Source organism: Pseudochaenichthys georgianus, chromosome 4 (genome assembly GCF_902827115.2).
Source record: "Pseudochaenichthys georgianus chromosome 4, fPseGeo1.2, whole genome shotgun sequence".
Taxonomy (NCBI): Eukaryota; Metazoa; Chordata; class Actinopteri; order Perciformes; family Channichthyidae; genus Pseudochaenichthys; species Pseudochaenichthys georgianus.
Genome location: NC_047506.1, coordinates 11,405,113 through 11,477,201, shown reverse-complemented (window position 1 = coordinate 11,477,201; position 72,089 = coordinate 11,405,113). Strand labels below are relative to the sequence as shown.

General features: G+C 41.8%; 2 protein-coding genes and 1 long non-coding RNA gene across 4 annotated transcripts; 2 read left to right on the top strand and 1 right to left on the bottom strand.

Annotated features, from left to right (window-relative positions):
• The first annotated feature begins 25,397 nt into the window (after positions 1–25,397).
• gsx2 (GS homeobox 2) lies at positions 25,398–26,361 on the top strand. The gene is made up of 2 exons (XM_034081853.1): positions 25,398–25,804; positions 26,021–26,361. The coding sequence occupies exons 1-2, from the start codon at positions 25,429–25,431 to the stop codon at positions 26,359–26,361; spliced, it is 717 nt and encodes a 238-aa protein (XP_033937744.1). The 5' UTR covers positions 25,398–25,428.
• Positions 26,362–32,438: 6,077 nt separating this feature from the next.
• pdgfra (platelet-derived growth factor receptor, alpha polypeptide) lies at positions 32,439–50,195 on the top strand. 2 transcript variants are annotated; one of them, XM_034081843.1, is made up of 29 exons: positions 32,439–32,625; positions 34,863–34,944; positions 35,035–35,325; positions 35,512–35,772; positions 36,181–36,320; positions 37,240–37,402; positions 37,810–37,999; positions 38,419–38,534; positions 38,654–38,950; positions 39,041–39,307; positions 39,409–39,539; positions 39,647–39,815; positions 39,920–40,109; positions 40,240–40,355; positions 40,488–40,614; positions 40,739–40,935; positions 42,084–42,178; positions 42,544–42,676; positions 42,983–43,087; positions 43,641–43,751; positions 44,128–44,281; positions 44,956–45,107; positions 45,398–45,513; positions 46,067–46,189; positions 46,283–46,394; positions 46,488–46,587; positions 46,763–46,868; positions 47,545–47,780; positions 48,284–50,195. In XM_034081843.1, the coding sequence occupies exons 2-29, from the start codon at positions 34,881–34,883 to the stop codon at positions 48,429–48,431; spliced, it is 4,410 nt and encodes a 1,469-aa protein (XP_033937734.1). In that variant the 5' UTR covers positions 32,439–32,625; positions 34,863–34,880; the 3' UTR covers positions 48,432–50,195. The 2 variants fall into 2 exon arrangements, with proteins under 2 accessions (XP_033937734.1, XP_033937733.1); XM_034081842.1 differs by having other exon boundaries at positions 37,807–37,999.
• Positions 50,196–54,693: 4,498 nt separating this feature from the next.
• On the bottom strand, positions 54,694–55,612 carry LOC139433748 (uncharacterized). The gene is made up of 3 exons (XR_011643135.1): positions 55,304–55,612; positions 54,854–54,914; positions 54,694–54,754 (listed from the first exon to the last, which is right to left on the bottom strand). It is a non-coding gene; the product is annotated as an uncharacterized lncRNA (long non-coding RNA).
• Positions 55,613–72,089: the final 16,477 nt, after the last annotated feature.

The following is a 72,089-nucleotide window of genomic DNA, read 5'->3' as shown; positions in this document are numbered from 1 at the left end:
ACCGACGTGAATAACAATCCTACTGTATTTACGTTTATCTTTAGCCAGCAGTTTAAGATGCGCCTCAACGTCGCCCGCTCTGGCCCCCGGAATGCATGTGACTGTGGAGGCTTCGGTCTCTAAATTCACGTGTCTCATAATAGAGCTACCAATAACCAGAGTTGGCTTCTCAGCGGGTGTCTCGCTGAGTGGGGAATATCTGTTAGATACGTGAACGGGTTGGTGGGGACCTGCGGGTTTCGCGTTATGCCCCTTCTGAACAGTCACCCAGCCTCCCTGCTGCTCGGGAGTTGCCGGGGGACAGCTAAGAGGAGCTACATTTTGCCGGTCCGCACATGCTAACATGGGCTTTACTTTAACTGAGTTACTTTCTAAGATGCGGAGCCGGGCTTCTATGGCTATGATTCCCGCCTCCAACCTAACAACTATACTACATTTAACACATGTATCCTTACCAGTAAGGGAGGCCGGGAAGTAACCAAACATGAGACAGGAAGAGCAGGAAATAGCACCAGAAGGTGGGGAAAGAGCCATGGCTAGCTATCAAGCTAAAGTAGCTACCGTTAGCAAACCCGAAAAGAGTGTAGGCAACTGTGGAGTTACAGTCGCTAAGAGAAGGAGAGTTGTGAGTGCTTAAGCTGTAGTAACGTGTATCAAGAGTTTTAAAACGATCGATTAAGTTTAAGTTAATAAGCTATCAGCAACAGAACAGGCACACGGGATACCCGGAGATGAAAACAACAACAACCGGAAGTTACAACGTGCAACGTGCTCACCGCAATAGGTTCCTCCTTTCTAGTTCAATGTGGAGACAGCGTTTGGTACTCTTTGGTAATCATTTGATTATTATTATTATTTGATTATTTCTTTTGGAACCAGCATGTCATCCAAACTTCCCAATGTCTGTGTACATAAAGAAAGGTGGAAAGAAGTCATTATCAACTGGCGATGAGTTTTTCTGCGGGAGTGATGGTTCTAATCTCACTGCAGGGCAAACGTCAGGTCAGGCCGAGCGGAGAAGTGACAGAGATTATTGTGAGCGCCTTGGAGGTCATTGTCATAGCTGGTCCCTCTCCATAGTAATGGGTCACCTCTCCAGGTGCAGGCAGAGACACACAGCCAAAAGCTATCACCATGGAAACCAGACGGCCACAGGGGGGATAAGACATGATGAGCTGTCACGTATAAAATGAATACAATAGATATATGAAAGTGGACTGTCACTGGTAGGGACATGGTCGTCAGGGGGCCAGGTGAAGACAGTCTGATTAGGAGTGAGTGTGTGTCTTACTGTGCTCTTACAGTGGGATGTGTGTCCCTAAGGTTGCACAGAGCAAACTTTGTAATTACTGTATTTAAACTCTGTATCTAATATAAATGAAACTGTCACTTAACTATTCTGCTATACAGTAGGACGCAGCCATCCTCAGATTGTATTGAACCATTTTTTAGTCTTTCATTCCTAACCCAAATGTAAGACAGCTCTTAAACTGAAATCCAAAACTAATATCAGGCTTCAAATGAAATCATACAAAGTAAAAAGTAAAAAGATATGTATTCTTTGTGTTCCCCAGACACTCTTTGCCTGCTGAGCTGCAGTGAAAGGTCAGTCAGAAAAGTTGTGATTTCTGAACTAAAAAGGCTGTAGCTTTGAAAGATAATGACTTGACTCGACTAACTTGGACCGCTAAAGATTTGTAACGGCTTCACATAAAATGTCAAACATATTTGTGCACAGAGGACTATATGGACAAGTGAAACTGCATGTGGAAGGGATATGTAATAAAAACAAATGTATTTCAATGTTCATATTAAGCACCAAAAACTAAATTATATTCAATCTGTAACGTTTTCTAAAGTACAAACTTGACTAAATGTAATTTGACTCTATTCTGCTTAAACATCAGAGTTTCTTTTAAACATGCTTACATGGACATATAAAAACCTGCGCTGCTGTAATTGTCTTTCTCCTAACTTTTCAAACCCTAGGTGGACTTTTAGGCAATTCTCCTTTACATTCCCTTGCAAACTGTGCCTTGTATGTTCTTGTAATTATATATCTGTTAAAAACAAAACAAACAAACAAGTAGCTTTGAATAGTTAAGTGTAATTAATACTATCCATGTGTATAATACTGCTTTTAAAAAGTTGCTACAAAAAGCAGCATAAACATTTATTTTGAAGGAGCTTCTTTTTTGTTTTTGTTTTTAAAGTTATGGTAACATATCTACATCCTACATGATATCCTGGATCTAATACCCTTCCTCCCTTTTGCCCTGCGGACATTTCAAAAGTGTTGTTTCGAGAAGAACTTACTGAAGATGTTTGTTTTGCTTACAAAAACCTCACTATGGAGCGTGTGAGAAAGCAATACTGGGCTGACATGCAGATCGGGCTGACAGCGTCACAATGGCTGTTTTCTTTAGAGCGACTCGCTGAATGAAAGCCCCCGAGGTACCCCCCCCCCCCCCCCCCCCCCCCCATCCACCAGGTTAAAAAAGACATCACATTGTCACTGAACTGGTAAATTAAATAATTGTGGCTCCCTATGAGAAACAATTTATCGATTCACCGACCACACTGCAGCTTATGACTCTCAGCCATAAATAATCGAGGGAAAAGCGATGCAAAACTCTATTACATCAGAAATATAATATCCAAGGCCAAACACATAATCGCAGGCCATGGGTGACAGTCAGGGTATGCATCATATTATTTCTAGATACTGCAACTGATGGTAAATAATATTCCTGTGTTCCCATCTGACAAAGATAGAGGGCAGTGTTTGTCTTTTCAAGCCGAGTTGGTCTCACAGGAACAGGACAGAGATGAGCTTCTTATAGATAAAGAAGGCTCAGGGAGTTCGAGGATCATCGTTCAATAGTTTTTACAAAATCAACTGAAAATAATAAAAAAAGGTCCACACAAGTGCATTTGCCAAAAAATGCAATTTAAAAGTATATCGACTCCTACAGAAACATAAATGAAATCTCTTCAAAGCTATTCCTTATCCTCTTCCATCTACCACACAGTGCAGGGTGGAGTAATGCACCGTTATATTATTGTGGTTTGCATTCCTACAACACTTTGTTGATCTTGAGAATGATTATTTACCGTAATTGGGGCTCTTATACTTTAGTCTCCCTCTGAAGACGCATTGAGGGCGTCTTAAGAATAGTCTCGAGTGCATCTGTCTGTCTTGAGGAGTTAAGAGTGGTGTGGTTTGTGTAAGCGGCCTCATTTACCCTGAGAGTGTGTGTCTCCAGCGAGCTCTTCACAGTGATCCAACCCATCGAGAACAATGCTCCACTCTGGACTTTGATCCGGAACTCCAGAAGTTTGACGGAGAAAAAGAGATTGTTCTATTTCAGATCTTAGTCAGACTGTCACTGTTGACATTTTCCGAGCTGAAGCCAATCAGACGTCGCTTTCATTTCTTAAAACTGCTTTTGTTTTTCATTTATATCATTTTGGACCATTCCGTTCAACATTGACACTGATGAATGACGTAATGATTTTGTCATTTATTTGTGAGCACAAAGAAGCCATAACAGCTGTTTTTAAATTTCATCCAACCAATCAAAATACTTTATTAATCCCGGAAGGGAATTAGGTAATAGAAAATAGTTCAAAACTAGCAGGAGCAACAGCCTGCCTGAACGGTTGGTGCCCCTACTAATAAAGCTTCCAAGTTCAATATATTCAAAGTGAGTCCATTACATTCTAAGTAAGTCAGATCAGTGTTGGGTCAGGCAACACAGGATTGGTTTCACCTACAAATGACCTTATTTGATGACCAAATCCCCTTCTGCATCCTTGCGAACAGATTAGCCATCATATCCCCCCTCTGTGTCCCACCTTGCCTCTCTCTCAGACAAGACAAATGTGTGACTACAACAGCCAGTGGGACATGATAGGGTCCCTGAGCTCAAGCGTATGAAGTGTGTGTGTGTGTGTGTGTGTGTGTGTGTGTGTGTGTGTGTGTGTGTGTGTGTGTGTGTGTGTGTGTGTGTGTGTGTGTGTGTGTGTGTGTGTGTGTGTGTGTGTGTGTGTGTGTGTGTGTGTGTGTGTGTGTGTGTGTGTGTGTGTGTGTGTGTGTGTGTGTGTGTGTGTGTGTGGGGTTGGATGTAGGTTGGAGGCTTACAGTTCATGTCTTGATTGGATAGAATTGCTAGTCTTTTGATGTGTCAGGCGGACATTGAGAAGAACTCCACTGTGTGATTTATGAAGGTGCTGGAAGGAACACACACACACACACACACACACACACACACACACACACACACACACACACACACACACACACACACACACACACACACACACACACCACCTCCCTGCAGAGAGGCACTGTAGCAGACAGGACGCTGGCCAGGCCTGTGTTGTCGGATGGCGCAGACTAAACAGTAAACAGACACTTCACCGGGCAGAGTCAAAGTTTACACAATCTCTCATCTGAGTTGCCTAAGAGTGGAAAATAACAAACAAATCTTCATTTTTCCCCACAATTCAACATGATCATAAGTCACTCATATTAAAAGAAAAGTGGGAAATACCCTTCGAAATGTATTCCCATTGTTATTTATAAACACGCGTGTTTGGACTGTGTCTGTAATTACGGAGAGAAATGTGTCATACATGTACAAGGGTAATGTCGTCGAAACTATAAGCTCTCACTGTCTGCCATGTGCAACTGTGTTCAGTGCAATGCTCGTGTTTGTGATATCTGTCAGCAGAGTTTCTGTGGTGTGGGCTGTATAATGGGAGGATCTAGATTTATAATGGGACCCCCTCTATAGGCCCTGGCCCACTGCCAGCAACCCCAAATGCCTCTTCTGCCTGTTGGTTTAGCCGTTGATCCCTGGAAGTGGCGGTGGAGGATCGCGGCCATATTGGTGCTCATATAAATCACAGGATATGGGTGGTTTTACTGTGGTTGATTATTTTTTCCATCTCTACAATGGGTTCGGGCTCTCGAACAAAGCTGAGATACTTTTTTACCCATGCTTCAAATAGCCAACAGTCTTCAGATAGGCCTGTAAGCCAGCAAGCCACAACACAGATTGACATTTTTAACGTTTCTGTCGCCTCTTTAATGTTTGGTATTCTCAGACAAGCATATAACAGTCGCCCTAAAACAATGTCCCCTCTAGTATCCCTTGTATCCTTTCATGCACTAACCTCCTACACAGTCACAGACAGACAGGCGGGCACAGACACAGAGGAGCTGAGATTATAGCTGTCGGGGCTCATGCTCTCTAATCACAAACACAAGTGAAGATGTTAGTTTCAGCCGAGGAAGGCGTATGAGACACTGGCCTGTACACAGAACATCGCAAACATGTTGTCCTTGTAGACTGCTTCCATTTATGTTGGATAATGTGTGATGTGTTCATTCTATCTGGGATTGGATTGCTTGTAGCTGCAGCTGGACTGGCAAATCGGAGGGCCGGTACAGATATTTTTCAAGAAGTGCTCGTGGATATTCAAAAACGATTTCATCATAGCATGAACTGAGAGTTGAGGAGGACCTGCCGCTTTCTGGGAGTTTGTTCCAAGGTGGACCTGCAGCAGAAGATAAGAAATAACAAAATTCCTTCAGTGTTTTAAAAACTAATGGTAGTATTTTTAAATTCATTATTTGACAGTATAAACAACTCAGAACTTGATGTGAAATCCATTTTTTCTTGGTCTGTGATTTGTCATCAAAAACCAAAAAAGAGGATTAATTAATACCCTGATGAAAAGTGATAGAACCTGTTATCAAATGTCATGGCAAATCCCCAAAGAGTTTTTATATTTTAGTCAGGTTCAAATGTCAGGACATTGTCATTCCTTCAACCTATTATATGCTTTGAGGCAAACAAGTTTTTAATGCAATTAAAAAGGGCCATCATCTCGCTTTATCAGTCCTGTTTAAAAAGTATACAAGTGATGTGCAGTGCTAGAACCCCATCAACCAAACTGGACAGGCTTACATGTATCAGATGTCTTGCTTCCAATATGTCTTTATCAAAACTGACTTATGTCCCTCGTTATAAATATAAGAAGTATGTATTTGTCCATTAATTTCATGGAAAACTTGAATTTAAAATCCATTGTGTGCAGATAACGGACCTCAAATCCCACGGTTGGGAGAAAGAAAGAACAGAAACTAAAATGCAAAGCGTCAAAATGAAAGCTGGTAGCATAGGTTGACAGATAAAACGTTAGAGTTCCTCCCATCTCCTCTCATCAGGCCCACAGGCTTATCCCTCTTGTAGAGCTGTGTCGCTGTGTGAGGGCGCCAAGCACACAACCCTCAGCCCCATCCTCGCTGTAATGAAAAGTGTTATGAATGTATGTGTCTTAATTCTCTTCTACCAAAGTCTGTGGGTGGCAGAATTAGGGTGGGCTATGCTGGGGCCACTTAAATAGAAAACCGTGTCCAGTTAAACTGAGCTGCTCTAAGCCGATTTTTTAAGGTCACATTGGCACCAATGGGGGATTAGTTTGGTTCAGATCAATGTCTGATTGGGATCTTTCTCTCTGCCATTGCCTCCCTCTGTCCTGAAAGAATGCAGCCAAAGTCTTGCGATTTGTACTTGGGGAGAAGAAAGGCTCTCCCCTCCCATGGAGGACAAAGACACACATTAGCTCAGTTTTGCTGTTTTTTCTCTTGCAGGAGTAAAGCTCCCAGCAAAAAGGATCAAACGTATGAAGACATGACCAGTGATGGCACCCCACTGCAGCTGCTGTAGCTACTGTTGCGCAGGATGTGTGTGTGTGTCCAATATGTGTGTGTATTTTCTTGTCTGTGTGTGTTATGTCAAGGGAAAAAAAACAGGTGGCTTCAGCAGCCAGAGCATGCACATGTTGTCAATGTATAGCTGTAAACATTTCTTGGCTTGTGAATTTGTCTCTGAACAAGTGGTGTCCACATTAGTGGAATGTTTGTCATTTTTCCCACAGGACTTGAAGATAACTTACAGCATTGAAATTAAACTCCACTACAATCTGCACCATCCCCCCATTAAAGACCTGCATTTGTGTTAAACTTATCCACTAAGAATAGTTCAGAGTCCAGAATCATTCTGGAAATATGAGAAACACATATACGACAGGTTGTACAGTTGGCTCAGTCAGGGGTCATTTATAAGATACATTTAGAAAAAGAGGCAAATCTAGGATTGAATTGTCAAGTGGAATTGAACATGAGTTTTTGAAATGTAATATCTTATCAAATGTGATTTTATCATAGAAGTATAACACATTTTTCCGTCTTGTGAAAGTGATTTCAATTTTTATAAATATTCCAATCCATTCTATTTATTATCAGTGAGTAAGCAAACATTTTTTTAAATGTAATATTATTATTACTTTTTTGATTTATATGCTAAAATAAAACTCAAACTGAAGTGGAGCCACAGCCGGTTCATTAAAAACCTCTGTTTGAGAAGGACACATTCGAACATGCACTGACTAAATACAATGCAGATAAAGAGATAAAAAGTCAAATGTAAGGAAAAGGAAAGAGACAAAGTGTTTTTGTCATACAATATGTTATTTAGTTAAATTAAGTTAAATTGTTTTGAATGTTATTTCAGTACATATATCACAGTTTTCTTTTTTTCCAAAGCTGCTTCCATAAAGGCCTAATATTTCTGAACTATAGGATACGCTTTTAGTGGCATTGTATGATCAAACAATAGTTTCTGCAGGCAAATATGTGATGTGAACAGATACTAGCCGATGGTGGAGAGATGACATCACACTGAACATGTTGAAACGCATAACATCACATGTGATGAGAGCCTGTGATCGGAGCTGAGGGGTTTTCTGAAATGTTGGTAAACCCATATTCGTTACAGTTCATCAGCAGACATAAAGCATGGAGGGATAATTACAGGTGTAAATGAAACGTTTCTTTGTTCAGCTGTATGTCTCATTAAAGCTCAGTGTATCATTATACAATCAAAGACCAACTAAACAAATAGGACAGACCATAATTGAAGATGAAGCTAAATAGTCATCTGTAATTCTATCAGTTTTCCCACCAAAACCAGGTCCATTATTGAGAAACCGAAGTGTGTCAGGTGTCTTGTCTTTCTTTCCTCTGTTCACACAGTATATAATGTATGCTGGCACAACAGAGCATGCATAAATTAACTCATTTACACAGAGGTTCCCAGCAAACACTGAAAATAAACACAGAGGGAAGCGCAAACACCAGGACTGAATATGTGATTGTTTTTTGGAACCTGATGGAAGTGGGCATCGACACTTGATTTGAATAAAACATTTTCAACAAACAAACAAAGTTTAACAAAGTACCATTCTCAAGTTTTTTGAATCGTCGAATTGTGAGAGTGCCTTGTCCGTGCACTTTCAAATGATTGTTTATCTGCTGACACAACAGTCTCAAGTGACTTCCTACAAGTGTACTACAAGAATCCTGAGCCTACTTGGTCTGCCGCTGCAGAATGGACTCTCCTCCCCTTTAGTTAAAGCCCATTGAGAGCCTCAGCAGCTGGGAGTGTTTGTCTCCTTGTAGTACACTGGTGAGGGTTAGTTACATTAGGGTCACAGGTCAGAGGTCAACCCTGGCTGTGGTGTTAGAATAGGTTTAATTGACATAGAGCCAACCAACTCGGCAGTCACCTGTGACATTAGTCTTGCGGAGTCCAACCAACAAATGGTAAAAGTACACGTCTGGAAACAAGTGATTTACATTTTATATTTAATTAAGTTTAGCATTCAAAATCTAAATCTATCAGAAACACAGAAGAGTGCCTCGAACAACAAACAAAATTGGTGGAAAAGTTGTGTTATATCCTAAAGGAAACCTCCGGATTAGATGAAGGAGAATTAGCAATTAGCTTTTGTAATCTTATTTACAAATCTTATTTGCCATGTCTGCATTTCCCTGGCAAATGGAAATCCAACTTTCACACTCCTTTTTGTTCTTTTTTGTGTCCGCAGAATATATTGTAAGTGGCTGAATGCTGCACAATGTTTACTAGCAAGTGGCCAACATTGTCTGCCTGTTGTTGGGCAGGTAACGCCCAGTGAGGCCCAATTTATTACCATTCTTACTAAAAACAGCTGCATGCTTATTCTAAAAGAGAAATCATACGAGTGGTGAGAGGAAACCAGAACAATAAAGTTGCAGGCGAGCAAACCAAAACAATGAGTTAAAAGCTGCAATAAATCTCTGATGTATAGTAGGGGTGAACTGAAGTCGTGCACTCTCTATGGGTTCGTGACTATGAGCGCAATCTTTCACTCACATAAAGTAGTTGTGTGAGCTATTAATATGACATGGCTCATAGCTTTAAATTACCCTCCCTTCTTAACACACTATCTTCACAAGGCATAAAACTCGGGTACAATGGTGGTTTACGACTTCAATTTTGAAGAAGTGAATAAACTGTGTCACAAGAAATTAGAAAGTTAAATAATGAAAAGAATTGATCATGTGGCTATCATGTGTCACTTGCTTTTTGAAATGGATAAAGACAATAGACATATCGAACTCATAGTAACTGTCAAAGGTTTCTCGGAAACTGAGAAAGCATAAGATCGGGTTGAGTGTTTCCTTTGGTAACTCAGTGTTTGCTCCTCTGATGTTGCACTAAATTCAATTTAAGGCAATCCAGATAATATACGCAGCTGCTTTCCGAACAGCAGCCGCTGCTGGAGGCGAATCTCTGATCGCCTAATTATGTAAAGGGTCGTTGTAGATGAAATGGTCTAAGAGGTCATTATGTGAGGATAGTCCTCACACAGCTGCAGGGCAGGGACAGATGTGCTTGTGCTTCTGTGGGTGAAAGTGAGACAAAGTTACAGAGAGGAAGACTTGAGGTGGAGTAAACCAATTATGTTGTGGCTACAGTATAATAGACTGGAACAAAAGAGAGGTTTAAATACAAAAAGGGGTATGCTGTAAAAAATGCAAGGTGGTAAAAGGTGTATCCATCCTTTCTTGGTCTAATGATGTATTAATCCTTGAATTACAAATTACAAAGGTAATTCATGAAAGTGTAAAGTATATATAAGTATCAGTTTATAATTTCACATAATCAACTTCAGGGCCATCCGATCAGCGACCCAAAAAAAAATGTATCTTCTGTGTAATTGTTATACCTAAAGTATTCAATGACACAGTACCTTAATGTAATGTGGATGTGACAAACATTATTTAAAAAGGATAATTATATGTATATTCAGTTTGGTACAAGTTATTTCTGTACAAACCACCCTATGAACCAAATGATTACAGTCCCATACAGTTTCCATCTTAGTTCAAGCTCCTCTTGGAGAGCAGTGTCAGTTTTTGATTGTTGCAAAACAATGCAAGCCAGTTTGGCCTAACCTGTATATTTTAGGTATTGCGAATACAAACACTCAACCCAAGATGGTAGAAGTTGGAGAGAGCGTTTTGCTAAACTAAAAAACTGCTAAAGAAAAACTGCTGAAATGCAAGAACTTCACTTAAAGTATTTCTCTGCACCGTGTTTTAACAGCCTTTTGCTGCACTTTCAGACCAAGACCAGCAGCAATCAATGGCACCCAAGTTTTTATTGCTACAGACATGACCACACTCTGTCATAGAGAACTCGGGAAATAACATCCTACACAAGTTCTTCATATGAGACAAATTGTGCAAAATTGTCTTCCAATTTATTTGATCTGCAACATCTAGTGACAGGTTACTAATAAGGTAAAAATGTGCATGTGAACTCCAGTTTTCTTAAAAAGTTTCAGAAATGCCCATTACCACCCTGACTTTCATTTGGACTAAATACAACTTTACTAACTGCTTTGACAAAGATTGTTGGAACTGGGAGAAATCATAAGATGCATAATCATCCAATATATATTTCAAAGGAATACAAAGCTGCTGTAATATACTCCATACAAACCAGCATTTACACCAAATATAAATGAATAAATAAATGTTACTCTTGGTTGTAATGATGTATCAAATATAGGCTCCAGAACCAACACCACAAAACCACAATTAAAAAAAAAAAAATGCATATGAGTAAATGCCTAATTGGACACAATTTCCCCAGATTTCCAAAGGATGAATAAAATGTTTGCTTTACTCATGGGTTTCTATTTGGGTCTGAAAAGAAAAGATTGACAGTGCACCTGTGGGCTGCCAATGAAGGGGTGACCCTGAAAAGGAGCGGGGAAGAGGAGGGGAGTGGTTCCTCAGCGCTGCAAACCACTTCAGTTCTCACTTGAGTGCCTCTCTTTGGGCCTTTACCCACGGAGACCCCCACCTAACCGCTTCAGATTGAAATTCCTCCACTCGGCAAGACCCTGTGCTCCCCTCCTCCCCCAGCGCTCGGCACACACCAAGGGGCATTCAAAACGCATTAACACCAAATCAATGGGAAACAGTGAAAAAAGCAAAAAAAAGAAAGAGGGAAATCTCCTTAGCAACATAATCTACACGGCCTGACGAGAGGAGAAGTGAAAAGAAAAGAAAAAGAGAGGGGCGGTGGTGCCGTTTAGGGAGGGAAGAAGAATTGGACACAAAGGCCGGGCACACGGAAAGCTACAAAATCGAAAATGAACACAGAAGAAACTGTTCCTTTTATTATGGGGGCACAATCAGCTACATTAAATCTGAGCCAGGCCCCTCCTCCTCGCCTGGCCTTCCCTCGTCTGGGGACAGGAGCTCTGACTCTGTTTCAGGGAACTGAGGAAGGTAGTAACCCAGGACAAACATTGGCAACTGCATGGTTACCAGAAAACATGTATTTTGTTTCATTACTGAGTTTGGGTTTCATTTCTTCTTTAAAATCCCATTGAATTCATGATTTCAGTCTTCAGGCAACACATACCTTCTTAATTGGTTTTTGCATTAATCCTACACTTGGCAAAAACATTTAAAAAACATTAAGATGGGAATCTTCATGTGAATCCTATACAATGCCTTGTGTTTGAAGACCTTATCTGCACACCGACAACCACTCAGGGATTAGAGTTGTCCCGTCTAGCCTTTACACAAACACTAAGTCTGGCTTAATGAACTCAGGCTCTGCGTCTGTGGCAGAACAATGCAAACATCCCTCAGAGACTCTCAGTCTCTGTTTGCACTCAGAGGGTAGAAGGTGATTGTAATCGGACTGAACTTAAACAACAACAAAACAATAAAGGTATGGTAACAATATAAAACATGCTCTGCCAATGTTACGAGGACGCACATACATTATATCGTAACCATTAACCTGTCGAAATGACTACTTTGTGTTAATTTGTGTATATTAGAGAGCAATTAGCGTGGAGCAAGAACTCTGGCCACCAGCAGCCCTGTAAATGACCTCTGACCTCCCCTGCATGATCAGCCCTTTGAGAGGAGGGCCTGCTTTAATTAGGAGGTCATTAAGAGCCAACCTCAACCCACCATGGGACCACATAAAGCCAGCGCCCACTCCCACCTGCAATCACATAATCTGCACCATGGCGTTCATTCAAACACAGCTGAGTACTCCACAAACTGCATGTATGTTCGTGTCAGCATGCCTTGTTGTGTTCATGGACATTTAAGTGCACTGTATGCAACTGCCTGAAATTGCAGTTTGTGATCTTTTTTAAAAAAAAAAATGTTTGGATTGGTATTTTTTCTCAGTATTTGAATATTTATAGTTATGTTTGATCAGTATAGGTAAAATAAGGAGACCAACTCTTTACAGTTTTCCTTTTTCTACATATCAAGACTAGTGGGAGCCACATGTGTGATTGGCTAAAGGTGAAAAGGGAGGTTACACTCTGGTCATGCTTCAAAAGATGAAAAATAGAGGAAATGAAAATTAAAAAAGTATGAAAGGCGAGTGAGCACCAGAGAGCAGAAAGAGTCTAAAGAGGTGAAACAACAAAGTCAGATAGAGTATAAAGGTGGAGAAAATAGATGACAAGGGAAAAGAGCGCTTTTATTCAAGCCTCTGATTTCACACTCACACAAAGAGCTTTGGGGACGTTTCATCCTTTTCACATTTCTTCTGCATTTAGTCAGTGTTATTCTGCAGTGCAGTGTCTCCTATATGGGAGAGGGAGCGCTGCCCGGAGAGGAGTCAGCTCCATTCACAGCTTTATAAATCACCTCAGCATGCGCAGACCGTTGCCAATCGGCCAATTACGCCCCCCTGACACACCAGGGCTGATAAAGAAGGCCAAGGACAATAGGATCACAGGCCAGATAAACGACCCTTTAATGAAGTCGCCCACAAAACAGGCCAAAACCGCGCGCCCCACTTACGTATTCCATCACGCCGTTGCCCTCACATTTCCTCTTGCTCAGCCGCCACGGCAGGCACAGCTGGGGAGAGGGAGACACTGAGAAAGAGAGGCAGAGTAAGAGAAAAAGGAGAGAAAAATGACTCTGTGCTCTGACACTGCTAAGCCCCCCACCCAAGGCCCCTTTCAGACTTTGGGCCGAACAAAAGCATCTGTTGCCATACTGTGCCGCTCAGACCCCCCTTAACACACACACACACACACACACTCAAGTTGGGTAAGGAGCCTCGCAGGAGCTAAAAAAGGCAGCACTGGGCCGTATGCAGCTGAGGCTGCTCACCTTGTGGCGCAACCTATTGTGCGCCCCATTCCAGGAGCTTCTCCATCCATCTTTGTGTCTCAGGGACAAATAGAGAAAGAGAGAGAGAGAGAGAGAGAGAGAGAGAGAGAGAGAGAGAGAGAGAGAGAGAGAGAGAGAGAGAGAGAGAGAGAGAGAAACTGTGGATGTCAGAGTGAGAGAGAGGGGCACAGGACTGCAGCTGCAGGATGAATAGGAGAGGGAACGAAGGGATGAGGTGGGAGTGAGAGAGAGAGAAGGGGGCAGCTGCAGGGTGGTCCCACCCCTCCGTCCCTCCACCTCTAGAGTGTTGTTTGGCTCCTCTTAGGATTCAGAATGCAAACAACTTCATGCTGCATGCTGCAAGAGCAGACGGTCCCTGTAACAGCACTGAGGTATACAGGGGGAAAGAATGAGCACAGAGAAGGGTAAAGGTGTACTTAGAAGTTTCACATGTAAACCAGCAAGGTGGGGGGGGGGAGATTCAGAGTTACTACCATCTTTTAATATCCAGATCCCCTTTCAATAAGCTTTAAGATGTACATAGCGAGGCTGTAAAAATGAACATATTACCCAGACTTTTGTTTTTGTTTCAATCTCTGCCGATTTGGGTCCCGGCACCTGCCTTCATTATGTTGGAGAAGCATATATCTACATGTATATGGCAGAATAAGAGACCGAGGGTAAGATATAAAACACTTCCTCTTGGGAAGGACCAGGGCGGGCTCAGCCTTCCCAACATAAAGCACTACTTTTGGGCGGCGCAATTAACAGCGGAGGTAGCCTGGATTCACAATGACACAGAGACAGGATGGGTTAGTATAGAGCAGAGCTCATTACCAGGGATTCCTTTGTCCACTCTGGTTTTTATGAGCCAACAGTCTCAAAAGAAAGTCGGAGTCCAAAACATGTGAAACACACCTTAAAAGTGTGGTCTGCGGTACAAAAGAGATTTAGGGGGACAGTTGCCCTCTCTCTCTCGAGCGATGCAAATTGATGGAAATCTAGAATTCCTCCCCTCAATAGCGGACAGTACCTTTAAGAAGTGGGCAGACAGAGGTCTAAAGATTATTGACCAATTATGTTATGATAATATTTTTGCAGCCATGTTCCTATGTCCAGGAGAAGCTTCAGTTACCATCGTGTGATATGTTTAGGTATTTACAGATTAGGCCTTACATTACAAAACGAAGACACGGTTCTTTAGGACACCCTTGATCATTTCCAAATGTATAGACACCCCCACAGCAAAGCATTGCCTGATTGGTGACCACTCACACATATTCTGGGACTGCCCAAAGATGGTCTCTTTCTGGCACGGGGTAAAGGAGTAGAGAGACTGAATTATGGGAATTGATCTACCGCTCAACCCGAGTCACTTTATACTTGATCTGGTTGCAGAGGATGTATGTAATAGAAACCAGAACCTGTTGCATATACTCCTGATGACTGCTAGGAAAATGGTAACATTGAATTGGAGGAAGCCAAAACCACCTACACTGGCACAATGGAAACTAAACTTAAAGGAGGTATATGGGATGGAGGCTCTGACTGCCCAATTACAATTAATGACAGACCTGTTTCAACAGAGGTGGTCTCCCCTGACAAGGTCTTTCTCTGCCTGAGAAAAACCCCAGATCCTGTGATGTATGTGTGGTATTATTTTTAATATTACTACTACTCTATTGTCATTTGTTGTTTGTATTTTCCTTTCCCTGTTTTGATTTTCAAATGGATGTAGGGTCTGCATTTTTTATTTTTTTTATTTGATCTTTTCCAACATTGCTGATATGTACTGTCTTTGGTGTATATACTGATGTGCTGTAAAGTGATGTAAGGTTTATTTTCTTTGTTCAAGAAAAAAAGATGTACATAGCAGCTTATTGCACTTTGTCCACACATCCCGTAACTGTATATCATGTGTCATTGCTCTTTGATCAAGATATAAGATGTTTACACTTGGTTGGATAATCAAACTGTTTGCATACGTTAGCTGTTTGTGTAGCCGCCATTCCTGCAGGTGAAAATATTCTTGATGTCTTGTGCATCCTTCTACACATTCCTGCATTCGGTATATTTGGAAACTTTGGGATATCCACTTAACATTTATGCGTGCTTGTACGAGGTGTAGTGCACGGCATGAGGTTGTAGTTATTGGAAGGATGCTGCTTGTGTTAATGGACAGATGAATAAAGGTAAGCTGACGATACATTATGCAGAGCAACAAATCATGAAGGAACCGCATCACAAGCATTTGAGAAAAAGCAAATACAAATATTATACATAACGTTACTGTTGAAACCTTAATAATCATTAAGGTTTCTTTACTTGGCTATATAAAACTTACCACGTTTATTAGGAAAGATTAGCTAAAACTAATGCAGTCTAATACAACAGTCCTCCAGTAAATCCGTTGTGTTAAATCAAGAGTGTCTACCCTTTTGTATATAAATAGGGTGGACAAAATAATAGCACAACATAATTCAGTTCAACAGCACTGCAACACTCCAGTCTCCAAAATTACTTTTCAGATAATTGAAATGTATTCACTAAAACACAAACATAATGAGGGGCATGATTAATGGATGTATTGCAGGACTGTTGTATTAGACATCATTAGTTCTAGTGTGTATACGGAGTGTATGACTGCCATTGTTCTTTTTTTAGCTCTTCATTTTGGCGCTGAACCTGACCAGACTCTCTAAGGCAGCACATTGTCTGAAGAAATGCCTAATGCCATACCCATTAGTTTAACTATTTGAATGGCCCACACAGATAACAATTGGACTCCCTGAAAATACATTGTAATAAGTAAAGGTATGGCTGGTGTTCTTATGTCATGAAAGTTGACATTTTGGAAATACATGGTACAGGTAACCAATACAAATACAGGTAAACAACAGCTATAGTAAAGAAAACACATATTCCGTCTTAGTTTCCTCACAAACTACACTCAATATACAGTGCATTCAGTGCTATAAAAACGGGGGAAAGCCACTACAATAAGAGTTATCACAGTTTGGTGGAAGAATACGTGGATAATTATCACAGCTGCAGGTGCAGAAACGGTGTCAACAAGTTCAGATCCCCTCCACCCACCCTCACACGCAGCGGTGGCCTCCCTGGAGGAGAGTCAGTGTCCAGCGGTCGTCCTCTCCGTCAGCGGACACCTCCGAACCTCCATCCTCCTCACCCCAACCCACTTCTTTGTGCTTTGTATATGTAACCTCGCTCCTCAAGAAAGCGTATTATGGATTAAACAAAAATACTCCTTTAGCAACAGTTACTTCTTTGTGATGAAGTACCTTTTATAAAATCCTCCTTCAAGCCTTTTTGGAGAAAATCCTCCAGTGAGGTCTGTGTGTTTTTCTGATTTATATGTAGATCAGGTCTCATCCAAAGATGCTCCGACACTGTCCTCACTGTAGAGATGTCTTTTCTCCATCCACACAAACATCTCTCACTCACACTTAAAACAAATGTACTCTCTTGGGCATTGTCATGCTTCAGAATGAGACTTTTAGGAGTGTGTTTAGCATTCAGGTTTGGTTATTCATTCCCCGTCTCCGCTGAGAAATCTTTGTTTGGCCGCTCCTCTTCAAACCTTGGAGTGTCAGGAGGGGCGGGGGGATCGATTTGATTCTAATCGGACCATGAAAAGAACATGATCTAACTACTTTCAGACCGGAGTATATTTAGGCCCACTCCTCTTTACACTCTCCCTCTCTCCATTCCCCCCCACTTTAGTGCGGGCACAATGAAGCTGGGCAATTTGAAAAGCTTTGAATGTCTCGTCAATGACTTTCTGAATACAGGGGAGCGAGATTTGGAGAGCAGAAGAGGGAGAAAGGGAGTGAGGAAAGCAGGAAAAAAGAGGGAGAAATGAAAAAAATAAAAAGGCCAGGGGGCAGACATAAAAATTCCAAGAGTTGTTTAAGCGTGGGTGGGTTCATTTGCATGACAGCGCCATGTGAATACGACTGACCCCTTGGACCGCCCCAGTGCTAGGCCGAGCTGCAGCCTGACGTGCAGGCTTTGACCCAGCTCATTGACTCTGAATGGATACTCTGTCAAAGGGAGGGACCTTCAGCTCGTAGCCGGACGGGCATCTGCAGACCTCCTGTTTGACACCCAGCTACCTCCATTTCCATCCCTACTTATATCACAGAGGGCCGTGCACGCACACACACACACACACACAGACATTTACCACACCATTAGGCAGCTCTCCCAAGCTCTCTTATCGCCGACCCCCAGGCCTGCATGGAGAATCACATTCAGGGAGGAGATCTGAATACAGAGAAGTAAACATCCATAGAAACAGTTAAAACATTTGCAAAGACCTTTCACTACTTCTGCAGAACAAACACACACATGCACGGACACACGCGCACACACACAGACACGGCAGGTGCAGCAAAGCTCTTGCACGTGCAGGCCCATCAACACGCTTCACTTGATGGCTCTATGATTTACTGCAACAGGCAGGTGAGAGGACACAGAGTGGACCAGGGGGTGGCCGAGCGATGTAGTCGCATACAAATCTAAGTAGCTGCCCCCAACTCCCCCTCAATTCCATACAAAGTTGTGACTCTGTGCAAACACAAAGCTCAGACAGCTTACAAACACTCTATCCATTTATCTGGCTGGCACAGAGCTGGGACGATGCAGACAGGAGCGCCCGGCCCTGACCTCCACCATCTAGATACGGAGAAAAGCAAGCACTTGGAAATGCAAACAGCGTGGAGCAAAACACTTGTTAAATTGCATTAAATTAACTTACTTTCAAAGAAAAAAAGAATAAAGACAAGCATCATGCAATGAATGGCTGATTATGACAAGAGGGATGCAGATTGTTGTGGGAGAAATGTTTACAATGCTAATAGAGAACTGTATTTGCTCTAGCACCAAAATCACCCCATCCCAAATATTAAATATATTGATTTATTGTCTTTAAATGGAATCTCATGGTACAATTATTTTTCTTCATTTTTTTGCATTCACAAAAAATCATTTACATTTTGTTTGTTAGGTTTTCTTACATACAGTAAAGACATACATTATACGAGTAAATAAAGGGATCATATCTTTCTTAATGAAACTCTTAATCTAAAAAGTTACTCTAGCTTGTAGGAGATTAAAGCTTAAAATTGTACTTTAGTGTTGTAATTTGGTAAATATAATTAAAGTAGTTACACTCCACTGTTTTACTAAAGTTAAAGTTTACACCACTGTTAAACTTGATGGCAAGTGTATATTTAAAAAAGGCACACACTACAGACAGTAGAGCTTAAAGGGTTGTTTAATTTTGAGAAAGTATGAAATTCCCTTTTAATGTTAATTTAATATAAGGTTTGTTTTATTTCTAACACTATATAATGTGCATTTACTTTATATAGAATTTATTTTGAAAGGTTGTGTTTTCACACACTTTTTAGTTGAACTAATCAACTTCTTCACAGCAGAGAGTTGGACCTGTCACAGTCGGGAAGCACAGGGGTAATTATCACAATAACGAAGGCTCTGTTATATTCAAGTGTCCTATAAGTCATTATGTCAGTGAGACGGCAGGGACAACACCAGGAACCTGAGAGTGAAGTAGATAGAGGGGAATCAGCCATCATTCATTTACACACGAGCTTCACTGTCATGCCGACATATCTAATGTGAACAAGGCCTATATTTTCCATGATGTAAACTGCAAAATATAAAAAGTACATAGCATAGTCATAGAAATGATTTAAATGAAGTTACATAAAAAAATGTGCCTAAAATAAATCAGTCAATTTATTTAGTTAAAATATGGTGTGAAAAAAAAATGCTTTTGTTGACTGCTTTTAAATGATCAGTTAAATGATTTAAAAAAAAAACCTGGATGACTTTTAGATTTAATTCTAAAACACCATGTTTCACATATTCTATTTTATAATTGTTTTACTTTATAAATATCTATAAATATATTTGTATTCATTTCTGTGTTTGTCTGTATTTGATCCATCTTTCTTCAATAAGAAATTGCAGATGTCTTTGTAAACAATGTGACATCACAAGTGGCTTCGATTACAACACAGCATCTGAAGGATGTTATATTGGAAAAAAAGACACTCGATACTACTGACAATCCATATCTTAATCTGACGGTACTACTGTAGTTCATTGAATAGATTAACTCAGTATGATTTATGGAATTGAAGTTTTTCTAACAATATAATCAAAATTAGGTGAATTTTCAAATAACATTGCACATGCTGGAGGGAGCTGGAGGTCTGATGCAGCTGCCCAACCAACTCCAGCCGGTTCATGTGATGCCCGAACTGCCTGTTAGCAGCCTGTTGCATAATAAGCTCTGCTGGGCTTCAAACACTTGATGGGTTTCTCCGTTATTAAACCTCGTGGTCCCCTCAAAAAGATGCAAAAAGAAATGTATTAATTGTAATCTGAAAATGTAAGCAGCTCTGGTGGCTTTTACAGACTCTGGAAGCAGGCTGTTTCACACATTGCAATGAAATCCCGTCATCATTCCATCCTAATGAGAGATTCATGATCAAAAGTGTAAATCTTCAATTACATTTACTTACACACGATTGTATCGCAAATACTTAAACTGCATGTTCAACATAAGAAGTAAAGCTGATAGTAACTGAAAAGTGTTTAGGAGAAAATGTGTTCCTCCAGGTTTTAAAATCTGTTGTCTTAGCTCTACTATATGATAATTACAAAAAGGCAGTAAGTGACCGTATTTGGGTGCCATTAGACAATTACCATATACATCTCATAATCCTCTAATTAAAAGAATCGTATTTAACAACAGTAACACCTTCATGACTGTGTAAAACACGGAGGGTTTCAATAACATGGTTGAGTCTATGCAAAACAGTCCAATGAATATAAATAGCTGAAATGCCAACAGCTGTACAATGATGAAACTAAAATGGAGGGAAATCACATCGATGCTGTCTTCATTGTGGAAATGAGCAGAATCCTTCAGAGTCGCAGAGTGCTGCATCCTGACAGCTCACTCTCAACTTTCAACTTCTGAATATCTTCCAATAAATCACATTATATACGTAATAATGATGGGAAAATGCGGCCTTCATCTCAATACAGAAACGTGAAAGCTTTCCCATTTCTTTGAAAACCTCTTTTTGACCTCAAGCGAAGGGAAAACTGGGATTAGTTTAGAGCGACAAGCTGCCAGAGAGACACTAACAGGCTGCAATGAAAATCACCATAACGACAAACTCTACTCAACATGACACTTTCCCAAATCAATATTAAATCTGAACAAAGAATGCATAGGAAAACAGAAATATTATTTATCTAAAAGAAAAAGTCCGGCTGACATTCTTGAAGTTGCTACATTTAGGGAGGATTATTTAAAAACAACAGTACAGTGAAAAGGATGCTGATTAAAACCAAAAAGCTGCAGGTTCCTGGATCTATTCGCTACGTGCTGATGGGATTATACTGTAGATGTAAATCAGTGGAGGCTTTTATAGGCAGAGCTCAAACATCCCCTCAGAGAGAGATGAATAAAAAGCTTGATTGACAGGTATAAGGTGGCGATAGCGTGTGGATGAAACAGTTTGGTTTGTTTGCTTCTTCACAGTCTGATAAACAGAGGACAGAGAGATTGCGGCCCATGTCTATTCATGGTGCCGGCTGACGACAAAAGATGCGGCCCGGACACACATTCCAGCCTGCTTCCGCTCCAGCACACAAGCTCAATCCAAGGGATTTCCCCTTTCAAAAAGGGAGAAAAAGGGCTACAATATCACCTCTTTTAGATTGAGGGAGAGACTGGCCGGGGTAACCGGGTGGAGGGACTCCTGTCATTCACTTCTTTGAAACATTTCCTGATTTAGGTTTCAGGGGAAGTCAGGTTGTGAGGAGAGGAGGGGTGAGAACCTTTCAGGTTTGGTTGAGGCTGTTCAGAGAGGAGGTGATTGGTCTCCATCTAAAACACAGCTGTTTCATTTGGGCTGTTTCAACCGTGGACACAGTTTATTCGTGTCCATGGTTGATATGTTCTGTGTAGATGAGCACGTCTCGGGCTACATTCCAAAGGATAACAAGCTAATCATTAACTTAGATAAAACAGCATCTTGCTCTTTGTGGAAACCAGCGAGGAGCAGAATAATGAGTCCTTACAGATAACTAGCGAGCATGCAGCGAGTCCTTACAGCGAGAACATGCACTACAAAGTGACCAACAACGGAATAGCTTCATATCACAAAGAGGATTGCATTTCAGGACTATTTGACAACTCAAGCAAGAAAAGATTGCAATAAGGGCTGCTCTGTGCTGTCTCTGTAATGGCATTTGCTTAGTCTTTTGGAAACAACAGGGACAAATCAGGGCTCGAACAACGAGCTTTAATAAAGACGTTTCTCTGGGAACTTAACCGTGATCGGCGTCGCTATCAGTCGGTGTTTATCTCATTTTCGAGGCTCGTTAATTGTGTGCGCCTTGACACGCAGACACATACACATGCAGCGCTGAGTGTGGACATCCAGACACACTCGTTGGCGCAGGGGCACACTTCAGTCTGGAGTGTCTGGTCTGAGCAGCTCTGTGAGACTGAGAAGCGTCTCCCTAATTAGAGGGAGCCTGGTGCAGGACATCTCTATGGGCCATCAACAGGGCCCTCGCTGGCTTTGTTTCCGCAGCCTCTTCTTACACTGAAGCTGTCACTTTACTTTTCTATAGGAGAGGGCCATGCTCTCTAACAGTGTTCCCAATCACAGTAACCGTTTGTGGACCTTTGCGAAGATATATCTGCAACATAACGATCTTTATATTGAAGAGAAAATGTTTCCTGCTCCATTTTTGCACTAAAACTTAAACATAAGCGTATTGACGTTGACCTCCTGTTGTGAGACATTAAGAGAGACTGCTTCTCTTTGTTTATGCGGCTAACTTGTCATGGTGTTTTAAAATGCAATTACCTCCATCTCATTTTTGCATAGAAACCTAATTATTCACTGAGATATAAATTAGATTCCACATTCATGGAGAGCAGGAACCCCCTAAACTCCTGCAGGACGCCATTCAGCGGCCAGCTTCTTTCTCTCGCCGCTCCCCTTTTCTCTGCAGACCATGAGATGGAGAGTAGCCACTGCAGCTGCTATTCACATCAAGCAGATAATTGTTAATGAAAAGTCATTGCGTGGCATTATGTTGTCCACAGGATCATTGTTCATTTTCCCCCCTGCGCCATTGAGATCTATATGGAGGACCAGAGTGTTTCCTTTGAGTTTTGGTATTCAGGATCTGTTGCCTGGTAACTAATAAAGGGGCAAATCATCCACTGTATCGGCCAAGATGGGCCGCAGACTGGCCCTGCACAACAATGCAAGGTTTGTAAAAAGGCGTTGAAACAAGTTAATGACGCTTGTTCAACAAAACATTAATGGACTTCTTCACGGTATAATATGGCATGGGATGCGATGTGAATGAGAGGGGGGGAACTTCAGCGGTGCACTTTTACAAAGTTTGTGTGTTTTTACTACGGGGAGGAGCTGGATACACACACACACACCTTTTTGAACCTCTTTGATGCACTTGCGTACTAGAACTACTGTTTTCCACAGAGGATAATAAAATTACACTAAGAATCTATAAAGAGAATACACTTTTTTTCTCTAATTTAAATGTAAGTTTCATGTTATTCAATGGGCCAGTGATTAATTGCCCATCATTAGATTTGAAAAGGGAGTGAACGGTGGAGGGTAACCGCTGCACTATAAAGTAAAAGGCACACAACTCTAGAGAGAAAGAAGAGGAGAAAGTAAGAGGTGGGGCCTGAGAGCTTTACACATTTCTGAAATTCTTTTTTCCCCTTAATCTAGCATTTAAACAGTGAGTGATATAGAACCGGCCCCATTTGTTGAACTGGCTTCTTAACCAAAGCGGACAAAAAAACTGCAGCCCTGTCACCCCGAGCAGAATAAAGGGAATCAAAGGATTTTTCCCTTAAATGGACTAATTTTCTCCTTGAATTATGAAAGTAATGGCTAGGTAACAGCCTGTGCTCAGTACCCGACAGCTTAATGCTTCCTAAATCCTTCCACGTGGCTCCACTAGTGCTGGCAATTAGGCCTCATTATAGCCTCATAAAGGATCTCATTTGTGGGATTACTTAATAGACAATGAAATTTTATCGTGCAGAATTATGGAAAAATAATATTAGAGCTCGCATGGTGTGTCGAGGGCGCGCGCCACGCATCATTCCGCTTGGTTTACTCGCTCCCTCTCTCCCTCTCTTGCTTCTGACTGTTATCTGTACCATAACAACGCTGCGTCTTCCTTGTCAAGCGCTGGATTCACTTTATTATAGCAATTACTGTCTGTGTGACAGACATGTTTGTTTTGTTATCATTACCCTGGTTGGATTTTAAAGACTTTCTAATTCTTTCAAAAGACTGCATTTTAACTCACACTTCAGTAAGTGCTTCAGTTTGCTATAATCATGTATTTGCTCCAAAATAAGGGAAAAAAGAGGAAAATGAGGTGTAAAATAAACAAAAACTGACTTATCAAACTTGGGATCCACAACAGGCCTATTGCACTTGTGTTTGTCTAATACATGTGTTTCTTCCTGAGGTCAGAGCAGAAACTAACACATGTTGTGTTGGACCTGGCCGTCTGCGCATAAACCTACTGCCGGACCTCTGTCTGAAGGTTTGAGGCGTTACTTGGCAGATGAAAGCAGAAGCTAAACCTACCGGTGACCCGCCTGGGGATCAAACTCGCTAATTATTGTCACAAGATGAGGGATTAACGCATTTCTCAAATAGCTGCCTGTTTACCCCTGCACAGACCGACCATTATAAACACTTTCTAATTGAATCCTAATCGCCATCAAATAACCACAGTCCAGACTCGCCATCAGTTCATAATTCTTTAATTGCTGGAAGTGAAACCTGGACCAGCCGAACCCAAAGTAGCCTATGATTAGTTTGCAGAGCAATTAGTGGTTATAAGCGCGTGCAAAATTCTTTAAAATCGCATTTGGGAAAGATAAATGGACTATGTAACAAAAACAAGTCTGGGTAGAATCCATCATAAAGCTTTGCTCCACATGCCAGAATAGGAGCAACGTTATTTTATAAGCACATTACGGATATAGAAAAAATAAACATTTATCAAATCACCCTCAGGAAACTTAAGAAGTGATTATTCTCTTATAATAAAGTATACAAAACACAGAGGAGGGTGAATATTTCTATTTCTGTTTCCATTGCTCCTGCTCAACTGCATTCTTCTTTCAGCTGTTCCATTACATGTATTCAATAAATGTTTTTGAAGTGATCAGAGTTTTTTTTTAAAAGGATGTATAATTACATTTTACAATTTAGAATCTATATGACCAGATTCTTAAGGTATTTGTAATCCGAGTTTCACACTATAACCATATTTTTCAGCTGCATGGTTGTAAAAAGACATTTAGGAAGCTTTTTTGTTACAGTTTTTACAAAATGAAAGTTTAGTTATTATATGGTTTGGACTAAGAAAGCCTATGCAAAGCTGTGTTCATAAGAAAATACATAAATAACTATTTTATAATGTTCCTTTTATTATTTGTCTAATAATTATAATACTATTGTTAATTTGGGGATAGACAGAGTACATTTGCTAGTTGTGATTGGAGGCCAGGGGAGACATCACGTGGTTTGGGTCGCTGACAGTATAAACCCTTGGAGCCGGGTGCGCACGTGGGTGACGCTGCAGGGCCAACCCTCTTCGGGATCCCTTTTGTTGAACCATCAAACATAAGCACCTTTGGAGATCCCGAGGGGTTCAGATGAGAAACAGCTATCATCTTGTACACGGGGAGATCACTAAACAGCAACGCAGCCATGTCGAGGTCTTTTTATGTCGATTCTTTAATAATCAAGGATACGGTTCGACCAGGACCAATTGAGCATCCCGGGCAAGACTTCCTTATTCCCATCAGCATGCACTCTCCGGGCATGATGACGGTCACCGCTCCGATGTGCCCGTCCAGGAAAACAGGGACTTTTTGTGTTTGCCCGCTGTGCGTGTCGTCCCACATCCACCATTCCCGCAGCGGCATTCCCATGCTGAAGAGTCATTTTCCAGGAGCGGAGGCGCAGTACTGTCAGAGGATAGCGCACCAGCAGTCTGCTGCCCTCGCGCACCCGGGACATACACCTGTCTGCACGCCCACCTTCAGCGTCACAGATCCCAGGAGATACCACTGCCTGTCTATCGGTAAGCCACCTGTTTGCTACTCTCTCGGCACCTGTCTGATAATATTGCTACACTTCATGGTGCACTTACAGGCAGTTAGATGAAAGTAAACGCTCGGCTTTTACGCACAATGATTTACACGTGATGTGTTGTGCCATTCGCATCTATAATTGAATTTAGACTCGTAGTGATACTTCAAATTCAAACGTCTAACATGATGTATTCTTTCTTCCTCAGGCGCCTCAGACAACAGCCACATACAGAATGGCAAGAGGATGCGCACGGCTTTCACAAGCACGCAACTCCTGGAACTTGAAAGGGAGTTTTCCACGAACATGTATCTTTCGAGACTCAGAAGAATCGAAATCGCCACGTATTTGAACCTGTCAGAGAAACAGGTGAAAATCTGGTTTCAGAACCGCAGAGTGAAGCACAAGAAGGAGGGGAAAGCCACCCAAAGGAGCGCACACAGCGGGTGCAAGTGCACAACCGGTCACACAGACTATTCAAGGTCAGAGGATGAGGAGTCTCTGTCTCCGGCCTCTGCTTCAGAAGAGAAAGAGGTGTCACCCATCTGATAACAACTCTCCAATTCCCACTGCTGGCACTTACTCTGCCCTGCTGCAGTTATGGTTAACGGCATCATGACAAAAATATCCTGCATGAAAACTAAGAAGTGTTAAAAATGTCAGTTGTTCTTCACTTCATGTTTATTCCCCTTTAAAATTGAAGGAAAAATGTGAATACGTGTTTTAACACTGCCGTGAAATGTTGGAAAACATGACCTGATGTATGCCGTAATAATGATGTATTTTGATCCATTCTGGATTCTAACCCAGGTATAGTCAACCATCCAAATGTTTTTAACTATTGCCTGATATCCCATTTCTGTCGGTGAGGTTGTGTGGTTAATAGTATAGGCCTAACCTCTGTGGAACCTTTACGCACATTTGTAAACTATGTATATGAGTATTTATTGTAATAAACATGAGTTGACCTAAGTTCTGTGCTGATTATTATGATCAATGATGAGTTCGGTTATACAAATAACGGGATATCATCCTGCAATATTTAAATTATATATATAACGAATAATTGCAAAAGAAAATAATTGACAAATGAATATTGAGGAACATCAACTTAATACGCAATATAAAAATGTCCTTCATGGTTACATTTAACATAAATACTTAAATGAGTAGATGACTTATTATTATTATTATTATTATGAATTGTTCATAGCACATGTACCATTTAGGACTAGCCCTGTAGTAATAACAAAAAAGTATCCCATACACAATTGTAATTTAAAACTACTTAAAATAGGAGAAAACTAAATATTTAAAACCCCTATCAATATAATGCAATCCAGCACAACTAACTTCAAAAGTTAGATCAATTCCTGTGACAGTCTCGACAAACACTCACATAAGTAGTTATCTTGACGATTTCAAATACATCGTTTCTATTGAGGAGTTTTTCACAAGTGCACAAGTGCAGTTACCTTTAATTATCAAACCTTTCCAACGTCTTTTCTATCGATCGAAAGCCATTGTTATTAAGCTGTCATCACGCGTTCGTTTCTATTTTACAAGACTGTATACCCTACCAATGTTAATCGTGTTTTGTTTTTTTAAACATAAAGCTCCATTCATATATGACCATATAATATATGTAATTCAAAGTCGATGTAGTAAGGTATGAAAGTGTAATTTCTCCTTAGACCGACCACAAAAGGGTAACCGATAACGCCCCTGGGCAGCAGCCAATAGTCCATTAATGTTCACTTTTGAAAAGATTTCGGTCGTCCAAAGCGAGTTTAATTGCGTTTTCGGTCCCACGTTGGTTGATTATGCTGCTATTGCTTGAAACCACAGAACAAGGATATATAGAAGTGGGCAAAGGCTTTGACAGGTTAGATTGTCCTGCCTTGGGACTCGCATTTAGTCGGAGACCCCCGACGGCTGTGTGCTCAGAGAGCTTTGAGAGACAGCTACAGGGTTCCTCCGAGCGACAGAGAACGATTTAGTCACTGTTTCATTAGGCACTATTTGAACCTTTCAACTTATGGTGAATTAAAGGGGGCACGCTCAAATGGAAAGACTCTGAGGGGGGATTACGTGGGAGGGGCCACTGGAAATTAGCTGACGCCTAATTTAACTCGTTTCTGTCAGAGTTTGGGATACATTCCTAATTGAGAGGGGAAGCAGGTGAAGTCTTGGTCCCACGCAGACCCATTCAGAGCGGGAATAAATGGTCCCCTTTCACATCCCGCTGGTGATCATATATTATTGGGGGAAAGCCACCTAATGAATATTGAAGTTCCTATTAATCGAATTAGAGTTCCCTTGCAGGTGTGAAAGACCAATGCACCATTTAAAGCGATTCACAATGGAATAACCGCAGTTTTGAGAAAGACTCCCCCTCCTCAGCCCCACAGGACGTGACCTCAGACTGCAGGCCCTCACAATGGCCTGAAGCTCATTTTGAGAGCCATTAGTCAGGTCATTAAGATATCATAAACTGCTACACTCCCTAAAACTTCTTATCAGACTTATCAAACAAATGTGTAAAAAGGTTGCAAAGCTGCGTGTGCAGATTGTACATTTCAGATGAAAGCGTCAAACACCTACCACTGCCCAGAGTAACGAGACCACTCCAAAGACGTCAGGCCTCGGCCACCATTGAAAGTGTGGCAATTACGCATGACAAAAGACAATTAATAAGAGCGCTTTTCAGCCGGTTGCAGCTGCTGTCTCATGCGGAGAGTTGGAGGCTAGAAGAAGCTGAAGTGCCGGTGTGGAAAATAAGAGAGCAGCGTTGTCTTTTCCAGAAGAAACGTCCACTGTTTAATTAATCTGTGCAATATAATCAACAATAAATGCAGCCTTAACTTTACATTTTAAATCAGAGTGGAGAGTCAGGAGATCTCGAAAAGGACGATAATTGTTTTTGTTTTCATCGTGGAAATCATCATAGTTATATACAGAGCCAAAACCCAACATGTCCCCACAACGCTGGACACCAAACGACATAAAAAAAAGTAGGGCTGTCAAGTTAACGCGTTAATTAACGCCACTAATTTATTTTAACGCGATTAACGCATGTGTATGTTGTGTCCTCGGCCGCCCCTTTCAGAGCGCATCGAGTTTAAAATACCATCTACAAGCTGATGCTGACAGCCCCGCTCCTGCCGCCCGCTTACAGCAGACCACACTTCCACGCTCACCGGCAGGCCCGGACTGGCTATTGGGAGGACCGGGAGGGTGTGTGTATGTGTGGCGTGAGCGAGCGAGAGAGAGAACGCGCACACCTTACGTGTATTGTTGTTGTTGTTGTTGTTGTTGTTGTTGTTGTTGTTGTTGTTGTTAGCATATGGTGCTAGCTAGCTGCGCTAACGGATATAAGGAGCTGTTTAAATGAAAACAGAGGAGCGAAATTTCGCCGACAACTGCGCCGAGCACTTGACTTTATGCAGGCAGCCAGACAGTGGGACATTTGTACGAAAAGTCAGCACACTCAGCAACATGATTGCAGCGTCCAGGCAGCTCCGGTTCGAGCATATGAGTTGCACATAGCTCCAACGATCCATCACAGTGTCTATACACACACACACACACACACACACACACACACACACACACACACACACACACACACACACACACACACACACACACACACACACACACACACACACACACACACACACGCACACACGTGCATAAAGCATATTTGTTCACTCATATGATAAGAGTAAGGTACATTTAGAACAGATGAAAAAAGTGCGATTAATCGCGATTAACTATTTTAATCGACTGACAGCCCTAAAAAAATGCTTGAAAAGTTGTCTCTTGGTATTATGCAAATTATGTTTGAGAGGCATGTAATTTGCAACATCCTGTTATCGTTGAAGGGTTAACCTCTAGCTTTATTATTTCAAGTCAAATAGATTTGGCTTTAACACACAGGAAGAGGCAGCATGGGTTCCTTGTGCTTGTTATTAATGAATGACTGAGAAATGCATTTTTTTCTGTAAATTGTCTTTCCTTAACTTATAAGGCACATTTGAAAGCCTAAGAGCTGTTTATATGCATGCTATAAGGGCTGGTCAACTGTATTGTGTGAAAATTAAAATATGTATATGCATTACATCTTAATCATTTGAAATGATTTATTTATTCATTCAGGAAGATGTTTTTATTTGAATTATAAAAACTCACCTGTATAGCCTTGAGATTTGCTCTCGATCCACTGCTCCAGGGAATAAAGGCTGCAGAAAAATAAAAGGATGGGAAAGTTATACATGCAATTATTTATGAATAGATCAATCGGTAGTGTTTGGCTGAACAGTGGACAATGCCAACAACGGTACAGACGTATTTCAGCACGCTGGACAGCTCCCACAGAGACCTCGGCCCGAAGGCCAGCGACAATGTGTGGATCATCTCCAAACACTGATCCCAACTGTGACCGCTGTCCGCAGGACGAGCTTTGCTCTGTGCACGAGGTCGCAGGTCTGTTTGGTGGAATGTACTCTCACAAGTCTTGTGCAGGTCGTACAGTGACCTAATTGATCATGGTATTTGACCTGATATACCAATTTTTACAACAATAAACTAACCTAGAACAGGATTTACACGTTTCAAAATAATCCTCAAACGTAAATTTCCTATAGCGTTAAATGGACGTAAGGACTGGTTGGAAACGGAGAAAGTTTGCCAAAATATTGTGTAATAGACCGAATAGAATTAATTCCTATTTGATATGTCCCCTTTGAACTTAGGTAACTTATAGTACAATAACTTTAAAAACAAATTGCTATTTTTTTCATATCCCCCTGGTGGACAGTGGGGGCAATTCACCACAAAGAAGAGGAGTACTGTTGGTCACGGGCAGTATCCCTTTGGGCACTGATGTGCAAACTGGGAGGAATTTAAAGCTGTTGAGAGATTTGCCTATCCAGCTCCAACTTTCAATTGAAAGTGGCCAACCACACAGCACTTAGACGTGATGGCCATATTTTGGAAATAAATAAATTAAAGCTTCTACATTTCTTATAGCTACAGAATGTTGTGACTCAGCAAACTTTTGAATATTTGCAATAACTAGAAAAATAAAGTGCTGATGGGGACTTGTTTACGACTTATTATGTTCAACCGTATTTAGTTGTTTAAACAACTTTTTGTTAAGGCAGATATTCAATGATTCAAAGGCTTTAATGTCATATGCACAATATAGCTACAGTGTAGACAAATGGCAATGAAAATCTTAAGTCCCAAGCTCCTCCAACATTGCAACAAAGTTATTTAGGACATAAAACAAAACAAAAACAAAAAAGTGCAAGAAGAAACAAGAGTAGAATAGATGAGAAAGAATTGGTGCAGATTATGCTGGAAGATGTGCAAGTAATGCAGATGAAGTGAACTATATATGCAAAAAAAATAACTCAATACCTAAATATTGCAGAGAATGTTGATATTATTCAAAACAACAAAGTAGTAAAGTGTAGCCTCTAAACCTCCACTGGAATCATATTAAACTGGATGCAACTTAAAGTTGTTTTTGTTTTTCTTGAAAAAAGTGTTAAAAGAAAAACCCTAAAAGTGCCAACCTCTAAAACGGTTCAAGGTAAATATGTCCTTCCGAAGTTTAGATCCTTTGTTTTGAGAACAAGGGCACTGTTCTTTTCGGCAACATGTGGAAGTAATTGCGGCGAACGGCTGTCTTGAGCTGGGGGAAAAAGAGGTGGGGGGGATCATCGGCCCCGGGGCTGAGCTCCATGCAGAGACACCGGTCTGATGCCCCTCGTCTGTGCCCAGAGATAGGTGATTCATGCGGACCATTATTCTCCTGTTGCCGGTCAGGAGAGCCCCAGGGTTAGGGGGCTTGGGTAAAACCCCCAAAACTCGCTTGACAGCTGACGCTTGTGCGTGCCAGTAAACAGGACTCGCAGTGGTTTTCTGTGGAAAACAAGAAAAACACTTTGTGTCATATCATTCAAATGTAAAACAACAACACCGAGCGTGCGTGCGTGCGTGCGTGCGTGCGTGCGTGCGTGCGTGCGTGCGTGTGTGTGTGTGTGTGTGTGTGTGTGTGTGTGTGTGTGTGTGTGTGTGTGTGTGTGTGTGTGTGTGTGTGTGTGTGTGTGTGTGTGTGATGTGGCTGCTTGTGATATGGTGGTGTTGGAGCGCCCTCTATGAGTTCATCGCTCCACTGTTCCCAGTTTGACTGCTGCACAATAAGTGTGTCTATTTGCTGAGATGCCCTTCTTTATTCAGAAAATTAGTAAAAAGTGCAAAATTGTATATTTGTGATGCTTGGTAAAATTGACTGCTATACCATATACACACACAGAACAAGAATTTCAGAAAGTGAAGTCTATGAAGATGGAAAATAACAATCTCAAAAACACATCAGATCTAATTCTGTCCTGCAAAAATGCTCTCAAACTCCATGAAAATGCAAATCTGTTTTTCTCCAGGGATATTCGTCTGCATGTTCCCCCTAAAAAGACTCTTACTTTGAAAAGGGGTCCAGCGCTCGAAGGGAGGAGAGGGGGGTGTCATTTCCTGAGAGTTATTTACTTTGAGCCAGATGATTACTTTTTTCGGAGGGAGGAGGGAGGACTGTAACATTGAATCAGTTACAGGTCGCTTAGCTGGAGCGCAGTTGTGAGGACGGTCGAGGATGCGGACAGAAGGTTGCACATATGCTCTCACAGCGCAGGATCTCTGAGGATTATAGCCGCTGCAAAGGACCCTTACTGCGCTTTTTGGAGCGACCAATTCACTGTGGATATACTTACACGAAAGGAATATAAAGAGGGGATTACTAAAAAGGTAATTGAAAGGCTGCTGGGATCCAAAAGATGATTGAAACACAATTCTACTCAGTCTTTTGTATAAAAAGTTTCCGGTGTTTTTTGTATCGAGTAGAGCGTTATGCATATTAAATAGAAGTATACGCTAGATGTCTAATAGGAGTTTAATTGCAGTTTTAATTAATTGATCCAATTATAACAATATTCACCATTCTGAAAATGTTTCTGGAAAAGTTATATTCAGTTATTTGAGAATGCACTGCTGTAATGGTAGTTTTATGCAACTTCTGCAAAAGGCAATGCATTTTCTTTTAGATTAGATTTATATTCCCCATGCACCATATGGTCTCACCCCTGGACGCCGTGACTCTGCGGGATAAAAGCGCTCGCTTTCGGCCTCACAGCTGGAGGTGTCACCTCGAAATGTGAAGGCACCATTGTTGGATGCTGCCTGGCATGTAATAGGAAACACATTGGGAAATGTTCATCACATTGTTTTCTCCTCTGCCCGTGGAATGTGAGGAATTAAAACGGAAAATCGGCACTGGACTGAGCCTGACTGAGGCTCAGAGCTACAGCTGAATGGATTCAAAAGGAGGAAAGAAGAACTTCGTGTGGAGCCACAACGCATTCTTTATCACCCTGTTGTGTCACCAACGGTTTTTGCCTAGGAATAGGCTACTGCTTGTGACTAAAAATCTAGACAAAGAAATAAACAAAAACAATTGTCATGGTAAATGCACAATTGCCTTTTTGGACGGATGTTCTTTTCAAAGAAATCAATGGATTAAAATGAACCATGTCACCGTGAGAGGAGGGCAGAAAGTTGAGACAAGCCTTATCAGCTGTTGCTCAAATGTTTCCAGGAGCAGAACGATGCATTTGCTATCTGCCACAATTGTTGAGTGGCTTGCTGGGACACGGGAATACAAGAAGGACATGCAAGCAGTCTGACTGCCACTCCAGGGTTAGTTAGATTTACGCGCAGTGGCTGCAGGATCCTCGCCAAAGCCAACGCAACATTCCTTTATTGAAATTGTTTGAGACAAGGCGTGAGCACAAACACGTCAACAAGCATTAGGCTTTTGTCAGCTATTCCCACGCGGATATGCACTTTTGTGCGAGTTGCGTCCGCTAATTATAGAGTTAAAGAAACCCAGGTTGGATAATTTAGGCCGGTGAGAACGAACCAGAGCGCAAAGCCACAGGAAGCTGCAAGGGCCAAACGGTTTTTTATTGTTTGGTGACATTGTCCATGGAAGATACAGAGTATCCACAAAGGTCCCCTGAAAAGGAATGGACACAATCAGAAATGTAAAGTTAATAAATGTTAAATAACTTACAAAGCAGAGGTGGTTTGTTTTGGAATTGGAGAAGAACAGATAATGTTTAGAATACGGTTTTTGTGTGAGCGCCTCATGTGTGGCCCCTGATTCTAGATCAGACAGACATCATAGAAAACAGACAGACAGACAGACAGAGAAAAGGTTATATCCGCTGCAGGAATTCTTGACAAAACTAAGCCTGAGAAGATATCTGAAATTAGTTAATAAATATTACTAAACTTGATATTGTCTTAATAAGTCAAATCAAACAATAAAAGGACATGCATAACTGTATTTTAGTTTAAAAAACAAAAACGGTTTTTGTCAAAGCAATAAAAAGGAAATTCTCTTCAATGAGACGAAACAAATACAACTTTAGAAAGGCGTCCCAACAAACTGGATATAATGAGATTCAAAGAGGCTCAGTGCCCTCAAAAGCTGGACTGTGTCGCCCTCTAGCGGCGGTCCCCATGTTCAGCACGAGCGCAGCAGACAGAACCGACTTGCCTCTGTAACATAACCAACATCATCCTGACGCATTGGAATTTACCGTCTTGTTATCTTCACCCTCATCCTACGAAAAATAATTAATGTAGCCCCGTGATAAATGTAACAGTGTAACCTTTTTCAGTACTGAAATGAGGTGGGAGACCATAAGTTTCGCTGCCAAGTTCCACAAATCCCTCTATAGCCTACATCTCTGGATTTATTATATCAGGGGCATGATAGCGGCAAGGAGTCAGTGTTACTGCACGGCTTTGATTCACGGGGAAATAAGTAATAAGCCAATGGTTTTATTGATTTAATCGTAATATTATATAATTGTTTAGAATGTGGACACAATGTTATCACGTTTTATCAGGAATAAACCATAAACCCAGATATGTTTGCTTTACTTGTTGACTAAATAATACGCTTTCTGTCTTTACAGGCCAGCACATCCATAGCCATGGATGGGGTAAAGGCCTCTCTCGTCTTTGGGGGTATGCTGGTGGTAGGCCTACTGGTTTCAGGTAAACATACAGTAGTAGCCCTATGCATAACATTACTGTTTTTCACATGTTTTGAAAGTTTCTCTAAATGTTTTCAAAACTATCTTTCAGTTACTTCCGGACTGTCGCCACCTACCATTGTTTCCAACGAAGAAGAGTTCGTCCTGCAGCCCAATTCCGTGTTCAACATAAGCTGTACCGGTAAAAGAAACGTCGTTTGGACTGAACCCCTGCCGAAAAACACCTTCGTTTACCCGGGATACTACACGGCGACACTTTTCATTTACAACGCAACTGTAGAAAACACCGGCTACTACATGTGCACCTATCAAACACAGGAGGGTGACCTGGAGGACGAACCCGAAGAAGACAATGAGGCCGGAATATATGTCTTCGTCCCAGGTGAATGACATGTTGTGTTGTACATCTGGTGCCAACTGTAATGGATTTACTGTGCATAATATGGACATTTAAAGTGAGACACAGCAACAGCGATCACTGTTGCTTACATTAAGTTGATGATTTGATCACAAATATACCTTTGCACCCACATCTCATAACTTAGATTACATTTTGTTTCACATCCAGATGCCCTGGCTCCCTTCGTCCCAGAAACCCCTGAAAACTTGGTAGTCCCAATGGAGACAGATGGGGTCCCCATCTCTTGCCGTGTGTCAGACCCCAACTCCCATGTCACCCTGAGGAGTGTCCCCAGTGGAGAGGACATGTCTGCCTTCTATGACCACAAAATGGGCTTCTTTGGAAGTCTCGTGCCTGGGCAGTACCAGTGTGAAACCTCAGTGAACGGCCACTCTATCAGAAGTGTTATTTACACTGTGGAGACTGAGGGTATGTTGAGACAACTACGCATTTATAGACCTTAGAATGCGGGAAAAAGGGACATTTCATAGATTTGGCTTAACATTTTCTTAAATTCTTCTGATGTTTTGCATTAAGAATCACTTTAAGTAACAGGATAATGATTAAGAAACTGCACAGCTGGAATCACTCCTCGATTGTGTTTACCATGAGAGCGCTGCATGGTGATCTCACTGCATGACTGCCATGACATTATGTCATTATCACAGAGGGAGATGATTGGACACGTCTGTTTTCACTCTGAGTGTGAGTAAGTGAGCAATGACGACCGACTGAGCCACCTCTCGGTGATAGATGAGCTCATGGTTATCAGGTTGTCACTATCTTGGGACCTGTGAGATGACGGTGCTGATATCTGCTCTCTGGTGGTTCCTCTAGTCCCTGCTGAGATGGACAATTTTGACGTGGAAGTAAAAGCCAGTGAGGAGACGGTGAGAGCAGGGCAGTCCTTTAACATCACGTGTGTCGCTCCCATTGGACTGGACTTTCAGCAGCAGTGGCTCCATCCCAAAAAACAGGCAAGATGCAGCCCATTTCCTCTCTGTGTTTTTTTTTTAATGTCTTTTCAATGTAGTCTCCAATATGGCTTCATCCATAATCAGCTTGAACTTCCCAGCCTTCTTGTCCTTTTTCCTTCAACCCTTTGTCATATGTCCATGTCATTTCCTACGCGGCAGCACTGAGCCTTAAATTAGCGAATAATGGTTTTGGACCTAAACCTACTTCAGCAGCGGCAAGTGAAATATAGCTCTGAGAATGGCCCTTAGTGGTTACAAAGTATGTGTTAGGAAAGCAGCGACTGAATGTTGTGTCTTCATTATGAGGACGTAGGCCAAACGGCTTTTTCTGCAGTTAACCCAATTTATGCAAGATGCTAACGGGAATTTCAGGACAAATGGCCTGAGGGGAGCAGGCAGTTCAAAAGAAGGAAAAACAGGATAGTAAATCCTTTGACCCCAGCAACCTAAATACTCGTAGGACAGATGTCTGCACATGACAGCCAGCTTAACATTTAATGCTTTTGAAGTGTTAGCTGAAAGGATATGAAAGAGTTTCATGTGCTTTTTAGTTTTGTTTATATTTATATTCACATTCTTAATCTATAGAACACGTCTGTTATTCTACGCGGGATTCCTTTAAGCCCTTTTCCAGAGACGGTCAGGGTAGGAACGCTGGAGTCTTGACTCCTGGTTTTGTTCTCAGTTGCAATTACAGACTTTTAAAAGACCCTGTGATCCTGATTTATCTCCTGTGGCCGAGCAAGTGTTTTAACCATTAGCCTCCAGCAGCACGCCGTGTGCACCAGTTCTCATACATTGTACCTGTTAAACGGAAGAACACTGACAGATAAAACATTGAAATATCCTATAACTCAGATATATTTGTTGTTCCGATGAGTAGGATCTCAAATCTATATTATTCTTCTGCTTTGAATAGGCTATGGGTGCAGTTCAGATAAAGGAAACCTCTCTTGACGGGGTCATCTACACCCTCAGTATCCCAAAAGCCACCTCTCAGGACAGCGGCAGCTACGAGTGCTCCGTCACCCACATCATCAGCGGCGAGGTCAGAGTCAGCAGTGTGGCTGTCACGGTCTTTGGTAAGTCTTTGTCTGTTCAGAATACATTTTAATACGTTTCAGGGAACTGTTAATATGTGATCACACCGCTTTCTTACATCCACTTAATGTTATATCATCATCATTCAGATACTTTTGCCCTGGCCTTACATATGTGCACACGGTGCTCTTTGTGCTGTGTGGAAGTCATTTTCTGCCATCCGACCGTAAAGATTCACCTCTGCTTTCAACATCAGCTACTATGTTTTATGGGATGGCTCCAGCAGATGTGTGTCAAGCAGCAGGCCTTCATTTTACCTTTCTGTCTCTCCACCTGCATCTCAATCCTCACTGCGCTGTCCTGCTGTAGCTTCAGTCACTGAATCCTAGACTCAACCCATTTTAATCACCCTTTTTGTTGACTTATTTCCTGTTTCTCTCTTCAGAAGAAAACTGCTTTGTGGCAGTGGATCACAGCGGGATTCAAACATCAGAATTTGTCAGCCTCTTAGAGGAGACAGAGTATACCATCCTCATTAATGCCTACCCAAACCCTAAAGTGTCGTGGCTGAAAGACGGCAAAGCCATGCCACAGACCTACTACATCTTCGCCAAAACAAGCCACCTCGAAGGAAATCGGTGAGATATAATGTTAATATTTAATATATTGAAAGATCAATGGATGAGGCTTTAACATTTTAGTTATCACAGCTGGTATACAGTTCCAGAACTAGTATGACATCTTTGAAAATACATTTATTTTCAACATGAGCATTTATTTTATGCTAATCTAAAATCTAACTAATCTAAAACTGAAAACAGGGAAACCAATAGCTCTGTCTACCAGCAAAGCTCACCAGTCAACATGCTCATGTTTGTTCTGCTAAAAACAAACAATTTCATTCACCAATGTCCAGGGGACTAATTCTAACTACGAGCAGTAACTTCCTAAAGGAATAGTCCAATACATAACCTCCGATAAAACTACAATGTGTAATTTTAACACTTTGAAGCAAAAATCAATGAGCTTAATATGTGCTTTTATTTTCTTCTCACAGGTATCAAAGCATTCTGACATTACGGCAGCCTTTGGTGAAAGACAACGGGAATTATACCATCACAGCCATCAGTGGCTCTCGCACTGCTCACTTCTCCTTTACCCTCAAAGTGAAAGGTAAGATAGATAGATAGATAGATAGATAGATAGGTAGATAGATAGATAGATGGATGGATTGATTGATTGATTTATGATCTATGACTGAGTAATTTACATGTTACTTTACTTTCCTACAGCTCCCACTGCAATGATGTTCCCACCATCCTCGGGCCCTGTGCTGCTGCCACAGGTGGAGGAGATGGTGGTGCCCCTCCACACTCCTTTCACCTTGACCTGTCGGGGAGAGGCAAAACTAGACTGGGCTACGCCGCTGGTTGTGCACGAGCAAACACAAGAAGACAACAGCGGCCTTTTTGTCACCACCATCACTGTGGACAACGCCAGTGCAATGCACACTGGCTACTACACCTGCTTCTACGCCAGAAATACCACTGAGGACACAGAGGACAGCAGCATCTACGTCTATGTGCCAGGTACACAGCAGATATGAGCGTGTGTTTTTATAATTTGACTTTATTGACTTGGATTTGGTTTATTAACTCTTTTTTTTTACTCCAAAACAGATCCAGACGTTCCCTTTGTGACCTCCTTGGTTCCTTTTGGCAACCATGTGCTGTCGGACCAAGAGGAGATGGAGATTCAATGCCGGGTGTCTGATCCCAGTGCTAACGTGACCCTGGTTAACGTTGACACCCAGCTACCTGTGCCCAGCTTTTATGACAGCAAGAGGGGCGCTTTGGGAGTATTCACTGCTGGGACCTACGTCTGTAAGGCTCTAGTGAACGGAGAGGAACGCGACAGCGAGGAATACATCGTCCACGGCTGGACAGGTGTGTTAAACTACTTTTAAAATCTGACCTACCTTTGGAAGTCTGCTCTGTGTTTTCTCGGGTGGATCTGTGCCCTCACACATGTTGTCCTGGTATCTCAGGTGGCGCTGCACTGCATGTTGAGCTGACAGCCAAACGCACTGCTCTACTTGTGGGAGAAACCATCACAGTGAACTGTCTGGCTAGGGGATCTGAGATTCTGGAAGACCACTGGAAATACCCTGGAATACTGGTGAGAGCAAAGGTCATCCTATGCAGCGCAAAAAAAGTGATCCATGTCCCAAAAGGCCTATTAAAAAAACTCAAAACATCTGCTGATGTTCCTTATCGTTTGAACAGGCTAATCGTGCTATCAAGACAGTGCATGAGAATAAGAGGGATCAGGAGATCCTTTACACCCTGACAATCCAAAAGGCCTCAATCAAGGACAACGGCATCTACTCCTGCTCCATCACTGATATCATCAGTGATGACATCCAGATAAAGGAACTAGCCATTCGAGTTTTTGGTATGAAATCTTTATTATGTTTACTTGGCATTATCTGATAAATGTGTCTCTTTCCTGTGGTGATGAACTATTACTGACTGTTTGCCTCTCCTCTTTTCTAACAGCAAGTAGGTTTTTGTCCATCACACCGGAGTTCGGGGAATATGAATCGGCAGAGCTGGATGAGGTTCGGGAGTTCAGGGCTGAAATCAGTGCTTTCCCCAGTGCTCATGTCACCTGGCTGAAGGACGGCATCCCACTGAGCGACGTGACGGCGGAGATCACCACCAGCCTCCGGCAGCTCAGCGAGACCAGGTGAGTGTAATGACAAGCTCCAAGCTAACATTCTCACACATCAACCAGGCCTGTCATTAGGGTTTAGTGCGTTAATGAACTTCTATTACTGTGTCTTTATTGCAGTTTCGTTTTGTGTTGCTCTGTTTAGCTACTTGAGTGTTCTTACCCTGATCCGGGCCAAAGAGGAGGACAGCGGGAACTACACCATCCGAGTGGAAAATGGAGAACATATTCGTGACGTCGGGTTAAACCTGGAGGTCAAAGGTAAGAGAGAGGAATGTCCCAAACCCTTCATTACCTTTATGTTCTTAGATACCGCTGTCACAACCTTTTGGCCCAGTTACAGTTTGTCTTTTCCTCACATATTTACACACACTCTGTCGGACTATGTTACAGTTCCTGCAGTTATTCTGGACCTGATGGACATCCACCATGGCTCAGCCAAAGGTCAGGCTGTGGTGTGCATAACCAGAGGGCAGCCCACTCCTGTGGTGGAGTGGTTCGTCTGCAAGAACATCAAACAGTAAGTCTTCTTTAGTGCAATAATCTTCCGCTCGTCAGCCAACAGAAATAACTTTTATTCCAGATACATGAAGTCGCTCATCTCTAAATTAATAATATATCTGTCTTCTGTTTTTTACATTAAGCTGTGCCAATGACTCGTCTTCCTGGGTGCCCCTCCCCGCCAACTCCACGGGGATCACAATGGATTCGCGCTTTGACGAGGAAAATAACCTGGAGAGTCAAGTCACGTTTGGTCATCTGGAAAGCACGCTGGCAGTGCGCTGCCTCGCCAGGAACGAAATGGCCGCCGTCAGCAGGGAGGTCAAACTGGTGTCCAATGGTAATAATACCTTTAATGTAACAACCCTTTTCATGGCAGTCATAACATTACAATACATTACAACTTACGTTACACAAGGTCACCAATACAACATACAACGCGTAACAAAAGACAACTCATGAAAACATCAACAAAGTGAGCAATACGACATTCAATGAGCAATAGAGCAGCTAGTGTAGTGGGAGCAGTTCAATTGAGTAAGCTTTAGATTTAGATCAGATTTGTATTGGAGTGAGTTCCAAGGTTTGGTTTGCTTTAGAGAACAGCCCTGGGACCCATTGTTTTATGGCTGGTTGTTGTAAGAACACACACATGGTTGTTGTTTTCCCTTTTCCACTCAAATCAGCTTTTAAATGGACCTGTGAGGTTGTTGTTTCCGCCTTGGTTCCTCTGATGTTCCTTCCAGTCCCGACACTCATAGTGCGATAGGCTGTGTGAGTGCCTGTGTGAGTGCCTGTGTTCAGTGCCGGCTTAGTGCTGTCAGTGTTACAGCAGCTGTCACATGATGAGTTTGTGGAGAGACAGCTGATAGGGGGCTGTGCTTTAACCGTGAGGAAGGGGCCTTTTTCTGACAGCTAAGCAAGTGATCATTTGGGCATTTGGTCCGACCAGATGAGCTTTACACCCCCTACCCCTACGCCTGCTCCTTCTCAACCTAAGTGCCTGCACTCCTCCCCCACCTTCCCTGTTATCTTACCAGCATACCTTTTGGTCGTGTTAAAAAATACAGCCGATGGATCTATTAGTTTTAGAGGCCTGACAGAAGATCTTTATCATGCAACAAGCGGAACACAAAAGGAAGTATCACAATATTTGTGTTATATCTATATCTATGCCAAAGTATTTACACAATGAGATTTTGATACATAATCAACATTAATTTGGATATAATGACTGAATGGCAAGGCAAATTATGTAATAGTCTGGTGACTGTAATGCAGCATTAAAAATAGGAAAAGACACATATGCAACATGACGATAACCGACAACTAATAACATAATACACACATATCGATATAATATCTATGTATTGCCCAGACCTAATTGCAAGCATTTCATGTTGTCATGACACCGGACACATGTTAGATCCATGTGTTGAATGTGATGTCCATCTAACATGTGTGCCCGCTGGCTCTCCTCCCGAACAGGCCCTCACCCAGAGCTGACTGTAGCTGCTGCTGTGCTGGTGCTCCTGGTCATTGTCATCATCTCACTCATTGTCTTGGTTATTATCTGGAAACAGGTACTGTTACCACCATTCTGCGTTCATTCTCACATATTCCCTCTCACATCTATGCTTCTACTCTCCCACATGTTTATGTATTTTGGGAGCTTTGCAAAATCAAGCCTTGTTTTCAGATACAGACCGCAATCTTAAAATAAATGATGATTGTGGTTTATGACAACTAAGAATGTTTAGGAACTATCCACAAAATAACAACAATACTATCCAGAGTAAAAGTATCTTGAGCTCATAAATTAAATACAATTTAGAGGCAGAGTTTGCAAGGCTAGGAGAAAATTGCTGAAAATTGAAAAATGTCCCAAAATCCAAATATATGGAAGAAGCACATCAAGAGTTTTAACCGTATCTGTGTTGTCTTACAGAAACCACGGTATGAGATCCGCTGGAGGGTCATAGAGTCTGTGAGCCCAGACGGCCATGAGTACATCTATGTGGATCCCATGCAGCTTCCCTACGACTCCAGATGGGAATTCGCCCGTGACAGACTTGTGCTCGGTAAGCCGACTGTTATTTACAATGTGCTAAAAGCTGTATCCTTGTCTCAGTGGCTCTGTGGCCACCATGCAGGGATGTTCTGGCCACGAGGCTGCCATGAGCTTATCTCACTCGGGCAGAAGGGGTTTTCTGGCTGGAGTTCGCTTTGACTCAGTGATCAAGGCGACATTCGGCCACTGAAAGAGTCACAGTAGAGAAAGCAGAGGCCTCTGAAGTTATCAGCTGTGTTTGCATGACTGTTTTATGCAGGATATTTTTGCTTTTCGTTATTATTAATCAATTCCATTGCTGTTGTGTTTTCCTCAGGTCGTATCCTTGGCTCTGGAGCCTTTGGGAAGGTGGTCGAGGGCACTGCTTACGGACTCAGCCGCTCGCAACCTGTCATGAAGGTGGCAGTGAAAATGCTGAAACGTGAGTTTAACAGATTACAATTACAGAACATTTAAGCTATGATGCTGCCAGTCATCGGATATGTTTCTTTAAACCAGTAAAGGTCATTAGTTGGGGAATTGTTACTTCTGCAACTTAAATATACTACACATGAAACTGTAAGGCGTACCTCAATCCTCACTTTTCTTTTACTTTTCTTCAATTTCAAGTATATTGCAAAGATACATTTCTAATATCCATGTTGTCATTGTTTTATGACGTCTAATTGCCAAACAAGGGGGTGGACAGGTTAGAGAGCATAACAACTCCTGTGACAAATGAATAAGCTTTAGGCCTGCTAACATGTAATACCAACATGTAGCAACACCACCCCTTGTAGCTGGTTTTACAACCGTATGCAGGACTCTGTACCTGTAGGGGCAAGAGGGGAACATAGTGAAAGAAAGACATGCACAACTATAAAGGCATTTTCTACACAAAGATGAAGCTAATGATAGAAGTCTTGGCTGAATGAGGTTTGTTTGATGGTCTGATGTTGTGTGATGATAGTCACGGTTGCTGTGCCTTCTTTCAGCCACGGCGCGCTCCAGTGAGAAACAGGCCCTGATGTCTGAACTGAAGATCATGACTCATCTTGGACCACATCTCAACATTGTTAACCTCCTGGGAGCGTGCACCAAGTCAGGTGAATAATACACACCCACATTGGAATTATAAAGACACACACACTCCTTCATTGGCAAACACATGCTGTATAATAACTGTCAGGTTAACCATTGTTGCCTTTCCCTTGCATTTTAATCACTGCTTTCAATTTAAAGAAACACCCACATGCTGCCTAAACCTGCATTCACAGGAATGTGTACACATTTACAGCTCTAACAGCCAAACAGATTGACAGCCTTGTCTCCTCTCTTGGTGGGTGTGGTATTATAATAGGCTTTTTATGGGAAAGTGGAGGCTTGCCCTCTTGACTGTGCTTTTAGCATTTACGAGCCTCTGATAAGATTAGCCTGCAGACTGCCGCCGATGCATGACATTATCTGCCGTTTTGTTCCCAGGCCCTATCTACATTATCACTGAATACTGCTTCTACGGGGACCTGGTCAACCATCTGCACAAGAACAGGGAGAGCTTCATCAGCCTGAACCCAGAGAAAAGTAAAAAAGAGATGGATATCTTTGGAATCAACCCAGTGGATGAGAGCAGCAGGAGGTAACGATTATACCTTTGACAGTTTGCAGTTACAAATGCACAATTTATTTCTGGAATTATCCTTGTGATTCCGACACTTATTGTGTTTGGAAAATATGAAATAATAGACACACAAATTACACTTTTTACATCATTTCACTCCCCCTTAGCCACTCCCGAATATTACAGCCATCGTCACAACAATTTGCACAATCGTCTCTCACACACTAATTCTCCCCCCTGCCCCTTAATCGGTAACTCTATCGCCATTTTCGCCATGGTTGAGGATTGTCTGGCGTCTTCACCTAATCAAATCGCAGTCTGAAGTGGTTTCAGCTTTCAACCTAATTTCATTGTAATGGGGAAACCTCGATCAGACGTTCATGGTGAAACAGCAGCCCTCCATTTCCCTCCGAGGCGCATCTGTGTTGATGGATGACTCACAGTGACCACACCTCGAATTGACCATAACATGATTTAATCCCGGCTACCATGTTAGGCTCAACCACATCTTCCTCTAAATCTAGCCAGAGGGAGGGAGAGGATTTAAGGGCACACGCACATTGACAAACACAATAGAGGGCTGAAAAACATAATGTTGTATCACTATTGTGTTTCATGTGGTTTAATGTTCCCACATAATGTCCTCGCCTCATCACTAACAGCATTTATTTCTCTTTTATCTTTGCACACAGCTATGTGATTCTGTCCTTTGAGAGCAAAGGAGACTACATGGATATGAAGCAGAGTGACAACACTCAGTATGTTCCCATGCTGGAGATGAACAATGCCTCCAAGTACTCAGACATCCAGAAATCTGACTATGACCACCCTCCGTCTAAGAAAGGTACGCATACACAGTTTCTCCCTGTCCTCCTTTCACTCTCTCCACTCTGTGTACTCACTTGACTTTACGGCTGTGTTTGAGTCTGTGTTGGTTAAGGGGTACTCCCTTGTCAGAATTTAGGACTGGTACAACCCTGTAATTATATGGAGAAGATAATTGTAGCACACACATAATAATGCCCGGTTTCTCCCTGCCATTAGTAAAACCAGTGTTTGAGCAGCCAGTACTATATTTACAATACATGATGAACATATACTCATGGTGTTTTCTGTGTGTGTCTTCTAAACCAGAGGGCGAGATGGACGACCTGATGTCAGAGGACATTAACGAGGGCCTCACCACCACAGATCTGCTCAGTTTTACTTACCAAGTGGCCAAAGGCATGGAGTTCCTGTCTTCCAAAAATGTACGTCTTGTCCACAGAGGGAAAATGAATGAAAATGTTGTTTTTATATCCTCTCCATTTATATAGTTGGGGTTTGCAAACCTCACATATACCCTGCAGCCTCACATGCCCCTGCTTCCCACTGCTTGTGGATTTTGTGTCCTAAAATGGGACAGCGGTGCTGGCCAAAAGGGGGACAGAGACCATCAGCAGCTGTATGATAAGCAGTCTGGTGAAGGCTGCTGAGCCCACTCAGGAGAGAGGCCAGGGGCTGAATATAGTAGCAGCACAGCTAGGGCTAGAATTACCGGGCGGCCAGAAGCTAGTCATTCAGCTTCATAGTTATTATCCCTAAATATCCAGTGGTTACAGCCATCCCTCCTACTGGCATGTTTACACAAAGACCATGCTTTATAAAGAAATATGAAACAGTATTAAAAATGAACTCGGATTAATTCAAACCCACAGTCGGGAGCCTTGGGAGCAAAATGTGTTTGGACTTGTGGAAATTGAGGCTTGAAAACAATGTGTATGATCATGAGCTGCTACTCACCTTTGCTTTTTCTTTTTGCAGTGTGTGCATCGGGACCTCGCCGCCAGGAATGTCCTCCTCTCTCAGGGCAAGATAGTGAAGATCTGTGACTTCGGACTGGCCCGAGACATCATGCATGACAACAACTATGTCTCCAAAGGGAGTGTAAGTCTCATGAATATCACTTAAACATAGCTTTATTATATTTTTCCATAAAGGTTTTGCCAACGTAAACATTTCCTCTCCTTCATCACACAGACTTTCCTGCCAGTGAAGTGGATGGCGCCAGAGAGTATTTTTGACAACATGTACACCAGTCTCAGTGATGTTTGGTCATACGGCATCCTGCTCTGGGAGATATTCTCCTTAGGTAAGCCCCCTGCAAACATCTATGAAAGAAAACAAATCCTTGACACTGTTGAAGTAGGATGATAAACTCATGAGAATCTCTTTTGATCTGAAGGTGGCACCCCATACCCAGGGATGGTGGTGGATTCAAGCTTCTACAACAAGATCAAGAGTGGATTCAGGATGTCCAAACCAGAGCACGCACCTGAGGACGTGTACGTGATAATTCACACGACGACTGTACTGTTGCTGTGCATGACATGAAGCCTCCTTGACATCCTGATATATGAGGAATGCGTGATAAACAGTGGCTGACATGAGTCATGGCTAAATTACTGGGTGAAGGACAGGTCGTACTGTTCTCTATGTTAACATTGCCTGTGTTTTTAGGTATGAGATGATGATGAAGTGCTGGAACAGCGAGCCGGAAAAGAGGCCGACTTTCCTTGGTCTGAGTGAAACTGTTTCCACTTTGCTGCCCTCCAACTACAAGAAGGTGAGTCTCACGTGACCTCTCACATCCTCCGACCTCTTTGAATTCTTAACACCTGCTTTTTAGTTATGCTACACATTATGTTCCTCTCTTTTTCGGGCATTTTATGGCTGATACGTTTTTGTAAACATCCTCCTCCATGCTTTTGTTTTTATTCACATTGCAGAGTAAGTACAGGTTAAAAATAATTAATATGCACTCTTTAAGTAGCAGGTTGGTCATTTCCCTTCCACTTCCCCTGAGAGTGCATTCGGAGTGTTTCTGTGGGCTCTGTGTTTTTCTGTAAAACACCAACCTACGAGTGATTAGAGTGCAAAAGCAGCAGCTGGATGTCAGAGCGGCTGCCCTCAGACCGGGTGATGACGCAGCTCCAGCTCTCTCCTCCACCACCGGACCTTCATTTCTCCCTTAAACTGCACACCGCACATGAACACAGCTTCACCTCTGCCTCTACAGAGTTCATTTTTGGGGGGCAGAGGAGGAACTGACGCTCGCTCTAGCACCTGGGGGATAAATAGCATGTGTGATTTTCAGTTTTAACACACCACCACCCATCTGCCAACACAACCAGTGATCACACGAATACATCAGATCTCCTAAGACATTGTGCCTTATCTAAAATGTGCATTTGTATTATATTAAGCATTTAATAATAATGTTCATCTGTATTTCTTTGCAGCATTATGAGAGGGTGAACCACGACTTCCTGAAGAGCGACCACCCCGCTGTGACTCGGGTTTGCGTGGAGAACGACGACGCCTACATCGGCATCACCCAAAAGAACCAGTGCAAGCTGAAGGACAGGGAAAGCGGCTTCGATGAGCAGCGGCTGAGCTCTGACAGCGGCTACATCATCCCCCTGCCAGACCTGGACCCCTTATCTGACGATGAATATGGAAAGAGGAACAGACACGGGTAAATAGAACCAAACATTTACCTCCGATACTCTTTGCTGTCTATTTTAGAGGTTTCTTAAAGTGGGAGGCTGAGCTGCAAACAGTTTCAGGAAAGGCTAAGTGAATTGAAGTGAAGTAACAGTAGTAATGAAAAGAAGATCACATAGAATAGCCTTACTTTTTGTCATTTGGTATAAGATTTACTTCAGGAATCTAGTTTTTTTGGGGGAATTTTGCAAAGTCAGAAACTAATAAAAGCCTTAAGATAGAACTTGAATGTAATCTGAAGTTGTTTCGATAGACAGTGTTATGCTATCTTGGCTAATTCTTTGAGTGTCTATTAGATCATAACACAATCATGATCCTATAGGCATGCAGGAGTTGAGCGAACCTAAACAAGTAAACTAATAGGAGGGTTTGGCTTTTTTAAAGCTTTGTCTGAGGGGAGGTCCCCAGTCTTAGATTTGACAACCCATATTCACCACAGAAGACGCTAACCTGAGTTTTTCGTGTCTCCTGCAGCTCTCAGACCTCCGACGAGAGCGCCATTGAGACGGGCTCCAGCATCTCTACTTATGCTAAGCGCGAGGGTGAGACTCTGGAGGACATCACGCTGTTGGACGAGATGTGTCTGGACTGTAGTGACCTGGGGGAGGACAGCTTCCTCTGACAACTACCCAGCCTGTGGAGTAGAAGCAGCAAGAAAACGGGTGTTAGGACACAGGAAACTAGAGAAACACTTGTAAATCAACCAAAGACTGGCTGGTGACCCTCTATCCCCTCCATTCCTTCTCCCTGACCGCCCGTTCAGAGGACAGAAAAAACCACTTCACTGTTTGGATGAGTCTGTGGTGACAGCACGGTACACGCTTTACTTCTCCCTGGACACTGCCCCCTGTTGGGCTGGAGGAGTGAGCGAGCATTAATGAGAACATGACATCAAGGACTCAAAGAACCACGGAGCCTGTGTGTTGGACATATCTAGATAGAAAAGATGAAAAAGATTGTGTTTTTAGTTAGCAGAGCTTTATTCTCGGGCATTCTCTGAACAGCAATATAAGCAAGAAGGGACGATTTCAACAAATTGGACTAAATGAACACCACAGGATATCGTTCAATAGGATATATTTAACCACTACTGATGCACTAAAATAAATGAGTCCAATACTAGCAACAGCATTGGCAGGTAAACTGACTTCACACTCACTCACTACAAGATAAGCACCTGATGCTGGCACAATCAGTATCAAAACTCAGATTTGAAAGCACAAAATCTGGACTTTGTTTTTTGTACATGACTATATTCTTTTTTCAATATGTACGGTAATTCAAATTTATTTTTGTACCTCATCATTATGTAAACATGTATTATTTGTGAATAACGAGTAGATGTTGACCATAGCTGTTTGAATGGTTATGAGAGTAGAGCTTTTGAGTACATGCATCTTTGCGGTGTCTCATCTTTTGCCCAAATACAACATAATGTTCTCAAATAATGATCATCATCCCTGATAAGGACTTCAGTCATATGTGTCATATGGGCTTTGAAAAACAAAACGAAGTGTGATTGTATTGTAAATAGATCGAGAGTTGTTTTATAAGAGAGACTTATTGGGAAACAGTATTTTATATAAGCACATATTAAGCGTCTGCACCCAAATTCAGCCACGTGGAGCCAATGGTTTGGATGAATCCATTAAAACAAAAATAAATATCACTCTTATCAAAAGGAAAAACTATGGAAACATTTGCTAAAATAGCATCATATAGTCTGAAAATATTACAAATATTCATATGTTCCAATGTGTTCAAGTATGATATGGAGTTATCAATTTAAATAATTTAAAAAAGGGAAAATTAAAGCAATCAAAGAGAAACCCAGCCCATCATGTCAATGAACACGGCAAAAAAAAATATATATCTCCAATAGCTTCACTAGCAGCTGTGTCCTCCTGTCTCATATTTTATCTAATGTCCTGACGTCTATTAGCAGGTTCTAGTTATAATAAGACACTAGATGGACTAGAGATTTATGTCGATCTGATGTTATACATCAGTTATGTGTAGACTGTGTAATCCTCTGTATCCTCCAGCTACTGTACCAGCTGTGCCACTGCCTTTGCCTCTTCCTGTTGACTGTGATATAATCTGCAATCATTTGTTGCACTTTTTGCTTTTTCCATATTGTTTTGGATGTTGCAGTAAAAAAACAAACAAGAAAAAAGTACTTCAGAAAGGTCTTGCTTTGGCTTTAGATGTGTAAAGCTGTGTGGATGTGAATGTTTGTGCAGCAGGTGAGTGATTTGTTGTTGACGGTACAGTATCTGTAACTATAGATAATCACACCCAATATGTCGATTTAATACTGTGTTTCATTATGCTACAACATGTACATTCAGATGATTTATATTTCAATAAATGATTTATAATGTAAAAAGAATAAGACTTGTCCTTGCTCACTGTGTTTTTAAAGTATCACACAACCAAATGGAAAAAAATCAGTTACAGAAAATTATTTATGAGGCGCGTGTCTATGGAATGAGAGGAAATTGCCAAATAACTTTATTGTTCAATTTTGTCAACAATGATATTGCATGCGAAAGAATATTTAGCATTCCTGGACAAGAATAATGAGACTCATATTGTATATTTGGCAACATAACATATTGGTAAATAACATCAATGTGAATAATACAAGACTGGAAAAGGAAATGTGTTCTTATGTTATTTTCCTACACCCAAGCACTGGGTGTATGTGTGTGACCGTTGTGTGACACACACAACGGTCACACACATGACCGGTAGTGGCTTAAGAAATAAAATACAGATATCAAGTACAATTATCTGTACAACAATGTATTATCCAATACATATACATTATGCAGTAAAATAAATGACATTATTATGTCTTTACTCATGCAACAATGTTTACACAGGTTTTTACTGTTCTTGCTCGTCAAGCTAGCGTTTGTTTTTCATATTTACTTTACAGTTGGTTGATTCAGTATGGTGGTTCTCCCTTCCAAAGGATTGTGAGATAAAGAATTGTGGCAAGTAAAAGACAATGCAAAGCTGTATTAATTTCTTAAAATGCTGTTGGCCTACAGTTCTGTTAAAAGATTGTGAGCCTCTCCGCTCACAGTGTTCAAATAGGGACGGAAAGAGCAGGTCGGTTTATCACAGGCGTTTATTAGAACCATGTTCTTTAGTGTTTTGTTAAACCGTTCCACCAGGCCGTCGGTCTGCGGATGGTAAACACTAGTCCGTATTGAATGGACGCCCAGTAGTTCATACAGCTCGCGTAGTGTGCGTGACATAAACTGTGTGCCCTGGTCAGTCAGGATCTCTTTCCGGATCCCGACTCGGGAGATAATGTGAAACAGTGCCTGTGCGACGCTCTTTGCAGAGATATTACGCAGCGGCACTGCTTCGGGATATCGCTAGGACTAGTACAAAGCGATATCCCTGTGCACTCCGGTCTAATGGCCCGATGAGGTCCATACCAACTCTCTCAAAAAGGCACCTCAATCAAGGGTAACGGGCGCAAAGGCGCTCTGGGGATGGCCGGCGGGTTAGCTGACATTCACGGCTAGATGTACACCACCGCTTCACATCTGCGCGAATTCCCGGCCAATCAAATCGGGCCATTATCCGGTGTAGTGATTTGTCGTACCCAAGGTCAGGGGTTCCCAGACGTTGCCATGCCAAGGACCCCCATATAGCATTATCTTCAGGCGGGGACCCCCCTGTTGCAATTTTTTAGTCCAACCCTTTTTAAATGATGTGTACAAGTGCCTCACGATTGAACATGCAGTGTGTTGCCACTACATTTGGGGCCTTCTGCCTGATAAAAGCTTGTTTTGCCTGTCATAGCCCCACTGCCCCATCTGAACACACACCCACACAACGAGACCAGTCAAGTCCGTTTGAGATGATGTACTCATCTAAAACTTGGAAAATGTCTCTTCATGTTCCTACCTTCCAGTACTTTGCAAAATAATATTTCCTCAACAAAGTTGTCTTCTGAAATAAATCTGATGTATGCAAGCAATTCTGCGACATTTGCTACATCCGTACTCTCATCCAGCTGCGGAGCGAAACATTCACTAGCTCTCACTTGCTCCAAAAGCTGAGCAGATACTCAGTTTCACTCAGTAGCGGCAGCTCGATTCTGATTGGCTTGAAGGGCGGTTGTGTGATTCAAAAACCAAAAATATTAAAAGATTGGCATCAAAGGACACATAGATTGATAGATATACAGTTATTAATAACATCTAAAAAAAAAAATATGTTTCCCTCAAACTTTGCGTGACCCCCCTGGCGCCCCCCCCCCCCCCACTTTGAAAAACACTGCCCCCTAGGTGACCTGACATCGGGTTATAATGAGCCGCCTGGTAAACCATTTCCCGACGCCTTTATGGCACCAACAACTGGGTATTTATCTCTCCTGTCTGTGTGTCACATGGATGTATAATAAGGTGTGTCACAGCTTACACGATACAGCCTGTCCCTAACCACCGTAAAGTGTGGGTGAGTGAGTGCTGCGTTTGGGTGTAGCTGGGAGCCATCAATACTCACCACCTGACCGTAGGAGAAGGGCCGGTCAGCGTCCTCGAAGGGGAGGGCCCGATGTTACCGAACAAATTGTGGCCCGAACAACTGGTGATATTCTATTATTTTCGACAGATGTAAAAAAACACATACCAGTGTACCCGAGGGAGTCACACACAGCTGTGCCAAGATAACCGAACAAATTGACAAGATAACCAAAACCCTTGAATCTACACACAGCAAATAAACTCAAATGACACAACGAGATGTAAAAGGAGATCACACATACAGTATAGTCGATATAAAACTGGCCGCTTCAATCTGAAGAGCAACTAAAACAAAACACGGGAGTTTACCTTGTTCTTGTGAACACTAATGTTATCCACAGCATACACAGAGACCACGAAGTTATTAAGGAGAAAACTAGTTACTAAAACAAAACACGTTAGTGTACCTTGTTAGCTAATGTTAGCTAGCTGACATTAACGTTACACATTGCACTCATATTACTCACCAACATCTTTTAAAGCCGGTCCCGCTGCTCTTACAGAACCGACTAACTCCCCTTGCGTGTATGTACAGCTCTCAACGTGTCCAGACTTGTAGTGATGTTCACCTCGTTTTATACTTTTATTCTCATTCTGAAAGAAACAGGTGAAATTTCCTAACGTGACGGCCGTCTTTGTGATGGTGACGCGTATTGTGCGAGACCAGAGACCTGTAGTTCACTCAGCGGTTTCACACAAAAAAATGTGTAACTTCACAGTTTTACGACACATTTTAATTTTTTTGACTTTTAAATTGACAAACATCATATGTGTCATTCGTGGCACAATTCAAACGGGATAAAAAGATAACCTTACTCTCTCCATTGACTTCAATGTATAATTTTACGCTTCCGGGGTCCCATGGAGGCTCCCGGAAAGGGAGGAACTTCGCCTCTCTATTGGGGCGTGTACCTTGAGGACCCATTGTTGACTCACCGGGAAAGAAACATCTCGATCGCTTCGCGTGTTGTTCAAATTCCTCTTTTGGTATATCTGACTGAATAGGACGACTTTGATGCACGTTCAGTACGCGTATGTGAGGTTGTGGGTGAGAAGCTGATATTGTGAAGCTTACAGTGACGACTAGAACATGACAAAGTAGGTGACTGTGGGGATGCCTGTGCAAAACATTGCAATACATCTGTCGAAAATAATAGAATATCACCAGTTGTTCGGGCCAGAGCTATTTAATAGAAGAGTTACGACACCGGAAGTCCAAAAACGGTTATCGTCACGTGGTTCATGTAGACGAGGGATTGTTCCCCGGAAGTTCATGGCGGGCAATGTGAATGCATTGATAACAGGAGATAGAACTACGATTTTTGGTAATTATTAGTGAATAAAGGTTTTGATTTGCAATATTTATACAACAAATCGATATGTGTATGTATTTACATCAATATGTTTTCAAAAATAAAATCGAATTTGCTAATATTAAGTGATAATATTAGGATTAGTGTGAACAACTAGTTTACATGTTACTAACAGTGCCTTGGTTAAAGAGCCTGTTGCTGTTTATTTATAGCTTTGAATTCTTTCAAACCAATATTATCTTCTTAAACTTGTATGGTAGTCAGGAGGATCACTTTCTAATGTTTATTGATACATTTAGAGGGAGGGGATCTAAAGTAATGCTTTAAAATTCAGATTGGATTCATTTCTACCATTTTCTTAAATGCATGGTAGTTTCAGTAATCCCCTGGTAACTGAGGACACAAGTTATCTAAATGACTAATGTCGTCTTTATGGCTTTCAGAAAGGACAGGAGACCGACAGGATATGATGATGATGACGACGACGACGACGACGACGACGACGACGACGACGACGACGACGACGACGACGACGACGACGACGACGACGACGACGACGACGACGACGACGACGATGATGATGATGATGATGATGATGATGATGATGTTAAATGTGTTGCTTTAGGAACATCCATTGCAAATACATGGAATTCAATAAACATTGAATAGCATATCAAGCAGTTTGTCTGTGCCTTTTCCTCCGTGTTGTCCTGGTTTGCTGTGCTGCCTCCTAGTCTCCACCATGGTTTGCTGTGCTGCCTGGGGATGCTCAAATCGCTCAGAGAAAGGAGTACGAATGTACGGCTTCCCCACTGACACAGAGCGGAGGAAAAAATGGCTGGCTCAAGTCAGCAGGAGCAATTTCACGACCAACAGCAACAAAATATGTGATTTATATACAAACACTGCATTTGCACTTTTTCACAAAACGAAAACCACACCATTGGGAAAGCTTAATGTTTTGTTTAATACAAAAAAACAGGGAAAGGCTTGAAAAACACTGAGAGTTGAGACTCAGGGTGCAGGGTGAGGGTCTCAGTGCAGGTATTCAGGCTCCATTGAACCCCCCTCTGGTTCTTGTGCTGAGAGAGGGAGCAACAGACAGGAGAAAGGGTTATACACACCTATTGCCTTGGGGAGATAACGTGTTTACTTATATAAAACAGTAGTATTAAACGTACCTTGTGTTTTCACTCTCACTTAAGTCCCTCTCCCTTTGCCATCAATCCAGAATCAGCTGAGCTGCAACATTATACAGACAGGTAATAATCAACAGAATCACAAGGACACAATATGGCTCTGCTAAAAACACTCACTCTTACACGCACCAAAGTTATATTTATCTAATATTTAACTCCCTCCACCCCCGCATACAATCCCGTTTAGAAGCCCCTCTTCTCTAATTCAACATGTTGGACGAAATGACATAGAGAGAACGGAATTTACAATTAAAAGGCTGTTCAACGTGTGTTGCTAATTTGCTTCGGTATGCTAGCTTAATCTGTTATCTGTAAACGTTCCCTAAATCTACTAATTTAGGGATAATCCACTGACATCCTTTAATACACATGTTCATTTGAATCAGATGTACTGATAATATCCGCAATATACATCTTTAAACTTCTTCTTACCTTTAAAAGTCCGTCACGAACGGTGTATTATGCTGCAACTCCACAGCTCTGCCAGCCTTGGCGCTAACTTCCGGGGAACGATTGAGAGGCTCCACGATCCGCCATTGCTGTAAAAGAGTGGTCCATTGGAGTGAAAGGAGATGTCGTAACTCTTCTATTAAATGGCTCTGGTTCGGGCCACAATTTGTTCGTAACACCGGAACCTGTGGCGATGTGCCTCTGGCGTGCTGCCAAGCCGGTGCAGGATGGCCTTCCTCAGATGCCGGTACACATGCAGAGAGGCTGCTGGCAGGCTGTGGGCGGCTAGCTGCGCACCCCCAGATAGCAGAGGCAATAGCCGCGCTGCCCACTCCTCCGCCGCCGCCGCTGTGCCCTCAAAGATGTCCAGGTATGCCTCCGGATCATCCTCTGCTGTCAATTTCTGGAAGGCAATTGAAGGAGGTCGGGCCGGGTTGGTAGCGGTATCGGCCTCCCGAGCGGCCGGACGCTGCAGCAGCTCCCGTAGGAGAGCCCGGTCCTCGCACTGGCTCGAGGCGATCCCGAGCAGAGCCTCGCTCTGCTGTCGCTGTATGATGTGGTGGTCTCCTGCATGTGAGCGAGACGTTGGAGGGCCTGACCCAGCGGGGTTTCTCCTTCCGACATGATGTCCCTGTTCAGGCGCCACTGTGAGCCTCTCCGCTCACACAGTGTTCAAATAGGGATGGAAAGAGAAGGTCGGTTTATCACAGGCGTTTATTAGCTCCAAACAAAGTATACACCGGTCTCCCACGTTGCCCGTGTGGGAACCTTCACAGGTCCTTTGGCGACCTTCCAGGATCACGCCTACTGCAAAACAGCCCAGAACCAGGTTACGACATGGTTTTATTCCGGCACTGATTACCTGATTCCGATCAGCTGTCTGGCCTCCGGCCGAGCCATTCCCTTCACTCCAGCGGTCGGCGGCCGTGGTAAATTTGGTTTTATATTGGACGTTGGATATTCGACACATTCGAAAAATCTATTTAACACTGGCTTCGATGGACGCATTTTTGTCAAACCAACTTCGATGTGTTAATACAAGGCCTGCCTATATAACACAAAGCTTCTTTTGTCAAAAAACCCACCTTTTGATTTTATACTATTTTTTTAATGTTAAAAAAATGCTACAAATCTATTATGCGGCTTGACCTTTTCACCTACCCATGTCAAAACACATCTGATGCCAGTGTTAAATAGATTTTTCAAATGTGTCGAATATCCAACGTCCAATATAAAACCAAATGTACCACGGTCGGCCGGTGCCTTAACCACACCTTGCTGCCACAAAAATATTGGACAAACTCTCCTTTTTGGCCTCAGCAGAAACCGTCTAATGTCTCTTAGTGGAACTGCTTTCTTATTTGAGGTAAGTACAGTACAGAGATGGAGTACTCGAGTCCTGGACTCGGACTCGAGTCGGACTTGAGTGCCGATTTTCGGGACTCGTGACTCGACTCGGACTCGCGCACTGATTGACGCGACTCGGACTTGGACTCGTGAATTCTCGCACAGGATGACTTGGACTCGGACTCGTGAATTCCCCCCCCCCACGATGACTCGGACTCGACTCGTACATTGACGCTCAGACTTGGACTCGAGCACATTTTCTCTGGAGTCTGATGTCCTCTATCCAGTGCTTGAATTGGAATGAAAAAGGTGCCAGTACTCTAAAATCAGCAACTTTTTCAAGTCAATTTTATATATACAGCCCACAAACAAGAATTTGGCTACTATAATGCTGGTGGGTTTGTCTCTTTACTACTGTATATTTTAGAAAGGTTCACTGTACTTAACATTTTTTATGATAGGCAGCGGATATGGCTAAAGCTCAGTAAGGTCAATATTAACTGAAAATATAGCAATCAAAGTCTAGATCTTCTGCTGAAGACACATGAAGCAGAGACCTTTCAGGTGAGAGCCCCTCTGGTGGTGTTCAACATTAATGACAAGGAAACAAAGCTCTGGTCAGAAGCATTTTTTATAAAAAGCTTTAACAAAATTAAGTATTTCTGTACATTTTGAATGCAATCTAACTTTCCAACTCAGAAAACGAAAAACGAAAAAGTGCCAAAAGTCTTCTCACATGGCTGAGCTGCTTTGCAATATACTTCACCACTGAAGAATACAAATATGTATAAAGTAAACTATGATGCAATCTAACTTTCCAACTCAGAAAAATGATAAAGAGCATGAACAAAGAACATGTAAAAACAAATGCAAAATTTGCACAATCTAAAATGAGAAACTGTAACTGCAAGTAACAAAGTCTGAGCCATGGTAAAGAGTTACATTGAACACCAAGCTGATCAGATAACTCCCTGGTTGGTCTGAAGTCCTTCTATCTCCAGGATCTGTACAAATCGGCACATTATGCCAAAAGTCTTCTCACTGGGTGAGCTGCTTTGCAATATACTTCACATTGTTAGAAAAGGCTCCAGAAGGCCTTGGGGACATCAGTATCAGGGGCTGGAGCTGGACAGGCTCTTTCATCAGCACTTCTCCTTCCCTTTGCCAGCCAGGACCTCACATACTGTTCCGGATTGAACTGTCCTAGTGATGGTCCATTACAATTAATGAAAACCAGGCTGGACAGTCGGCTGACAGAGAGAGCATTCCTTTTTGCAGTAAGGATATCGTTCATGCAGCTGAATGCCCGCTCACACTCATTAGTGGAGACAGCGATGGTTCGGACTGCTTTCAGTAGAGGCTCCATGGCAGCAGGTGTACGGGATGCCCTGGTTTCCTTGTATTCGCGAAAGCCCTGAACAGTCTCTCTTCTGTCCACTTTCAGCACTTCGCACAAACGTAGCACCTCTACGTCCCCATACTGTACGTCTAACTCCTCTTCAGGCCAACTTCCAGGATGGATAACTTTCAGCCATGTAATGGGATTTCTCTTGTGCTGACATGAGAGGAGGTTGTGGAAGTCATTCTGTGTCTCAGATTCTCTACCATACTGCGGAAAAACTGACCTGCATGAATCTGTACAAGCCTGCCATTCTCACGCAGGGGCAGGGCAACACCCTTGAAGGACTTCTCAGCTAGAGCTGTATGAACTGTAGTCATGTGTGGGCCAGGCATGGTGACCATCGTACATCAGTCCCAGATTGCTGACAAACGTTGCAGATGTGAGCACATCATCCAGGCCCTTGTACTTTGCTCTGTCTCTGGAATCCCTGCTCGTGTCGTTTGCAGCATTTGTGAAGTGATCATGATGCACTCGGTAGTTTTCCCAGACTGCTCTGACGCTCCTTTCACTTGAAGCCACCCAGCGGATGGACAAAACACGCCCTATCACCAGGAGACGCTGTCCGACTGCTTGCGCACACTGCGCTAACTGCCTCTGATTTTTGGGGGAGGCATGGAACAAGGAATAGAGTTTGTCAAAAAAGATCTGGAAATGATTGAGCCCTGAGACCTCCTTGACCACATCCCCAACTGCCAGCTCTAGACGATGATTGGAGCAGTGCCACACAAACAGGCTTGGGAATTTACTACACAACTGGGTAGCAACGCCTGTTCTCTTCCCTAGCATGACTGAAGCCCCATCACATGCAAAAGAAACGAAACACTGACCTAAAAAGTCCTCGTTAAAATCTCTTCCAAGACACTCCATTAACGCCTTTGTGATGTCATCTGCCGTTGTTCCATCCAACTCGATCAGCTCCCAAAAAAACGTTTCGGGCTCAGCATCAGCTAATGCTGAGCGTAGACACACAACAAGCACCGTTTTACCACTAATAGTGGTAGATTCATCGACCAAAACACAAGAGTTTTCTTTGGTTTTCTGTAATGTCTTTTGCCATTTTTTTCTTCAGCTCATGAGCTATGTGGTCGATGATTTCGCCACAGGTTTTATTGGAGTGCAAAACCCTGCCCACGTTCAGCCCATTCAGTTTCTGTACATTCAAATCAATTGGCATGTCTGTGAATGGCCGGCTATGTTTGCCAATTTTATATGCCGTTCGAAAAACTCTGATAGTGGTGTCTAATTCAGATGTATGCATAGACTGCACTTGATGTTGAATAGTTTCACGTGAAGCAGATGTAAGGATGTCAGCAGCTTTTACATGGGCTTGTGATTCTTTATGTTCTTTGATTTTTTTTCTCAGGCTAGCTTGTTGTTTGCCCTTGTCAACACCGAAATGAGACACTGCACACTCACCCCATTCAGTTGACAGTTTCAGTCCTTGTCCAGTGTGTATTCCCAAAGATTTGACATCTCTGCATATCCGACATCCTAGCTTCTTATCTTTAAGAAGGAGCCATGCATTGGTCTTGCAAAAATATTGCACCTGGTCCGTTGTCCAGCAGTCAGGTGCATCGCTTTGCCCGGTGTTGGTGGTGGCAGTTGCGCCAGCAGCAGCTAACGTTAGAGGCTCTGGAGGAGGCGGCGGAGCTAGTGCTAATGCTAATGCACTAGAACTTGGAGCAGGAGGATCAACCAAAGAAAGCTCCCCATCAGACACAATTTCCAACACAGGCACAGCATTCTCTGTATTTGAAGTTTCTTCCGGCGACAACCGCTGTCTTTTTGCACTTTTATTAATCCATGCTAACATTTTAGAAATGCTAATTTGTGACGTGACTTGCTTTCCTTCTCTCGGGGGCGTGCCTGCTCTGTTCTATCACTCTACATAGCCACCCACTGGGTGGGAGTTGCACTGCATAAACACAACACACGTGCATCTAGGTATGTAAATTGTAAAGCATTAAAACATGGTTTTACTAACAGTTTTCAGTATGTTGTTACTTCGGCATTATTATTATTATTATTATTATTATTTTGAAACGTGTATTACTATTAAATCACGGTCAAATAGGTTAATTTTGACATAGTCGTTTCCACCACAGTATTTACATGGAGAAGATAAGCCCCGCCCCCTCTCCAGCACGTTCTGTTTGAATGACAGGAGTAAACAGCTGACAGCCGCTGTGAAACTCCAGCGGTTAGAGCGATGAGAATGTCCGTTCGGCACCTCATGACGCATCTACTGAGTACCGGGCGGCTGTATATACATATATGGATGTATAATAAGAACGGCGGGAGAGTGTTGAGTACTGGCACGGTGCATGAGTACCGGAGTACCGCCAGCATGCCGGTACTGAGCAAGAAGTGCCGGTACTGCATGGGTCAGAACCAGAAGTGCCGGTACTGCGTACCGGTGAGTACCGGCCCAATTCCAGCACTGCCTCTATCCTGTATGGCGAGTTCACGTACTGGGCCCCGCTATTCCAGTCTAGAGATGTCTACACATTACTCTAAGGATCGAGTTCAGACATATAGGCTGTCTTGAACATCATCAGAGTAACGTGATCTATTCAATAAATAAAGATTCAGCCCATAACGAAAGCACATACTTAACATGCAGAATGACTCATTTTGCATGCTAAGTAGCCATGTGCTTTCTGGGGATAAATCGTAAACTGATTTAACCCGTAAAAGTTCTTTCAAAATAAGAGTCCCGATCTTATTACTATCAAAATAAAAGTGCAAAACGAAAACTTTACCATAGGAAAATATTGGCATACAAATATAATCACTTCTCTAAAAGGTAACTCATTTTAAATATAGTTTATTTATATATAATAATAATATGAATATTAGAAATAAGCTTTATATTTGTATAGCACCTATTACAAGAATTGTAGCCAAACTCGCTTCACAGCAGTTCAATAGACAGGATAACAGCAATGTAGAGGAGCAGCTACATTTCAAAACATATATCCACGAAGATTAATACATGAAGACTTGTGACTCGGACTTGACTTGGACTCTTCTTAGGTGACTCGGAATTGGACTCGGACTCGAACACAGGTAATGATGACTCGGACTCGACTTGGACACTCCTTGGGTGACTCGGACTTGGACTCGGACTTGAAGAGTGGTGACTCGAGGCGAGGGTGACTTGGACTCGTGAATTGGTGACTTGACTACAACACTGGTACAGTACAGTACTTTAGTCAAGTAGTTTACTTACTTTTTATGCATTCAATCTCACACATATTGTGTGCATATACAATAACAATCTTTCACAAGAGAGAGCTTTCCCATGATCACCTGCAATATGGAGGTCAGCCATTAGAGGGCCACAAGCTCACTACCAGGCTGCGGACTACTTTGGCAACACAGTGAAAACAATTATTAAGTCATAATGATGCCCTTTGATTGCAGTGCTTTGCATTGGTTTGTGTTGTTCAGGTTTAAGACTTTACTAAACCATCCTAACAAGTGTCAGCAGTATTTGCTCACAACAGAGTCATTTGACTCTGAGTGAGTCATCACCAGTCATTACCATCTCTTTCCACTAGGGGGAGGTAGTGTCTCGATAATGAGGGTGGGAGATGAAGTGAGAAAGAGGAAGGTCACCATGATGAAAATAATCTGAGCCTGCATACATGGGTGTACTTCAATACTAGCTTTAACCCCGACCATTACCTTGCCGGTACTCAGTAAGAAGTGCCAGTACCACATGGGTAAAAATCAGAAGCGTACCGGCCCATTTCAAGCACTGGTTATAGGACTTAAACAAATAACAACTTTTCCCTTGTTTGATTGACTAATTCAGTCGTGTTGAACTTGTTTTCCCTTTTTTCTGTTTGCTCAAAGTGTTACCATTGGCCTGCTGCTGCTGCTGCTGCTGCTGCTGCTGCTGCTGCTGCTGCTACTGGGTCAACATGCTCCAAACTGTAGCTTCAGGGGTGGTTGGTAGAGATGTGCTTGAGGCACCTGGTAAACATATCACTGTGCTAAGACTCCACAGTTGAAGGTTAACGTGCAGATTTTCTTGCTGCAGATATTAAACAGCTTGAGCTTGGAATTTTTTTGTGTGGAATTTTAGATATCTTTATGATCGCTTATGTCTGCACCGGGGCCAATAAATGAAATGCCTCACATCAGGGCTTCAGTGAAATATTGACAGTCTGTCGAGGTCAAATGTGAACTGCAGTCTGTAAGCAGGTGCTTGCACATGGAATCACTTGTTTTATGAGAGAAAAACCTACATTACATTGAAATATGTCACACTGATAAAGTGTTATTCCTGTTTGGAACATAATGACTCAGCCCAGAACGGCCTCATAGGAGCCTTTGTTCTTGAGATAAATGAAGCCTCCTGCGGTGCACGGGGTGAATATGAGATCCCCTCATGATGCTAACAAATGCACCATTTGAACTTTGCTCTGGGTTAAAGTGTCTGGGTTAATATTTTGCAATAAAATAACTGTAGGTTTGGCAGAACGGTTGGGTTTATGGAAATGTATTCGAGGGAAACATATCTGATGAGAGTCTATTCACAAATGCAAAGCTTCAGTTCAAGTAAAATACAAAGGGAACTCTTTTAGGGTTTGGAAAAAAATATGAAAATACAGGTTAAAAAAATATTAATGTCAGCGTTTATAAGAAATTAACAAGAATAAACAGTTGAGGCTGATGGGAATGTTAATAGTTTTTTAAATAACAACAAATGGAGATCTTTACCTGTTGATGTATTAGATGTCAGAGGATCATTAAACCATGGCAATCCAGCACATATTTCCATCTAATGGCGGTACTTCATACTGGAAAGTCATAGAATCACAGAATGCATTAAGATTCATCCTCTTGGAACAACGAATGTCTGTCGAAATTCCTAACAATCTGTCCTGAAGATGAGATATTTCAGGTAAACACATCTGATCACAAAGCTTTTAAATAAATTCTCTGGGGAGCATGAATGTATGTTCAACATTTCATGGCTATTTAGACTGCCATACTCTCTCTCACACACACACATGCGCGCGCACACACACATGCGTGCGCACACACACACACACACACACACACACACATTTACAGTTAAAGTAAAGCAAATCAACCTAACAAATGTGCTAATGTGAAAATATAGCAATCTCGCTGAGGGGAGAGGAGGGACACAAAGCCACACATTATTGACTGTCAACACTTGTTTATTTATAAAGTGATTTGGTGTGCTGCTGATACATTTCACACAGCTTCATATCTCAGGCTAATCTACCGAGCCGCTGAGGACAGTTTAGAGCCCTGCAGGGTTTTTGGTCTCAGTCAACATGTGTCGGAGATGTGTACTCAAACAAACTTGGAGTACAAAGTACAAAGTACTGTTGGGCTAGTTAGCATACAGAAATATGTAACACATCATATGATTGGATTCTGGTTGACCCTAGCTGCCTTTCAATAGGAACAATTGTTTTCTTTGATTTGCTAAGGGAAGGTTGAATAGCAAATATATTGCAGAAACAGAGCACAAATGGTGCATCTTCTTGAACTGAACTGACACTGGATTTAGAATAACAAATAAAGATCTCTTTCAACATTATGGAATATAGACTTAGGCCGTGCCACATCATGAATCATGAGAGATTGAGGGAAATGTGATTGCATCATGTATTACTTTGGAGGAGTGAGAGGGAATCTGATTTCGATATATTTGGCTGCAGGAGTGAGTGTTAGACAATTAGATTAAGGATCTGTTTGGTTTGTTTGATATGTAACATCAGTCTCCCTCGTGAAACTCGATGCCCTGTTGCTGTCTGTGTGGTCTCCATCCTCCATTCCTCTGGGAGAGTAGAGGTCCAGGAGCGGTCCAGAGTTTAGACAGATCTGCTGTTAAACAGATTTGTCTCTTGACTGCAACGTGTTCTGTAGGCCGGTGTCCCATTTCAAGATTTTTCTCTAAGGCCCCGGCATATGCTTCCCAGGCTTTTTGTTTAACTGACAAAAATGCATCATATGCAGATTACAACACCATCATACTGTCACGATTTGTCACATGAAGATGGGACAATAAACAGCATTTAGATTAAATAATCAGCCCTTTTAGCCTAACCTTAAAAGACACATACATATGTGTTGTAGGAAGACCAAAGTCTCATCAATATCAGTCTCCAATTTATAGTTGTAATCACATAGGCCTTGTTGTTGGGAACTTGCTGCCTGCAGGCCAGGAAAACATGCAAACTCATGACTGTGAAAGTTTGCTCTCAGGAATCATATGAGACCTCTGGAGGCTGGAACAGTACAGGACTCCAAACAGCACTTTAAGACTTCCTTTTGTATCTACTCTTTTTTTACCCAAGCCAACTTTTATTTGGTCACATTTTGCTCCTTGGCTACATGTTTTCTATTTAGCTCTGAGAGTTTCAGAGGTTCATTGAGGATATAGTTAATTCTTCTGCATTAAAATATCATCACTCCTCAGACTTCATAAAAGATCTATAATATAATGAATACAAAATAATTTGTTCTCATTTGGACTTGAATTTTCCCATGTTTCTCACGCCATAATGAAAGTAAATGTTTTCTGATAAATATAAAGTGTCAATGAAATTGGTATATGAGAGGTTATATTGTGTCAAAGAACAAACTCTTTCTCTGCCTTCAATAAATCACATGTCAATGCAAAGATGAAAGCCAGCAATGGAAGTATAGTGACGCCATACCATGACTGATTAGTTGTCTGTTAAGTTCAAAGTATGTTTGCTGTTCATTTATCACACAGGGTTGTTTTTAACACGAAAAGCATATATCTTCTATATGGTTCCCTAAACAGCTTACGAGCCATACAGATACATTTTGCCAAAGCTATTACATTTACACAACATCCACTGCCGAAATAACACCATTTTAATTATCAATGGAAAGGAGCTTAATTTTAAAAGGGGGTCTTTGACGTTACAGGTTTGACAAGCACTACTTAGTATTAGACTATAGTGGTGAATGTTGAGGTTACCAGACACCCAGCTATCAGTTCCACTGTTGCCTACACCACCCCACCACATAGTATAATTAAACATTAATGTACCCGACTGCCTCACATTACAGCAAGCTATTTCCTCAATTCTGGATGTCCACACTCAGTTAAATGAAAAGGTTTTCACCAAAAGTATTCCACTTTTATTTTTGCTTTAAGAAATCTTTTCCAGTGCTTAATGGCTGCTCTAGCCAAATGTTGTTGAAACAAAAAGACTGTATCTGATCGCTGCTCCCAAACTTTTACAGACCTACAGCCCTTGTGGCGTATGCATAACCACTTAATCCATATTAAAACCAGCCTGTCCTCCTACAAAAAACGACCATATAGGTCGATTGTTCAGCAGCTAAATACGACCCAGAGACACGTTTTAAAGTGTAGCCCCTCTAGTGGTCGTGTAAGAAACAACATGCTCCTGTCGATTGCAAACGCTCCGGAGGGTCGTTTATTCACAAATAACCCTCTCTGGAAATCCTAAATTGTGGAATAGTTTGGCCATTAAAATGCTTTTTTATTAGATTTCTAGCGAGAAGTGTATATTGTACTTTTATAATCCACGTCCAGTGGATGTGTAGGATCTACAGTTTGATAGATATTACGAAGATGATTTGAGGTCTCGCCAGGAGAACGTGTAATGTATATGGGGCAACTTCCATGTAAAGTTAGCGTGGGTGAAAACAGTATTTCCGGTCTCGAAGTTTTCATAATAAAACCGGAAGTATTCCCCACACTGTCAAATGATTACGCAGTGATATCTCCATTACTCATCCACTAAAAAACATCAGTTTATCCTTGTTAATTACACAATATTGATTGGTTTAAATTGTGTACAATGCTTTTGTGTTTTTAACCTTCGATTCGGAGAAACAAATTGTTTTTTCGGAGTTTAGACACTACAGAGTTTCCGAAGACACTACACTACCCAGAATCCCCAGCTATCGTTTGGGACTACAACATCCGCCTTGCTTTACAAACCCCGTGATTAGCCCTCAAGCTCTATGATTGGATATTGGAGTGGCAGTGCGACAAGGTTACGCTGTCAAACAGCTCTTTGAAATGGAATGGAACCACGCCAGACTATCCAAAACTGGACTTGGACGGGTCCAGCCCGGCCCTCCCCCCCAGAATTACACTTGCTGGCTATTGTGTGTTTCGCAACATGTTCTATGGCACGTCTCTACTGGGAAATGTAGTTTTAAAAGACGTTTTCGTATTTCCCACAATTAGAAGTTGCCAGTATTAAACTGTATACATCCCTGGAGGTTTAGGGGACACGAAACACATTGGTGTTATCAAATTTAAAACATATAATTAATACATGGGTGAAAAATGCTTGTGTCCATAATGGGCAGCATTAATACCACATGACAGCTGGTCTTATGTCTGTGACCCCTCCTGTTGTTAATTGATAAGCCTGAAACATGCACTTGTCAAGGTTCAGATGCACATTTAGCAAATATGGCAGTAGCCATCGATCATCTTAAGATAAGATACTTTATTGATCCCAAGTTGGGAAATGTTTTTGTTACAGCAGCATGTACTACTTTGTTCTACTCCACTACAATTCAGAGGTTGACCTGGTATTTTTACTCTACTACATTTATTTTTGTTACTTTGCAGATTCTGATTAATGATGTGAAATATAAACAACCCTTAAATCAGACTTTAGTTACACCTGAGTAAAATTCAGCCAGTCATCAGTTTGTCTGTTTTGCACATCCTCCTGTTAATATCTTTGGACGTCCTGCACTAAACTGTTTTATTGTAGAGATCACTACAGTATCTTCTAGATATTTTCCATTCTATATTTCTATCATTGACCCCTATTTTGTATGTAGGCTACTCATCATCATCATCATCATCATCATCATCATCATCATCATCATCATCATCATCATCATCATCATCATCATCATCATCATCATCATCTTTATTTAAAGAGACTCTTGGTCCATTATTACAAAACATACAACACTCAAATACAAACTAAAAAAAGGCAGCCACTACTCTTAATATTTAAATGTTTTCATCAATAACTAAATAAATATAACTTATTCAACAACTACATTCAATAACGTGCTTTAACCACTAGGAGGTGCGGTTTAGACCAGTGGTCTAGTTAATAAAACATAATAATATCGTACATAATATGACTATTCACTTTATTGTGAGTTTAAAACAGAACGGTAAAGGAAAATACAGTTTCAGTCTCTCAATGTGAAGCTTATGCATTGTACCATGAACCTGTATAGACCTGTAACAGTCAACTGCATGAGGAGTTGGAAAGGTAGTTCAGAAAATCAGTAATATCTTTAAAAACTACAAAAAAGTCCCTTTCTATCAGCTGTGCACCGTTATGGTGTAAATACAGACTATCTACTAATTGGATCAAATATAAAAGTCAGCCGAATTAGTGTTGATACTGCAAGGAGACGTATTGTGTGAAAAGAAATGGAAGATGTTGTTTAATTGTTGATATATTTATGGTCCACGTCACGTATTCAGTTTTGGCGGCATCTCTTCCAGTTTGTCAAAAGGTCTTCTGATCAGGGCTCTATAAATACATATCTAGGGCAGATATGTAATATTTAATGCAGCCGAACCGTGTATTACAATGCTGTTATGTGATGACTTTCAAAGAGAAAAGCAAGAACACTCGGAATAAAGTATTATTATTATTTTTTTTAATGTTTTCCGATTTCATATCACATAAACACCATATCCCGACGTGCATTGCGGTGGGATTTTAGCCTATCAAAACCTCTGAAAATGTGTCTCTCAGAATCGAAAGAGAAAAACCTATGGGAAAAACACAAAAGCATTGTACACAATTTAAACCAATTAATGTCGTATAATTAACTAGGATAAACTGATGTTTTTTTAGTGGATGAGTAGTGCAGATTTCACTGTTAAATCATTTGATCATTGGTTTTATTATGAAAACGGCCAGACCGGAAATACTGTTTTCAACCCGTAACTTTACATGGAAGCTTGCCGCATATACACGTTCTCCTGACGAAATCTCAAATCATCTTCGTAATATCTATCAAACTATAGATCCTACATATCGACTGGACGTGGATTCTAAAAGTACAATATATACTTCTCGCTAGAAATCTAATCATAAAGCGTTTTAATGGCCAAACTATCCTACAATTTAGGATTTTACAGAGAGGGTTATTTGTGAATAAACAACCCTCTGTAACGTTTGCATTCAACGGGAGCACTCGAGGCCGACAATTTTCAAACGTAATTATAGGTCGTATTAAGCGCTTGAACAAACGACATATTTGGTCGTAATAAGGGCTTAAACAATCGACCCATTTGGTCGTATGAGTTGGAGGACTTGTTGATTAAAACACACACACAGGCAGCTTGGAAATTTAGCACAGGGTGATGATTGCTTTCTTTTCATTTTGTTTTTCACTTAACCCCTCCCCATTTTTCTTTTATGACTTTGACCGGGAACACTGGGCCTTGTTGTTTTCTGGATGGTTTGAGCCGGACACAACAATGTTTGCTCAAAGCAACAGTGTGTGTGGTCTTGTTTTTGCATTAAATTGTTTTGTATCTTACAGTATCTTCAGCGAGTGTGTATCTGTGTGTTTGCTTTGGTGTGTCTCTCTGGTTGTCTGTTTCGATGCATGTGCACTGAAGTGCAACTGAGCAAATGTAATAGTCATGTGCTTTTTGGCCTGGGGATGATACCCTCCCATTCATGTGACCAGTGACAGTGGGCTGTGTTGGTACTTTGTAGGAGCCTCAGGCGGAAAGGCAAAAAATATACTCTTTTTATATACCAGACTGACAGAAATAAACACTGAAGTCCATTACTCTTCCTAATTTGGTTAAAGAACAGCTAGAATATGCCCTCCATGCGTTGTGAATCCAACATTAAATTCTCAGCCACACAAAATGTGTGAATGCTGTTTACAGCATTCCACTATAGTGCTTCAAATCTTTATTAGTGCGAATGCTGTTTACAGCATTCCACTATAGTGCTTCAAATCTTTATTAGTGCGAATGCTGTTTACAGCATTCCACTATTAGTGCTTCAAATCTTTATTCCCCTTATTTCAGCCAATACTTTGGCTCTCCATAACTTCAGTTTATTTTCAGCTACAGAAACCATTCAAATATTAAACTATTCAGCCTGTTCAGGAATCGATGGGAAACCTTCAACTTTTTCAAAATATTCTATACTTTTTTAAATATTCAGCTTTTTAAACTCTTTTTTTTTAACATTGAAGTCAATGGGAGATGCCTTCAAATCCTGTTTTCCTACACCTTGCGCCAAATGCTACTCCTTCCACATACTTTCAGCTAGACACTTCATTCCAACTTTCAAATGATCACAAGACCTTTAGCTATTCAATTCATATTCAGATTTTTGATATCTTTTAAAGTTTTTGAGATATTGAATTTGAGTGGATGGGAGCAGCTCGTTAAGTCTATAGTGCATTTATCTCAAAACAGAGTGCAGCAGTGCCTGAAATTCTCCCCCAAAAATATTTTAAACTTGCCATAATTCCCAAACCCTACACTCCTCAGACATATTTTTTCCTGAAAAACGTAGGAAAACCTCTCCTAGGTTAGAAAATAAAAATCAAATAAGAAAAAAAATTAAACAAAATGCCTCTTGAGGGCATGAAGAGAATAAAGGTCCAGCTAGCTCTCAATTGATTGCCATGTTAAATTGTTCTGGATCTTTCTTCAGAGCAGGGAGAAGTACACTTTAGACAAACTGCTCCCATCTCCACATGTTACACACATAACCCAAAAGACAAACATATTTCAGTTCATTGGGATTCCCTAATGCTCACGGTCTGGTAATTTTTTGATAAGAACCATAGTTTTTGAACAGGTGGCAACATTGTCAGATATAATCCCCAATGCATTCTTATGGGACTCAGTGCAGCAGTTGGTTGTCATGCTGTGCAGATTGGAGCCAGACACACACACGAGTCACATCATCCAATCAGAGCAGACATCATGGAAACCTTTGATCTCTGAGTTTACACCAAGTGGCAAACTCTGGGGAACAGCCGGGAAGCCAATACGGAAGTGCCACACACTGCAGTTCATACATGGGCCGCTAGGGACTGGCTGCAGAAAGGAGCAATTTCCATAGACCCCCATGTTAAAATGCCCAACTTTACAGCAGAAAGAAACATGTTTCTACCCATGGATGCAATACATACAGTGGCGGGCCGTGCATTTCACACCTAGGCCTTCAGTGATGTCCGACACAGTCCTACCTGAATTATTCCACCTCTTAATAGCATCATTATGACGCCATGGCTCGAGAAACTATACATTTAGACAGAAACGCAGTATAACCGGGCGTTGCATCACCTTAACATAGTCAAGTACAACAGAGTTATATTAATATTTCCGAAGCATTTATAATCAATATATCCGCATTTACAATTAAGAGTGTTAAACTACCAGCTTTAAGATCGCTTGGATACTGTCAAAACTTAAAAATAAAAGGGGATTTTAAGGCATTAGTCTACAAAGTTGTATTAAGTCCACCAAAAGTATGTGAGCTTTAACAAGTGTGTTCACTAAACAGCGCATTGTCACACCCAAAGCAGTTTCATTTAAGAAACGTGACGATAAAGACACAAACTATTCACTGAAAATAAAAGAAAACAAACAATGAATTTGCATTTGTTCATGAGGATATATTTGCGACAGTGGTGAAAGTGTATTCCTAGCCCTGAATGTCCACTTTGATAAAGGTTAAACCAAAACAATTCAACAAGTCTCCTTGAGTACTTTTACTGCACAGCTGAGCCAGTGCGCCACACACATCTCTCTTGCAGACGCATCACACATTTATTTTTTATATATTTGTCATTTTAATTACATATATATTAATTCGTTAATATTGATTTAATATTAACGACATAAAATGACAAAAATATATTAAAATAAAATAAAAAATAAAATGCTTTGTACTCACCAAAACAACTGATTATTTGAACACAAAATCCATCCTCCTTTCTTTCCTCAAGAAGACTTCAATGACTCTGTTGTACAGTTTATCTGTGCGTTTCAGTTCCACCAATAAGTCATTTTCTTCAATCAGTCTTTTCAATATTTCCCTATTTTTGTTCACCCTTTCGTTGTGGAGCTCCGTTTCCCGGCGCACTTGTTCGTTGAGCTGTAGATCCACTCCAAAGGTCCCCAAAGGTTTTCAAAAGCACCATTGCTTGTAAGTGCCCAGCCGTGCTTTGGTGTCTCGTTGCTGCCTTGGTTAGACAACTCAAGTTTGCAAATCCAGTGTGGCTCCAAACACCAAATCGATCATTTGCAAATAGCAGGCATTCCCAGCAGTACAATTTGCAGTGCCTCTCGGAGGCTGTGAGCCAGGGGTACCGCTCGTAGTTAGTGATTTGAAAGTGGCGGACAAACCCTTTCCCCCGCTGTGATAGGCTCGCTAGCGTCGGGGTTGGCCGTTCTCTTCTCACAATGTCTAGCTTTTCTTGAAAAGTTCGTCTTGAAAATGGCGTTGTAATTATATCTGCGACCAAATCGATCTCTTCTCCTCCTTCAGCCATTGTGGGTTGAAAAAAAACAGCTTGTAGAAATCTACACAAATTAACTCGTTCAAATTCAAGTTCAGTTTGCTAGCTCTACATAGCTCTGCCTCTAAATAGTGCGTATCCAATCAAAAGACGTGCACGTGCTGACGTCATCGTACGCCTGCTAGCTGGCCCGTAGTCGCCAACTCAAAATCTGATTGGTTAACGCCACAGTTTTGTTTCCTTTCACTTTAAGCTACAGGCGCCCGCACTGTTGATTCTGAAGGCCTAAGGGCAGATTTATTGGACCCTGGCAACACATTATGGCTGAAATATGATTGGATAAAAGCTCTAACATAAAGGCCAGCCCTCCAAATCTTGTTCTGAGGCTGGAAGCAGCGCAACCAAGAGGAAAGCTATGAAATGAAAAGAATAGACTATGGGGAATAATTTAATACATATTTGTGG

Excerpts from the sequence above, each read along its gene's own strand:
- gsx2 (XM_034081853.1), top strand. The coding sequence starts at position 25,429 with ATGTCGAGGTCTTTTTATGTCGATTCTTTAATAATCAAGGATACGGTT. Across the intron at positions 25,805-26,020 it reads ATACCACTGCCTGTCTATCG|GCGCCTCAGACAACAGCCAC; the intron begins GTAAGCCACCTG and ends TTTCTTCCTCAG.
- pdgfra (XM_034081842.1), top strand. The coding sequence starts at position 34,881 with ATGGATGGGGTAAAGGCCTCTCTCGTCTTTGGGGGTATGCTGGTGGTA. Across the intron at positions 35,773-36,180 it reads TTACACTGTGGAGACTGAGG|TCCCTGCTGAGATGGACAAT; the intron begins GTATGTTGAGAC and ends TGGTTCCTCTAG. Across the intron at positions 42,179-42,543 it reads TGGTTATTATCTGGAAACAG|AAACCACGGTATGAGATCCG; the intron begins GTACTGTTACCA and ends GTTGTCTTACAG.